Raw genomic sequence first — 72,089 nt, forward strand, 5'->3', positions numbered from 1 at the left:
GATAATAGACAAGGGTATAAGAGAAGAGATGAAGGGCATAGAAGAGCCAGTGGTATAAGTACAACAAAGAATGGAGTTACGTCAAGGCTTACACGCGATAAAGAAGAGGATATAGCCAAGGGTGAGGTAAGTAAAACACCACTCTCAAATTAGGATAAGAGATTGGAGATTTTAGATAACAGACATAATGTAATCACCAAGGTATGGTCGAGAGATGGGAAAGGTAAAGGCAACACTAAACAGAAGCACAACAAAGGATGGAGTTGAGAACTCGCAAGCGACAAAGAGAACGATACGACCAAGGGAAAAATAGGTAAAATATAACTCCCAGATTGAGATGGAAAAGAGGAGAATTTTAAAGGGCAGGTATAAGATAAACATCAATGTACGATATAGAGGTGTCAAAGGTAAAGGTGATAATAATGAAAAGCATAAGGATATAGCTCAGGCAAGACTCACTAGGTGGCGAAGTGGAGAAAACAATCAAGGGTAAGATATGTAAGGTTGCAACAAAATCGTTGAAGTTAAAATTCATTACCGAGGGATGTTACATGGGAACAACGAGATCAGCAAGGATGTGCAAAATAAAATGACCGCTCATAGATCATTCGGAAACAAGGGTGGTCAAGGGCATGTTAACTAAAATGTCTCAGACAGATATTAGGACATAAAGGTAAGCATATATAAAAATAAGAGTATGCAAGATTCCAATGGTACGAGCATACCAATACCAAGAGAGTACAAATTGCCAAAAAGATAACGACTTAACAATAGAATAGGAAAGGGTCTCAAAAGACAGTAAGATCATGGACATATAAATTGAAATGTTTAAATAGGCAGTAAAAATTTAGAGGCAAGTATTTGAAACAAGAGAATTGAAGAATTCAGGGATATGAGTATGTCAATAACAAAGGAATAAGGACTGCCAGATGGTAAAAATTTAATGATGGAAGAAGAATAAATCCCAAAAGGCAAGAAGGTTATGGTCAGGGGCATCTACAAGGATGTCGCAAGCACAAGAGTGAGATCAGATCTAGTAGATTGAGAAAAGTATAGACCATACTAGAATAAAATACTTTTGGCAAGGGGGCATATAGGAGCACAACATAGAATTAGTCGAGGTGACTAATATTTTGAAACAACATCAAGGATGAGGTGAAGTAAAAGTCAATAAGTCCTTAAAACGGCCAATGCTACTCTAGGTCAGCGGTCCTACAGTCAGCACGGCTTTGATACCACTTATGTCACACCCGGTTTTGGAAGGTAAACCGAATGCGAACTATGTACGTGCCAGGATCAGAACTCACGTACACAGCGATTACATAAATGAACATCATCGCACAGTGCTCGAATAATAACATATAAGGGTATTAACTTATTACATCACAGAGTCATAGACATCCACATAGTCATCAACTTAACCGATAAATCAAAGTGCTAGCGAAACACAGTAAATATAAGGCCTTCACAGGCAGCTGACTGGGGGTTGCCGCCAACCCACACCTAAAACTCGTCGTAGTCTTGGAACTCCTGGAAGTATCCTTCCACGACTTCGTCTTCTCCTGAGCAGTGGTTGCAATGGGGACAACCTGGTGTTTTGTGGTAAAGCAAGGATGAGTACACATCAACGTACTCAGCAAATGCCCCGTTTGGCTGAAGTGGACTAGTTTTTATGTGGGGTTAGGCTCAGCAGTTGCTTTTAGTTGGTCAGGTATTTATTATTAGTAGGAGCCAAGTTTTATTATATAACCATCCCCTGAGTCATTTCCTCATCGAGGAAACATCATGATCATCATCGAACCAACAACATTAATAGCACCATTGTATCTCGAACCATCTGTATCTCTAATCAAAGAGGATCCCAAGGCTGCTCTTAACCGTGAGCACGGCTGATATATCAGTTTCACTACCCTCTGTAGAGGTCGCACACTTTACCCATGAGCCGTGATTCCCGTTCTGCCCGGGGAGAGCTAATCCCCATTGATCACTTCCTAGGTGGTCCGGCAGGGCATCACTACGTAGCTGTTACAAAGATTCCCTAGAGGTCATAGCCGCCCGTTAGGTTTCTCCAGTTTGATAAACACAGTACCCCTCCCCGCAGGAGAGTGACTAACAAAAGCAAAACGAAAGAACCTCGGCACTCGGCCTCGGCAGAGCAAGCACTGTGCCTGGACCCCATTGACGACACGACGGCGAAGCAACTACACCTCTAGTTCCTCTAATTAATTAGCTAAGAGCATCCCATTTCACCCTCATGGTTGCACTGTTATCCCGGGTGGTCTCTCAACGAACAGGTCCTTACGGAGAGGTACTCGGGAAACGGCCCGAGTCCCCTAAAATGCCACAAGTATACCACCATCGTATCCAAAATAAAAGCATCATATCATCAAGTAATTCTCATCATGTTCGTTAATTAGAGTAAAGCGCTAGCATGCCGTTAACCATAGTAACCCAAAAGGTAAATCAAGGACAAGGTAAATAGAAAGCTAGTAAATCCTTAGGTTGTTCATAATATGCGGGACAATGTATTATAAAATAAATGGGACATAATGGGACTGAGGACACTTGCCTTCACCAAAGAGATGCTCAGGGTCTTCATCCTCGTGGAACTCGAAGAACTGGATCACTTGGTCGCCAACGCTTGATCTTTGATCCCTCGAAGCTCGGAAACAGATCGCAATCTATTCGCGACGGACAGCGAATACAAACAGGCACAAACAAACATACATATATATGCATAAGAACATTACACCGTTCAAATAAAAACATAATAAAATATACAAAACGAAATAGAGCGCACTACAGAGGAAACACACGAGACACTGGATATAGGGTTGGGCCTCTGGCCTCTTTCTGATCTCTGTATTATGAGGGGGTGTACAGGTTCCTTATATAGAGATGTGAGACCCCTCAGAGGCAAAGCAGGTATTTGCCCACATAACCCTAACTAGGGTTACTTAACACCTTCCCTGGGATTGGCGTGGGCGGTTGGGGAAGGACGTGAGCGAGCGCCGTAACGCACGGAGCAGAGAGAAGAATTTGGGAAGAGGAACAGGGACAACCGCATGGCTGACATGCGGGCCAAAGCATCAGGCGGCGGCGGCGCTCCACATGCGCGCTAAGGCGCTGCGAGGGCGCACAGGCGGAGCAGAGGCACGTCTGGGCCGCGCGCGAGCAGGCTAGGTGCAGTTGGGCCGCGAGGGCGCGCAGGCGGCCCAGGAGCGCGGGCAGGCCAAGGAGAGGGGTGCGGCGTTGGGCCGCCGAGCGCGCAGAAGGGAGCGCGCACGCGCTGGCGCGCAGGTGCTGCTCGCGCGCGAGCTGGTGGGCTGGGGGAGTTGCTGGGCTGGCGCGCGGAGGGGGGGAAAGGGCGGATTGGGCCTGCTGGGCTGCGGGAGGCGAGCTGGGCCAGCCGGAAGGGGAGGTCGGGCCGACGCAGGTTGAGAGGGGGAGAGAAAGAAAAGAAAGCTGGGCTTCTTTGTTCTTTTCTTCATTTTGCTATTTTCTCCTCCTTTTGTTCTTTTTGAAAACACATTTTAGTTTTGAATTCAAATTCAAACATGTTTTCCTAAATTTGAATAAATGCACCATCACAAAGGAAAAACATGCCTCGACATGCTATGCAACAATCAAGGACCCCCTTTTTAGGGTTTTACTTTACTAGGCTTAAACTTATATAAATCAAAATAATTCTCCATGTTTAGGAAAAAGAGAAAGGAAATCGAAGAACTGAGAGAGTAACACCTGAATTTGGTGGATATTAGAAAAGAAATTTTATACCCCCAAATTCAGGGTGTTACAGCTGGAGGATGCAGCCGCCGGCCCGCACTGCCGCGCGGACCCTTCTCTCCCCCGTCGGTGAAGCAAAAAGCTCCGTGGAGAAGAAATGAGTCCACAAGTCCCAGTGGGGGGCGATCCCCAAGTATCCTTCGCACACCGCTACGAAGATGGCGGCTTGCGAGATGGAGTTGGGGCTGAGGTTGTGCAACTCCACCCCATAGTTGTGCAGGATCGCCCGCATGAAGCGGCTTGTCGGCACACCGAATCCCCGCTCGTGGAAGGAGACGAAGCTCACAACGTACCCCGACGGCGGGGACGGGGCGGCTCCGCTCGCGGGGGGAATCCACTCCGGCTGCCTCTCATCAGAGAGAGGGCGAAGTAAACCCTCAGCAAAAAGATCGTCCAGGTCATCCGTCGTGACTGTGGAGAAAGGCCATGGGTCGCGCGGCGAGACAATGGTCACCCGGTCGGCCATCACCGAGCAGAAGGGGTGGCGGCGGAAAGGACTGGGTGGGCGGTTTCCTTTTCTCTGGCTAAAACTCTCAGGTTGCGAAAACCTAAGAAGGAAGCAATAAGCGGAGCAAAGAACCGTCACCAAACCCTCCCCCGAGTATATACAGACCAAGGCAAGACCCGTTCAACGCGTCGCTCGAACCCGCCGCGGGATTCAAAGACTCAAAGCGAAACGACCGTTCCTCGAACGGCTCGCGCACGCGCAACGGCCGCCCCGCGAACCGCTCGCCCCGTCGCATTAACTCCGCGGCGGGACAGGCGGCGCCTCTGGCAGGGGAAGCGAGCGACGCTTCGCCTTCGCCATAAGGACCGCGTCAAAGAAGGTACGCCACGTCATTTGATTTCGTATCCTTTTCCTCTTTCTCTCTCTTACAACAGGGACCGGGAAAGGGGGATACCCCGAAAAGGATCCTTCTCCGTGAAGGAAACAGGCCCCGAGCCTCCCTACTGATCAGAGGTTCAAAGGCTGGCCCCTCGGAGGGGTTTAACAGCCGCCTCAGAGCGCGTGGTCTCCGCACCCACTACTGGTCAGAGGTTCGAAGGTCGGCCCCTCGGAAGGGTTCAACGGGCCTCAGGCCACTCGGGCTCCGTGCCCACTACTGATCAGGGGTTCGTAGGCTGGCCCTCGAAGGGTTCACAGCTGCCTCAGACACAGAGCGAGGGATGACCCTGGGTACGTTCGATACATAACCAAGGCTCGGGCTACGCTCCCGAGGTACCCTAGGACATTTCCGAGACCAGCGGGAACGATCTTGTAACGGAATCCCATCAGAGGGAGGCATCGAGCCCTCGGACCCCGTCGAAAGGGGACCGGGTCCGGCAGATCACCCGCAGGTACTTTTGAGCGCGCCTCCGGGCCTCTAGCCGACCCCTAACAAATGGGGCATAGGCGTCCACTCGGATTACCCGCCAGCAGCTCACCGGAGACACCATGTTCGGCACCCTCCGAGGGCAACATGGCGCTTCCCCCCCCCTCCTCCTTGCAGAAAGGCGACGCAGGGGCGTATGTAAAAAAGTCGAGTCTGTCCTTGACCGTCCTCTTGCCCTGTGCAGAGGCTCGGGGGCTGCTCTCGCAAACCCGGCTCCGGCCAAACCGTTGACAGCGTCAACATACCAGCCCGAGAAGTTGGGACCCGACCGTGCACCCGAGCTACGACCAGTTCGCATGAGGGAACGACCAGACCAGCCGAAGCATTGCGCGAGGCATTAAGACCTCGGAGGAGTCAAACCACTCCTCCGAGGCCTCAGGGGCTACACCCGGCGGGTGCGCTCGCGCGCACCCACCGGAACAAAACGCAACCGAGAAAGGCTGGTCCCCTTGCAAAAAAGTGCGACGAAAGCCTCCAAGCGAGTATTAACACTCCCTTCGAGGCTCGGGGGCTACTGTCGGGGACCATAATTAGGGGTACCCTCAAGGCTCCTAAATCTCAGCTGGTAACCCCCATCAGCACGAAGCTGCAAAGGCCTGATGGGTGCGACTAAGTCAAGGATCGGTCCATTCGAGGGACGCGATCACGCCTCGCCCGAGCCCAGCCTCGGGCAAGAGCAGCCGACCCCGGAGGATCTACGTCTCGCCCGAGGCCCTCTCCAGCAACGGACATACCTTCGGCTCGCCCGAGGCCCAGCCTTCACCAAGAAGCAACCTTGGCCAAATCGCCACGCCAACCGACCAAATTGCAGGGGCATTTAATGCAAGGGTGGCCTGACACCTTTATCCTGACGCACGCCCTCCAGTCGATAGAGCCGAAGTGACCGCAGTCACTTCGCCGCTCCACTGACCGGTCTGACAAGGGGACAGCGCCGCCTGCGCCGCACCGACTGCTGTGCCACTCGACAGAGTGAGGCTGACAGCAGCCAAGTCCGGCCTCAGGCGCCATAGGAAACTCCGCTTCGCCCGACCCCAGGGCTCGGACTCGGGCTCAGCCCCGGAAGACGACGAACTCCGCTTCGCCCGACCCCAGGGCTCGGACTCGGGCTCAGCCCCGGAAGACGACGAACTCCGCTTCGCCCGACCCCAGGGCTCGGACTCGGGCTCAGCCCCGGAAGATGACGAACTCTGCTTCGCCTGACCCCAGGGCTCGGACTCGGGCTCAGCCTCGGAAGACGACGAACTCCGCTTCGCCCGACCCCAGGGCTCAGACTCGGGCTCAGCCCCAGAAGACGACGAACTCCGCTTCGCCCGACCCAGGGCTCGGACTCGGGCTCAGCCCCGGAAGACGACGAACTCCGCTTCGCCCGACCCCAGGGCTCGAACTCGGGCTCAGCCCCGGAAGACGACGAACTCCGCTTCGCCCGACCCCAGGGCTTGCACTCAGGCTCAGCCCCGGAAGACGACGAGCTCCGCTTCGCCCGACCCCAGGGGTCGGACTCAGCCCTGGCCTCAGCCGACGGTCTCCGCCTCGCCCAACCCAGGGGCTCGGACTCGACCTCGGCCTCGGAAGACAGACTCGACCTTGACCTCGGAGGAGCCTCCACATCGCCCAACCCAGGGCACGGACCGACCACGTCAACAGGAGGCGCCATCATTACCCTACCCCAAGATGACTCAGGCTATGGGGAACGAGACCGGCGTCCGATCTGGCTCGCTCCGACAGACAAGTAATGATGGCGCCCCGCACGCTCTATGACGACGGCGGCTCTCAGCCCCCTTACGGAAGCAAGAGGACGTCAGCAAGGACTCGACAGCCCCGACAGCTGTCCTTCCGCCAGGCTCCAGCGCTCCTCCGACGGCCACGACACCACACGAACCGGGTGCCAAAACCTCTTCGGCTGCCACGATGGCATGTACTTAGGGCGCTAGCTCTCCTCCGGTAGACACGTTAGCACACTGCTACACCCCCCCATTGTACACCTTGATCCTCTCCTTGCGCCTATAAAAGGAAGGACCAGGGCCCTCTTACAGAGGGTTGGCCGCGCGGGGAAGGACGGGACGGCGCTCGCGTGAGGCCGCTCGCTCCCTCCCACGTGGACGCTTGTAACCCCCTACTGCAAGCGCACCCGACCTGGGCGCGGGACAAACACGAAGGCCGCGGGATTTCCACCTCTCACGCGTGTCTCCCTCCGGCTGCCTCCCCCCTTCGCGCTCCGTCTCGCGCCGACCCATCTGGGCTGGGGCACGCGGCGACAATTTACTCGTCGGTCCAGGGACCCCCCGGTCTCGAAACGCCGACAGAGAGAAAGGAGAGAGATGAGGGAGAGAGAGAACAGGGAGGGAGAAGACACAGCGGCGGCAGCTAGAGAAAGCCAGGGCACGCGCGCTACAGTGGATTTAGATGGGCCCCTAGTGGGCCGGCTAGGGTTAGGGGTTTTATTTTTCTCTTTTTTATTCCGAAATACATTTTTAGATAGTTCAAAAATTCATAAAAGTTCACCAAAATTATTTATAAATAAAATACTTGTTTTTAGACTAATGATTACTATATTGTTTAATTATTATATTATTCACTAGGTTTTTCTTTAAAAAGAATTGATAATAAACATCCGATAATCAATCAAGCGCATACAAAGAAAAATGATCAAAATGCAAATAAATAATTAAACACTTAGAAAAAAAATTATTACCCTAATTAGTATAATAACTAAATTCATTATTTTTAATTGATGGTTTTTATGGTGTTACACCCCAACCACTATTCTAGCCGTTGCTGTCGATGGCGCACCGGACAGTCCGGTGGTGCACCAGACAGGGCAGTGTTCACTGTCCGGTGCGTGCCGCGTCAGCACACCGTTGAGGTTTGGAGCGGATGACCATTGAAGTATTCTGTCCTCATGCTGCACCGGACAGTCCGATGCGTTCTGACTTCGCTGCTCTGACTTTTGACTTGCGCTCTGTTCACTTTTACTGTACACCACAGTCGACCGTTGGCGCAGTTGACCGTTGCTTCGCTGGCTCACCGGACAGTTCGGTGAATTATAGTGGAGCGACTCCAGGGAAAACCCGAGAGCGGCCAGTTGATGAGGTGCTCGGCCTGGGCACCGAACAGTGTCCGGTGCACACCGGACACTATCCTGTGCGCCATTGGCAGCACCATTTCAAGTCTTTGCTCCAAATTATGTTGAGGCCCCAACTTAACTTCTTTCTTGGTTTATGTTGAACTTTATGCACCTGAGATAAATGATGACTAGGCAAACTAGTTAGTCCACGTGGTCGGTGATGGACATCAAACACCAAAATCGATTATAGGAAATGATTAAGCCCATTTCCCTTTCGCTTATCCATGGCTAATACATGTTTATCTCCCATTAATCCTCGCCTCCTCCCCTAATCCTCACTTCCTCCCCTTAATCCCCACCTTGCCTATAAGTAGAGGGGCAAAGGGCTTGTAGGAAACGGGTGACGCCTAAGAGGGGGGGGGGGTGAATTAGGACTTCTAAAACTTTTACTAAACTAGGCCACAATTAAATCCCTAGAGCAAAACCTATGCCAATAGTCAAACTAGAATGTGCAAACTAGGTTTTGTCTAAGTGTTGCTATCTCTACCGCAAAGGGTAAGTTTCAATCTACACTAGATAAGTATGAATACAAGATTGAAACTTAAATGCTTAATATAAATGCGGAAACTTAAAGAGCAAAGTAGAGAAGAAAACTCTCGTGGATGACGCCGGTATTTTTTACCAAGGTATCCGGAACCGCGCAAGGTCCTGACTAATCCTCGTTGGTGCCCCTACGCAAAGGGAAGCCCACGCGAGGGCCAAGCACCTCGGTCGAGTAACTCCGTAGAGAGCCGCGGGCCTTCTCCACGCGCAAGTGGTGCTCCGCTTCCGGCTCCTCTCGGACGCTCCCCGCCGTCTCCACTATCGAGCTTCCGTCCGAAACGCCGCGGGCCTCGTTCCCTCCGGTACACGGTGGCGGCCGTGACACAAACGCGGTTGTCACGGTCTCGCAAGATTCTCGCCCCACTCGGTACAATTACAACGACTCACACAAGAGCCAAGGGGTTGTGAGGTTTGTCTAAACTCACTCAACAATCTAGGGTTCACCTAGAGCAAGCGCTAAAGCGATCTAACTAACCTAAGCACTTCGCAAAGCACCTACGCTAATCACCGAGTGATTCTATTAAGCACTTGGGTGTTTGAGCTCTTGGAAATGTGCACTATATGCCTTGGTATGTTGCTTGGGCTCCCACACCTTCAAATGGTCGGTTGGGTGAAGTATATTTATCCCCTAACTCCAAAATAGCCGTTGGAGAAAAGCTGATGTTCTCTGCGGCACACCGGACAGTCCGGTGGTGCACCGGACAGCGCATTGTAGCCTGTCCGGTGCGCCTAGCCGTTGCTCTGTCAGAGCAGGTGACCGTTGGCGCCGCAGGCTTTTCACACCGGACAGTCCGGTGCTCACACCGGACAGTCCGGTGGTCTTTTCTCCGAGTGCCACCTGGAACTAGCCGTTGGGCTGGAGTTCCCTGGTGCACCGGACAGTCCGGCGTGTGGGCACCGGACAGTCCGGTGTGCCACCGGACAGTCCGGTGCGCCTCGCACAGACAGTCCGCAGCAGCACACTTGGACTTTTCTTGGATCTTCTTAATGTCTTCTTTTGAGGTGTTGCTTTCCTCAATTCCTTAGTCCAAGTAAATCTTACATCTTGTGAACTACAAACATAAACACTAGAAAACTTATTAGTTCACGGATTGTGTTGTTCATCAAACACCAAAACTCAATTAGCCAAATGGCCCGGGGTCCATTTTCCTTACAGGGCTCCCTCATGCCATCCCAAGCTATTTCATGGAAACCCACTCACACTCACTCACACACAAGCACAACAGAACCAGACGGATCGTTCAGTCGTTCATTCGACCGTTCATCCAAATGTTCTTAGTTTGTTCGACCGTTCGATCGTTCATGGTTAGTTCGTTCGTCTGATTGTTCGTCCGTTTGTTTGTCCAAATAATTATTGTTCAGCTGTTATGCTGCCGAAATTCCTATCATTCATTCGTCCAATCGTTTATAATTCCTATTCATCATTCATCGTTCATTCATACGAACTATTCATCGTTCATCGTTCGTTCATATGAACTATTTATCGTTCATCGTTCGTTCATCATTCATTCATACAAACTATTCACTGTTTATCTGATTGTTCATAGTCACAATTCATCGTTCATCGGATCGTTCATCCTACTATTTATCGTTATCCGATCGCCCAAATATTTAACAGCTCATCTATCATTTTGTTCAGCTCACCTAAGATCTGCTAGACTAATATCTCAGTCATACAAACTCTGGTGACTGTGATTTTCCTTCTAGTAAGAACTTCCTAGTTGGTCACCATCCTAGAATTGCTCTAATTTGAGTACGCTTAATTTTAAGGTTCTTTCCGACCAGACTTTTAAAAAGAAAGACGAACCATGTTTGTTTGAATACGCCGTCAATCCTATAAAACCTGGCTCAAGATACAATATTCCAGTTGTCGAGGTCCCGTCTTAGTGTTGTCCCATGTGACAGAGTAGGTATGAATAGTTGCCACCAACATAAACCACTACCCATGAATAGCCCAGAGATAATTCCTGGCACTCTCCTCAAAAATTCATTTTTCCAGATATCTCCAAATATTTGAATTTTTTGGAATATTCTAGGAATATTCCTTTTCCCTTTTCTTTTTCTAATCCTTATGATTGTAAAATCCAAAACTCCTCCGTTCAGACTCTGATTTCGACAATTCTGATTTCTAAATTCTTATCAAATTACCCTCTATCCAACCATGTCATCCCGTAAGCATGGTTCATATTATAGAAAACTCAAAAATACTCTTGTCCCATATTTCGCTTATAATTCTCTATTCAAACTTGATTCTTTCACCACGATTCTCATAAATAGTAAACTCTACCGTACTAAACCATACGCACCTAGCTATAAATACACCCACTTACCCTCTCCCTCTCCACACCCTCAATACCCTAAGCCAAGGCAAACCCCCCACCTAGGGTTGGGCATTCGGATTTTTTGAAACTTCGGTTCAATTTTTTGGTTTTAAAAAACTTCGGTTTTCTAGACATTAGAAACCGACCGGTTTTCTTGGAAATGAAAAACCGAGAAGTTCGGTTTTGGTTTTTTGGTAAAAACCGAGTACCAAACTTATACTAAGACAACATATACAAAAAGTTTATATGGTAGACTACACATAATTTTAAAAAGTAAAAAATATATAGGTACAAATATTTAGAGATACATCATACATCACATATAAATAAGTGAATAACAATTTAATTGTTTCACACATTTAGTTCACATAATCGAATAGTCAAATTTTAGAATTGATAAAGTTAGGTAATTCGGTTTGGTATACGGTGAAAACCGATTACAATACCGAAAACCAAACTTTTGAGATACAAAATCCGAAACCGAACCGAACTACCGAAAAACCGAAATTTCGGTTCGGTTGGGTATGGTTCGGTTCGGTTTATGGTAAAAAAGTGCCCACCCCTACCCCCACCCACTCAGTTACCCCGCTCTGCAGACTACACGCCTAGTGTCACTTCACTTCCAATACACCCTTCGGGTAAGCATCTCCACTCCATCAACACAAACTCCACTCAAAACTATATTCACCTATCCACCACCATTACTAACCACTTTGTATGTTTACTTACTGAGTTATCAGAACATTCATGCCGTCTCGTGAAGGGCAGTTCTGCAAGTTTACGCCAAACGATGGAGCTAGAAGCCAATTCCACGAGCTCTCACCCTTTCACCGGTTAAAGCACGACAAGCTCACTGGATCCCTTTGATGCATAAATTACCTATGTTTTTCAAACACAACCCTTAGCCTGTTATTTTATGCATTATATGATTTTTCTACTAAAATACATGTTAATATGGCCACCCAGCCTTAGAACGTTACCACAATTCATCTTTATACTCCTTGGCATTTTTATTACAAAATGATTTGAGAAAAGGTATGAGTTTTTCAAAAGAAAATATTTTTAAAATGGGTATGATGAAGGGTTATCACCCTTATCACCTTTGAGCGGGATGATCAGGGACTCCCTGGTTTGGGAGGGCCTTAAGGTGTTGGCTCAGCTGGGTTAGATGTGAGCACGAAGGATTGTCCCTCTCACATAAGGACCGATTTATCCTCACTCCTTACCTATACTCTTATCAAGTACAATCACTCGAGACTGTATGTGCAGTCGCTTGATCCGAATTTACATGGTCTGCACCTAGGGTTATGGTGGTTGGGGAGTACCTGGAGGATAAGGAGGGGAAAAGTTTTTTCCTGGTTTGGTCATGGAGGTGGACTTGTTCATTTTGGTATAACCGTTAAGGTAAAGTCGTGCAAGGAAGGAGAGAGTTTCGGTATTCAGATCTCACGATGGTGAGACTGCAGAAATCAGACTAGTTGGTTTAAGTGTACACCTCTGCGCAGAGTTCAAAAATCTATTCAAATAATATGTGTCCACAGATATGGATGAGTTATGGCATGGATTTGACAATTAGTGTTTTGTTTTCCAAAATGTTTTGAAAATGGTTTTGAAAGGTCCGACGTTGAGTCGTGAGCTATGGTGGACGGGAAGTCTAGTAGCTGTTTTTGAAATGAAAACTGGTGGGAAACTACCGAGGTTCCTGGATGGTTTAGTCTAGAGGATTTGGTTCTATTTTGAAAAACTTACTGCTCCTTTGGGAGAGGATGCACTTTAAAAATAAAATGTTTTACAAAATAGCCCTGCATCAAAAATTATTTTTTTCTGCAAAATACCCTAAGCTCCACATACTCCATGCAATATATCTGATTTCCCATTCCGTAGGTGAAGGTGGGCTGCTGGGTACGTAAGTACTCACTTTTGCTTATTTGTTGTTTTTTAGAGAAGGGGACCGCTGATCAGGTATAAGTTACGTCTGTTTCCAACCATGCTTATGGTTGTTGGACTACTGATTTGCTTCGCTGCGTATATTGGTCTGCTTCAACCCCACTTTGATGAGATGTCCCGAGTTGTGGACCAACTCTTAAAGTTGATCACCACTTGTATACGTTTGTCTCATTTAAAAAGATCTGGAACTATCTAATATATAAATGTGTATACTAGCTTTCTGGGACTAGTATTTGAATTACATTTGAGTCCGAGAGAATTGCGACACTTCACTTCCATATGACTAATATTAGTATACAAATATATTTTATATAAAACCATAATCGATCTATGTCTAAATTACGATTATTAAAATTAAATTTAATTCCAAGGATCCAAACGGGGTATAAAATAAAATGTAGTATTTGCATTTTAATATCAATTATATGGGTCATACATCTACTTTAATTTTAAATTTACTTTTTGTAAGGAGGGCCCACTTTAATTTTAAATTTATTTTTTATAGGAAGGTCTATCACACTAGCTTGTCACTGAATTCTCAGGCTATCTCCACCAGATCCCCTATCTTATCTCATATTTTAAACTTTACTATACAAACAACATTAAACAGTGTTATCTACAATTCCATATTCCTATTTTACACTATCAGCTGGAGATAGTCTCAGATGCATATCAAATATGATTGGTATGTCATCGGTATTGTATGATTAAATATGATTAGATCTCTGCCCATGCGTTGCCACAGGAGTAAAAAATTTGTATGAAACATAGATACGAAACGACAAACATCCCTATAATATACAAAATATGTGTGGCAAACATTATCAATATCATACAAATGGGTGCCTCCTCTAGTGGTATAGGGGGACATGAAATTGGTGGAGCAAGTGCTACATTATTTGGCACTTTTTTTACGACCTCAGTAACATGTGTTTTCTCAACAACAGATTCATCGACATCATTCTATGGGTTACAAGCCACATGGTCAGGGGCGAAGCCAGGATCCAAAATTAGAGGGGACCAAATTAGATTAGGGGGCTGTTTACATGAAAAATAGCTAAAAACAAACATGTCCTATAGAATTAGGGGAGCATTAGGAGGACATTTCCCCCTGTGCCCCCTGTCGTCGCCCCTGCACATGGCACTCAGGCTATGACGATGCATCTACAGACAAATAAAGAAAATCGCTTCAAACATATAATTCAGATCATAACAACAAAACAATTTCAATAATGTTACAGTGCTACACCTTGAGGCACGATCACTGTGTCCCCTTCGACAATGTCGTTGGCCAAGATAGGAGCAGGGGTGGCGGCCTCCATATCCACTACGACTCTCAACACAATATCCAATTAAGCGCACCTATGGGTACCAAAGAATAAGTAAAAATATCCCATCAGGAAAACATCTAAGGTCTTGTTCAATTATTCCAATTCTATGTGGATTAAAGAGTATTGGAATGGATTGAGATGTATTTTGACTTGCTATGGATTTAAATCGACTCAATACCACCCAATCCATATGGATTAATGGTGAAACGAACAAGCCCTAATGGTATGTTACATATTGAAGAAATGTAATCTTCTATGAACTCTAGTCAATTTTATTATTAATTTTCTAAGGAAAGTACGAAAAACAAAATACATAGTAAGTTGGTAATTAAGATAATTAAGATAAGTACTAAATATGTGTTATATATGAAAAATCTAAGATCACCAACCAGGTTTCAATGATGGACGCGTGTCAAAACCTTATGTTCATTAAGGGGGTGTTTAGCTGGAGAAATCACTCCATCCAAATTAATGTTGTGCATCATGGGTTCATTCATTAAGAGTGTGTTTGGTATGAGGAATGAAGTGATCCATCTTCTCACTCCTCACTTTTTTATTTGGTTTGTTGAATAGAATGGGTTGATCCATCACCACCTCATTTCTCATAAGCTAATAATTAGTATACACATGAGGAGTGTGTTGATTCCACCAAAATTGATGGAATGAACTTATGATGCATCACCTCATGAAGCATAGAGTGACTCCACAAACCAAACACACAATAAATTTGGTGGGATGACCATATTGCTCATATTAGTACTAACTAACTATGAGGAATGAGGTGGTGATGGATCAACTCATTATAATCCACAAACCAAACAAAAATAGTGAGGAGTGAGAAGATAATGGACTAACTCATTCCTCAAACCAAACACCCCATAAGGAATTCTTGAGATGACTTTGTATCTATTTTCTTTATGGCAGCTTTCTAGACACACGAAAGAGAAAATGGGAAATTATTTCACGTCATAAGCATAACGCAGATGGACTACTTCCTTTTATTTAGTTTATTTAAGGGGCCATAGACATTAGATGTCTATTGAACTTTCGAGTGCATGTGCACCAACTACATTGCCTATCCATGTTACACAGTGAGAAAAGGTTGAGCTGACCTTGCCTCTAAGCTCAGCAGAATAAACAGAGCCAAAATCACCATGACCAATTTTATGGTCCATACTAAAGTTGTTTATAGCACCAGAAAGTTGTGGATCTGTCAACCTTCATTCCCTCAGCTTGTGAAACCTTGCCTGTAAAGGTATTTAATTGAAAAGCCATTACAAGTTGAAAAAACATACTATTGTGTTTGCCAACATACACATTTTTCGCGAGGAGAATGTGATAATTTATAGGAAGAAAAATATAGTATGTTCTATACTAAGGCCCTGTTCCAATCTCGCGAGATAAACTTTAGCAGCTTATTTTTAGCTACTTTTAGCCATTTATAATCTAAACAGGAGAGCTAATGGTGATAATTTAAGCTAAACTTTAGCACTTCAATTCATATAGCTAAAGTTTAGCAGGAAGCTAAAGTTTATCCCGTGAGATTGAAACGGGGCCTAAGTTTGACCGAATCTTCTGGACATGAGAGTGGTATGACTTCTCTCATTTTCTGCTTCCTATAGGCCATGCAAATAGACAGATGCCAGCAATCAAAATAAACAACACATGCTATCAAAGTTCCTGCTACCATTCCTCTAGCAAGGCTGTTTCTTGTTCCACGTAGTAGAATGTGAGTTAATTGCCTTTGTTTCTGTCAACTGAACAAACAATTTAACTTAGCAGCTCCATCGACGATACTTGCCCTCAGTCTGTATGTTGTTCCAATCTAGCTAGCAACCCGAGAAATTAGTCCCCCATCAAATGCACATCATGGAGATCCTAGCTAACCCTATTAGTGCTAGTGCACATCAAAACTGCCTCTTTCAACTCTTCTTTGCCAAGTGTTGTCTCCACCATCACCTGGACAGCAGCAGCACATGTGGAAAGCTGTCCAAAGCGTAGTGTGCTGTCTCTGATATACTTGGATGAAACTACAGACCAAAAGGTGATGCAAGTGGCAAAGTAACACGTGCCCACACGGGAAAAGATGAAGGATTGACATGCTCACAAATGTTTATAAAAGGAAATAATCCATTACCTTTACATCTTTAAGTGACAAAAATATGCGGCTATTATTATAGTCCAGATGAATAACTTTAGCATCCACAACCTGAAAACTAAAAAAACAACTTAAAAACGATAGCACTGTGAGCATTTAGCAGTATTAAACAAAACAAATTTGTGTGATATTCAAAGGGCAAAGGAAAATCAGATAAATGTGACAAAATCTATGATTTTTTATCTCAAATTTCATCAACATACTCGTATAAAAAAAATAAGATATTGTTCTGAAAGGCCAACAACTTAAAAAGGAAGATGAAAAATAAAGGGAGGCTCACAACAGCAAATTACCTGACCAATTTTGTAAGAAACTGCTGGATCTAAGGTGTCATCCCAGGACACTTCCCACTGCTGAATCAATGCGAGTAGCCTTTTCCAAGAACTGGACGAAGAGAAACAAATCAACCATGCTGATTTGATGCACAAACAAAAGGGTTCGTAGATATGCTCACCAAATGGTGCTGGTGTTATATCTAGATAATCAATCCATGCCCCAAGAAGATAACTAAATCTCAACGCTAGAAACATTTTCAGTTCAAAGAAATCACCTGCTAATAACCCAAAACACCGGTGATGAGATCTACTACACACGTGAGGTAGATTAGACATTATTGAATAGCATGAGAGCGCTGCAAAAAAAATTATGCCAAGTCCCATTTCGCAAATTTTCATGAGTCCAAAACCTTGGCAATTTAATATGATCCAATCACCCAATCGAAGTTTAAATACAATGGAGTAAGCATAAGCAAAAGCAACACAATACGAATCACCTCACCGTGATGCGCGTAGACCCACGCCGCCTTCCAGGAGTAGATGTGATCCCTCACCTTGAGGCTCTCCTTCCCAATCTTATCCAAAGAAAAAATCACACATATGAAGAGAGAATAACCGCTTACTACAGAAATGAGACTGACCAATACGGATGAGAAGGAACAGATATGAGGGTTGAACTGTTTCAGGAGACCCGTTTGAGAGGAAACCCAAGGAGACGGGAGCCTGGCAACGGGCGTGGTCGATGAGTCGATTTGGGCCGGCGAGTTGTATCGACGTAGATGGAGAGACGAGATGAAACCCGCGGGAGGGCGGCTGATGACTGGAGCGGTGCAGCACGCGCGCGTGCGCTCGAGGAATGCTGAGGCGGGCTCCATGGTCGTCGGCGGCGATGGCGGCTCCGACAGCCAGGCATCCAAGCGTGAGCAAATGACAAAACCTCACCAATCAGAGAACAGCTAACCTGGTGGTGGCGCCGTTGTCGTCCCTCATCAATTCCACCGTGCATTTGTAGCAGCACTTCGTGTTGTGCTGACACGGCAGTTGGTGTCGACCTTCTCAAGGATTGCGGAGGGCCCCGCCCGTAACAACGGGTAAATTCCTCCGCCTCGACGTATGGACACTAGCTCGACAGAAGAGAGACAGATGAGATGACGGGACGGCTGCTGGTGCTCCTCCTGCGATGGAAACCAACGGTGGCTATGGATTGGATGATGCCCTTCAGCGGGGGAGGCGAGGGCCACGGAATGGCCTACAATATTGGATAGAGATTGGTGTATCGTCGCAACACAGTACTAGTATGCATGCGCACTTTCGTGCCCGTAGCAATCGCGATGCGAGAATACTCAGCCAGGCGTTGGGCATTTGACGCAACGGTGTGAGCATATTCAGGCAGGTGCGGAGGTGCCCGGACTTCGACGCAGCCAAGCCACCAGCCCACCACGGTGTACACGAGACCGAGTATGTGCCCCACGCTGCGCAGGCGATAAGCTAAGCTCGGTCGAACGTACCGAAACATGCGACAGCATCAGAATCGTAATTGCACATGCGACCCCTTGTCCTTTTGATGACACGAGTGTGAGGGCAGGCGCGCTGATGAAGCAAAGCGACCGCATCGGCGCCGCTGTCGCCACGCACACAGGCACAGTGACAGCGCGCCGTCGCCCAGTGGCCACTTTCCTTGGATTGCAACGGGCTGTGGCCGCACGCGTGCGCCGACTCTCATCTCGTCTTTGCCGGCTCCGCGTGTCCCCGCGGATTTGCCCATATATCTACCCCTCTTGCCCCCGATCTCCTCGTGGCACGGTCGGCGGCCTATCGTCTAGCTCTAGCACGCACGCTTGGGCAGTCTCTCTGTCCAGTCCAGTGAGATCTGTCGATGCACCAGTGCTTTGAATGATCTGCTCAGCTCAGCTCTTGCACTAGGCACGTAAGCTTTCCTGTCGACATCTTGTGAGAAACAGAGCTCTGCAAAAAAATATTGAGTCACCCATCTCGTTCAATCGATCTCTGAAATGTCATTGCTTACGGAGCGCAGGAAACCGCGCGCACGGTAGCCGATGGCCGAGATCGACGCTACACCATTAGAATCCATGAGGGCACCAGTGGATCTCTTCGATCGGGGAAGCGGTCAGAGCAGGCATAGTCCAGACGGGAATGTGCGTCACTCGTTTCGCTATTTCCATTTAAGCTCCGCTCTACTAAACACTAACATAGGTCAATCAGACACATGCTTGTTGGTACTAAAACGCATATGCAGGAGGAAGATTAGATCGCCATCTTAGCCAATGAGCTCGCGACCTGCAGGCTGCAGCTGGAAGTGAGAGAAAACCAGCACAAGCAGGCCACGATGCAGATCGAAGCCCTGCAGAAGGCAGTGTAGGAGCTCTCGCGGCAGTACGAGAAAGACTGCATGGACGCCCACCTCCGCATAGCCCAGCTGGAGGCGGAGAACATCAGCATCATGAGCCGGCAGTCAGAGACGGCCGACGAGCTGGCCGCCGTGAAGGCCGACCACGACGCCGCCAGGGCGTCGGTCGCCATCGTGCTGCGAGAGGTGGAGGCTATGGAGACGAGGGCCGTCCTGGAGTGGAGAGGGAGGGCACCAAGGACGTCCTGGCGCGGATACTGCTGCTCAACGAGACGGTCCTGTCCTCTGCCGTCGCCGCGATCAGGGCCGAGGAGGAGAGGTCCGTCTTCTTCCAGGAGGCCACGCTCCAGTTCTTTGACTCTGACAGGAACCTAGAGGTGGCCAGGCGGCAGATGGAGGTGATGGAGGGCATGGAGGCGGAGCTGCTGGCGAAGTCGGTGGAAGTCGAGTACCTGCGGGCGGAGCTGAAGCAGGCCGAAATGAGGTTCTGATGCAACGGAGGTCACCGCTACGGCGCTACCGGTTGCAGCAACTTGGATGGCCATGAGATGGCCAAATGGGCCGCCCGGCCCGGCCCGGCCCAGGCCCTGTGAAGCCTGGCTCGTTTTGGATCCGGCCCGTCAGACACGGTTAGAAAATCAGGCCAGACCTTCTAATCACGCGGGCTCAATTTTCTGTTCGAGCCCGGCCCGCAGCGGGTCTAAACGGGCCGGGCCGACCCGTTTAGCACGAAAAAGCGGGCCGAAAAACGGGCTATGCGGGTCGATAAGTACATTTTAGTGTAAAAAAAGCGGGATTAACGGGCTTAGAGGTAAACGGGCCGTGCCGGGCTAGCCCACCGTGCCTAGTTTCCTGTCCGAGCCCGGCCCGCTTATTCGTGCCGGGCCGGCCCGGGCCCGCATAGAACCGGGCTGTGCCGGGCTCGGACCGGACCCAAACAGCGGGCTTCGTGTCGGGCTCGCGGGCCTCGTGCTTATTGAACATCTATAGCCATGATCAGGTTCAGGGACGTGAAATAGTTGAAAATAGTGAAGTGGACCCGGAGTTCACGTTTCAGCACTCCTCGCCAATAGATGGCCAAACGGGCCGTCCGGCCAGGTACTATTAGGTACGATATTATTAGTAATCGTGCCGTGACGTATCGGCACTGGTGCCTAACTAGCGGCCTAGGCACTACACTATAGTGTCTAATCGTGTCGTGTCGTGACGACACTAGTGCCTAACCAGTGGCCTAGGCACTACACTATAGTGCTTAATCGTGTCGTGCCGGCACTAACACCTGATAGTGCCCGTACCAGTCCAGACACTATTTCATTTTAAAAGCTCAAAAAATATAGAAGATCTTTAAGATTATATATATAATTTTAAAACTTAAATATTTATACCATTATAAACTGAATTCATTATGTTTAGAATCATAACAAATAATAATTTACAATCACGTGCACATATCACAATCACATCTATAAACCACATCTTGGTTTAAGTCGTGTTTAACCGTGTCGGTTACTTAATCGTGTTGTGCTTGTGCCAGCCCATCGTGCCAGGGTGGCGACCCAAGCACGACACTAGACTTGTGTCGTGACGGCACTGGCACTATATGAATTGTGCAAGTGTCGTGCCGAATCACTACGTGCCGTGTCATGCTTAGTGTCGGCCCATTCAACATGACCCGTTTGGCCATCTATACTCACCAGGATTATCCTTTGTCTCAGATGAAATCTCCAGAAAGGACTGTCAAGTTGTTCCATCTAGTGGCAAGCAAGATGGAGGTTGATGTACCCGAGCATTGAGCTCAGAGTGAGTGAGAATAAAACGAGCAGCAGTGATGGTCGAGGACACGACAGTGGCTGAAGGGAACCCCGATGCTTAGAAGACAAGATGCCTTGTGTTGAGGACGTAAATTGGTCGTGCGGACGGTCCGGCCTCAGGTCCGGCCCCGAGGCCGAACGGTCCGCGGTGGTGGCGTGTACGGTCCGCGCGTGCGCATAATCAGTTAGGGTTTCGAGTTTCTTGCGGGATTTGTTAGCTAAAACCTCGGGATTAGCTCGGAAAACAATTTGTAACGGGTCCAGACCTCCCACCTTTATATAGTTGAAAGGCTATGGCCGATTGGACCCCCCACAATCGATCAAATCAAATATGTTTATCATTTTTACCTTTTCGTTCTTCTAATTCCTAGGAGGAGGAGTAACTTAGCCTTAGGATTAGATCTAGTTTAGTCTTTCACAACAATCTCTACTCGACTCTATGCCGATTAGAGGAGCACCGGGCGCCCTGCCGACCCGGAGCTACCCCTTGGAACTCTCCCCCTTGATGGGATCTCTCCTGAGGCGAGTTCTATGGTTCTTTGCGGAGAATAAGACCCTCTGCGTTATCGTGGACCGTCCGACCCCAGGCACGGACTGTCCGGAAGTGTGCAGAGGAGGAGCCGCTCCTGCGCTAGGTCGCGGACCGTCCGACCCTATGACACGGACCGTCCGTGCCTCCGCAGAGAGCCCCGCCAGGCGATATGTTCCCCGTGTTTGGCACTCGGATCGGTGCCAACATACTTTTTGGTGACTCCGCTGGGGACAAGGGTGTCTAGATCTGCTAAAAATCGGCCCACAGATGGCCGATTCCGAGGATCCCACCAAGGTCTCCACCACCAACATCATCAAGCCGACAATGGGGGCACTCCCGGCTGATGACAAGCAACCCTTTGAGGACCTCGTAATGCGCGATGAGAAGGAGGTGATGCGGCAATGGAACGAACAACGCGACAAGGAGGAGGCGGAACTGCTGCATAAACTCTCCGACGGCGCAAAAAGGCAGCGGAAAAGTACATGTCACACTTCACGGTGGATCGCCACGAGAAGATCATGTGTCAATGGGAGATCGATATGGAATCTCTCCTACCTCCGCTCCAGGCTCCTGTTGTAAGTGCTCCAGATCTATCTCTTACGACTTTCATGGAACAACAAGGAGATCAGTTAAAGCAATATGTAGATGAATCTATTAAAATGTATATACGTTCATATGAGAAATCAACTACTCCTAGTTTCCCTCGCATGAGTCTAATACGGAGCCACCCGCACCAAACACATCGGCTACAAATGGGTCACCCTTGGCCCAGCCATCATATGGCATGTCGAGCTCAGGGGAGCGGGCGCAAGATGCGGATTTTTTTTGTACATACCGGATGTAAACACCATCTTTTACAGCCCCTCACATCCACCACTTAGAGGCCCACAAAGACAGATCAAAATTTACAAAATAACTCTTTAGTAATTTGTTTTTCTTTTATTGATATGGACTAGCAGCTGGTGTATGTGAGGGGCTGTAAAAGAGATTCTTTACATCTCAGATGTAAATATTTTTTCCCAAGAGGCGGAGCGAGAGGACGCAGGAGCGATTTCCCCACGCGATGTGCTCGTACAGCTAGGGAGAGGCATAACGTACAGAGGAGTTAGGTTCTTCATATTAGTACTTTACTACAATTTTTATATATCATATAGATAGGTTTTGAATATTGATTCAAATATAACTATTGTTTATTTCTAAACACTAAGGTACACATGATCTGGTGGTTAGCTCCAAATTTCTAGAGCAGGAGGGCGTGAGTTCTAGTGCTCGCTCTACACTATTTTTTTATATAATTATTTTTATTTCTAAACACTAATTTACATGTGAGGTGTTGGGAAGGCGCAGTAGCGCGGACGCTGAGTGTAGGGGCTGGGTCAGCACGGAGGGTGAAGACGTAGTAGCACATGTGCCCACATTAGGTTCTTAATAGTCTAGTATAGAATATATCATATAGATAGGTTTTGAATATTGATTTAAACATAACTATTGTTTATTTCTAAACACTAAGGTACGCATGATCTAGTGTTAGCTCCAAATTTCTAGAGCAGGAGGGCGTGAGTTATAGTGCTCGCTCTGCACTATTTTTTGATATAATTATTTTTATTTCTAAACACTAAGTTACATGTGAGGTGTTGGGAAGGCGCAGTAGCTGGCTGCGCGGACGCTGAGTGTAGGGGCGCCGAGGCGGGGCACGTGGGGTAGGGCCAGAGTGTCAGCGCGGAGGGTGAAACCGTGGTAGCACATGTGCCCACATTAGGTTTTTAATATAGTAGTATTCTAAACACTAAGTTACGTGTGAGGTGTTGGGCAGGCGCAGTAGCTAGCTGGGTGCCGAGGCGGGGCGCGTGGGGTAGACCAAGAGTGTCAGCACGGAGGGTGAAGACGTAGTAGCACATGTGCCCACATTAGGTTCTTAATAGTCTAGTATAGATAGACTAGGTATATATGCCCATGTGTTGCCACGAGAGTTAAAAATTTAGTAGTATAAACATAGATATGAAACATCAAACATCACTATGGTATACAAAATTCATGTGACAAAATATCATTGTAACACTAATTTTATATTGGCGATATAAATATGTAATATTATTATAAATACGCTGACTCAAATAGAATGAACTGATGTTTGAACAAACATTATAATATCGCACAAATTATTTCTAAAGAGTCTATATAGAATTTGAATGATAGGAAGCATGATGCTTTACATAACGATGTTTGCCATGAGGGTCTGTTAGTGCGTCAACCCATTGCTCGTTGGATGAATTGGTTTTGTCTGCATCGCTGGATGATGTCGAGCAAATAGCATCTTCAAGTCTTTCTACAAGCTCCCAATCATTGTAAAACGTAGACCATGTCGTCAAAAGGCTGCAAGCACGGGTAAAATAGGGGGAACTTATAGCTTGAGGATAACCAAAACATAAGAAACAAGAATTGCATTCTTCTTCTGTTTCAATAAAAGAAAGAAGAACAATTCTTATAGCAAACTAAGATTTTTTCTATTGGGGGAGGGTGTCCCCCACCTGATATATTATAAGCAGCTAGACCCTGCCCTTCCTCTCACTTTTCATCCTCAGGATCTAGATCATTCTTCCTCTTGCCCGCCGAATCGTTCCACCACTACAAAAGCAATCCAGAGACCGACACCATGATCGACCTCATAACAAAGTCCTTCATCAGCTAAACATTTATGTCCATTAGCTGACAGTAAAAAACGGAGCAAATGTTGGGACCTGTTCATCCCACTGGAACAACATAAAATCTGACATGCCAGATCAAACAGGAAGTGAAGGTGATTCTTTAACAATTTTGAGTTATATAGTACTAAAAAATTGTGGCAAGTGATTGACAAGCAGAGATGGAAACGTGGATCATGGCCATGTATGGTAATTTTCCACCTTTCATGATCAGCTGAAAACAAAATGTCAACTGACAAAGTGAATAGGGTACATGACAGGGACCTTTTGATCCCGCATGCACTATGGACTTGTCATTGGGGCACGCATGAAGTCTCAAACATATGTTCTACCCTATACATGGAACTTTGAAGCTCACTAATCCAAAATTAGGGATGCTGATCCTACCAATATAATTGCAAAACGTGCTTAACTCGGCACAAAAATGACCACTGCAACTAAGGATAGTAGATTATATGCATATACATCCTCCCCAAGTTTGGGAGGGTTAACCATTACTCTCTTCTGTAAAAGGCAAACATATCCAGAACCCCGTCTTTTTTTAGAAGCAACTCAGATTTGTTGCCTTATTTGAATGGTTCCCAATCAGGGTATATAAAAACAGTACTGACATGTTATTGGTTCCTAATTAATTAAATCTTCTCAATTAGTTTATATGACTTGTTAAATGTAGGTTGTTGCGCTTTTTTACTAAACTTATGGCAATATTTTAAACAATCTACTATCTGTTGTTGCTGATGCTTCTATATGTTTCTTCTATCATTCAGATTTTCAATAAAGGAGGATGACATGCACCCTCATTGTGAAGTTATTCCCTTAATTTTCTTTGTGCAACCTCATTGCCTCATTGATATTGTTGTACACTTAGTTTGCGCTTGTAAGATTCGTGCACATGCATTGTATTCTAGGCTAGATTGTATTTGAAAATAGAGGGATCAATATGGGCTTCCAATCTACTTCTTTGACAACTATCCTATCTAAGAAAGTGTTACAATTGGAGTAGTTTTGGTATGGGTGGACCAACAGATCATTGTTTAGAGAAAGGTGGAGAAATAACTATAATTTGGGATCAAAACAATTAATTAAATTTCATGTACCAGACTGATAGAGGATGAGGTGAGTGACACGGATAGAGATAGTTTAACCAATTAACAAGACTATATTTTAACTTCATGGATTTTTATTATTGGACGGTTGGTGTTTTTTTTGTTGGCAACATATTGGGACGGGTATCGCCATGTGAGAGATTTTCTGCATCATTAGATCTAGCAGCACCAAAGAAACTTTTTAATTAAGTTTTTGTTCATACAAATACTTTACATCCATTTAGTACTTCAAAAGTATGTCTACCTGATTAGGACTAGAGTCGAGCTGAAGGATTGGTCGAAAGCTGGGAGCCTGGAATCCCGAGTAGAATGGAACTGGAGGCTAGTTATGTCTACTTGATCATCGATGGTGCTTTGCTTTAGATTAATGTTAGGTGTTTGGACTGCTGCAACTGCAATCCATAGAGATAAAACGTTGTAGAAAGAGTAGAAGCCCGTACGGATTAAAGCCAAGCGAACATACTTTCTTAAGTTCACTTGCTCGAGACAATAAGAGTTCACCTAACTTGCTCCAGGCAATAAGAGTTCACCTGTTCAGAAGAGGAAGAGGGGTAGAGAGCATATGGCCTCGTTACAAGTTGTTAAGCTGTTTTGTTGTGCACTTTTTTTGTTGTCCTATGTCCAGACGCAATCTACAGAACAATTCCAGCTAAGGGTCATTCTGTTATCACGGAATGGTGGCCTGGATTAATTTTTAGATGGATTTATTCTCTAATTTATATAAGCTTTAACCTACTAAAACGGTTCGTGGGGCAACCCTGGACAAGAGAACAAACGAACAAGGCCTAGTATTGGAATGCACCTGGAATAGTTTTAGCTCATCAAAGCTTATATAAATTAGACAAGGAATTTTTCTAGTTCTAGCCATAGATCCATGGGAACGAATGCCTCCTAAAGGCTACTTCGATTCTAAGTCATTACCCAAGCAACTTACAAAACAGAGTCGGGGCCGGATTTTGATGTGCAAGCAGCCCTTGTGCAAGGAAAATTGACCCGGGCCATTTGACTCAATAGGGAAGTGAGGAGTCCGAAGGACTACAGGGAATTTGGAGACTTGGCAAAATTGGAATATATATCATGGGATACATCATATTGGATCAAGTCTATTGCCAAGTGGGTTAGTGCATACTTTGGACCCAAATTTCCCACTCATGACTAAGGTAACTAGATTTGTTGTTTTTCTTGTTTTTAGATATGCGTATCTATTTTCTTGCATCTAGTTTTTACCGTTAATACCTAGTGTTGCAATTAGTATTTGAACGGGAAATAGGCTTACACCTTTTCCTAATTGATTTTGGTGGTTGAATTGCCCAACACAAATCATTGTACTAACTAGTTTGCTCTAGATTATAAGTTTTACAGGTGCCAAAGATTCACAACAAACTAATAAAAAGACCAAGATAGGGTTCAAACAAAGAGAGCAAAAGACTACCGAAGTGTGCCCTGGTCTGGCGCACCAGACAGTGTCCGGTGCACCAGGAAATTCCAGTCTGAACTTGCCACCTTCGGGAATTCTGGAAGCCGCTCCGCTATAATTCACCGGACTGTCCGGTGCACCACCGAACTGTCCGGTGTGCCAGTGGAGCAACGGCTACATCGCGCCAACAGTCGTCTGTAGAGAGCAGTTAATGCGCTACAGTGCGCGCAGAAGTCAGAGCAGAGCCAGAAGGCGCACCGGACAGTGAACGGTGACTATCCGATGCACCACCGGACTGTCCGGTGGCCCAGAAGACAGAAGCTCCAATGGTCGAACCCTAACGGTCGGGTGACGTGGCTGGCGCACCGAACTGTCCGGTGCGCCATGCGACAGCAGCCTCCACCAACGGCTCCTTTGGTGGTTGGGGCTATAAATACCCCAACCACCCACCATTCATTGCATCCAAGTTTTCAGCCTTCACACCTCATACAAGAGCTATAACATTCAATACAAGACACAACCAAAGAGATCAAATCCTCTCCCAAGTCCAAAGGCAATTCCAATCAAATAGTGACTAGTGAGAGAGAGATACTTGTGTTCATTTGACCTCTTGCGCTTGGATTGCTTTTCTTCTTCCTTCTTTCTTGATTCCAACTCAATTGTAACCAAGGCAAGAGACACCAATTGTGTGGTGGTCCTTGTGGGGACTTAGTGTCCCGTTTGATTGAGAAGAGAAGCTCACTCGGTCTAAGTGACCGTTTGAGAGAGGGAAAGGGTTGAAAGAGACCCGGTCTTTGTGACCACCTCAACGGGGAGTAGGTTTGCAAGAACCGAACCTCGGTAAAACAAATCACCGTGTCATCCGCTTTTATTCGCTTGTGATTTGTTTTCGTCCTCTCTTTCAGACTCGCATTTAATTCTATTGCTAACCTGGCTTGTAGTGTGTGCTTAAGTTTGTAAATTTTAGATTTGCCTATTCAACCCCCTCTAGGCGACTTTCAATTGGTATCGGAGCCCGGTACTTCATTAGAGCCTAACCGCTCGAAGTGATGTCGGGAGATCACGCCAAGAAGGAGATGGTGACCGGCGAGAAGCCCGCCACAAGCCATGGGAAGGCTCCATCCGGGGAGTCCAGCAACAAGGTGAAGGGATCCCCTTCACACGACAAGTCGCGTCGAAGCGGTGAAAAAGAAAAAGAAGATGAAGAAAGTGGTCTACTACGAGACCGACTCTTCATCGCCATCCACCTCCGGCTCCGACACGCCGTCCATCACTTCTAAGCGCCAAGAGCGCAAGAAGTATAGTAAGATCCCCCTATGCTACTCTCGCATTCCTAGACATACTCCATTACTTTCGGTCCCATTAGGCAAACCACCGACGTTTGACGGTGAAGATTATTCTAGGTGGAGTGATATGATGAGATATCACCTAACCTCACTCCAGAAAAGCATATGAGATGTTGTTGAGCTTGGAGTACAGGTACCATCCGTAGGGGATGAAGATTATGATGAGGACGAGGTGGCCCAAATCGAGCACTTCAACTCTCAAGCGACTACTATACTCCTCACCTCTCTAAGTCGAGAGGAGTATAATAAAGTGCAAGGGTTGAAGAGCGCCAAAGAAATTTGGGATGTACTCAAGACCGCGCACGAAGGAGATGAGGTGACCAAAATCACCAAGCGGGAAACGATCGAGGGGGAGCTCGGTCGCTTTATGCTCAACCAAGGAGAAGACTCGCAAACCATGTACAACCGGCTAAGAACCTTGGTAAACCAAGTGCGCAACCTCGGGAGCTCCAAGTGGGTTGACCATGAAATGGTCAAGGTTATTCTAAGATCACTTGTATTTCTTAATCCTACTCAAGTACAATTATTCGTGGTGATCCTAGATATAAGCTAATGTCCCCCGTGGAAGTTATAGAAAAATTTGTGAGCTTTGAATTGATGATCAAAGGCTCCAAGAAGATCATTGAGCAAGGCGCCACCTCAACACCCGAGGTGCAACTCGTCGCCTTCAAGGCAACGGAGGAGAAGAAAGAAGACTCTACACCTAGTAGGGTCCCCATCGACGCCTCCAAGCTCAACAATGAGGAGATGGCGCTCATCATCAAGAGCTTTCGCCAAATCCTCAAGCAAAGGAGGGGGAAAGACCACAAGTCCCGCTCCAAGAAAGTTTGCTACAAATGTGGTAAGCCCGGTCATTTTATCGCTAAATGCCCTTTGTCTAGTGATAGTGACAGGGATAACGACAAGAAGGGAAAGAGGAGAGAAAAGAAGAGGTACTACAAGAAGAAGGGCGGCGATGCCCATGTTTGCCGGGAGTGGGACTCCGACGAGAGCTCCACCGACTCCTCCTCCGACGAGGACGCCGCAAACATCGTCGTCACCAAAGGCCTCCTCTTCCCCAACGTCGGCCACAAGTGCCTCATGGCAAAGGACGGCAAGAAGAAGAAGGTAAAATCTAGATCCTCCACTAAGTATGCAACATCTAGTGATGAGGCTAGCTCTAGTGATGATGAGGAAGATTTATTAACTCTTTTTGCCAACCTAAACATGCAACAAAAGGAGAAATTAAATGAGTTAATTAGTGCTATTCATGAGAAGGATGAACTCTTGGACTCCCAAGAGGACTTCCTAATTAAAGAAAACAAAAAGCATGTTAAGGTTAAAAATGCTTATGCTCTAGAGGTAGAAAAATATGAAAAATTATCTAGTGAGCTAAACACTTGCCATGATGTTATTTCCAACCTTAGAAATGAAAATGCTAAATTAATTGCTGAGGTTGAGAAATCAAATCTTTGTAATGATTCAATTGACAATCTTAGAAATGATAATGCTAGTTCAATTGCTAAGATTGAAAAATTGAATGCCTCTCTTGCTAGCCTTAGAAATGAAAATGAAAAATTAATTGCTAAGGCTAAGGAATTAAATATTTGCAATATTTCCATTTCCAATCTTAGAGATGAAAATGCCATATTACATGCTAAGATTGTTGAATTAAATTCTTGCAAACCCTCTACATCTACCGTTGAGCATGTTACCATTTGCACTAGATGTAGAGACATTAATGTTGATGCTATTCATGATCACCTAGCATTAATTAAGAAACAAAATGATCACATAGCTCAACTTAGTGCTAAGATTGATGAACATGACTTAGAAAATGAAAAATTTAAATTTGCTAGAAGCATGCTCTATAGTGGGAGACGCCCTAGCATTAAGGATGGCATTGGCTTCCAACAGGGAGACAATGTCAAGCTTAATGCCCATCCTAAAAGATTATCTAACTTTGTTAAGGGCAAGGCTCCCATGCCTCAGGATAACGAGGGTTACATTTTATACCCTGCCGGTTATCCCGAGCACAAAATTAGGAGAATTCACTCTAGGAAGTCTCACTCTGGCTCTAATCATGCTTTTATGTATAAGAGTGAGGCATCTAGTTCTAGGCAATCAACCCGTGCTAAATTGCCTAAAAAGAAAACTCCTATTGCATCAAATGATCATAACATTTCATTTAAGACTTTTGATGCTTCCTATGTGCTAACTAACAAATCAGGCAAAATAGTTGCCAAATATGTTGGGGGCAAACACAAGGGGTCAAAGACTTGTGTTTGGGTACCCAAGGTGCTTGTTTCTAATGTGAAAGGACCCAAGACCATTTGGGTACCTAAGAACAAGGCCTAAAATTGTTTTGTAGGTTTATGCATCCGGGGGCTCAAGTTGGATCATTGATAGCGGGTGCACAAACCACATGACAGGGGAGAAGAAGATGTTCTCCTCCTATGAGAAAAACCAAGATCCCCAAAGAGCTATCACATTCAGGGATGGAAACCAAGGTTTGGTCAAAGGTCTTGGTAAAATTGCAATATCACCTGACCATTCTATTTCCAATGTTTTTCTTGTAGATTCTTTAGATTACAATTTGCTTTCTGTTTCTCAATTATGCAAAATGGGCTACAACTGTCTTTTTACGGATATAGGTGTTACTGTCTTTAGAAGAAGTGATGTTTCAGTAGCATTTAAGGGAGTGCTAGAGGGTCAGCTATACTTAGTAGATTTTGATAGAGCTGAACTCGACACTTGCTTAATTGCTAAGACTAACATGGGTTGGCTCTGGCACCGCCGACTAGCCCATGTTGGGATGAAGAATCTTCATAAGCTTCTAAAGGGAGAACACATTTTGGGACTAACCAATGTTCATTTTGAGAAAGACAGGGTTTGTAGCGCATGTCAAGCAGGAAAGCAAGTTGGTGCTCATCATCCACACAAGAACATCATGACGACCGACAAGCCGCTTGAGCTACTCCACATGGACCTATTCGGCCCGATAGCTTACATAAGCATCGGCGGGAGTAAGTATTGTCTTGTAATTATGGATGATTATTCTCGCTTCACTTGGGTGTTCTTTTTGCAGGAAAAATCTCAAACCCAAGAGACCTTAAAAGGATTCTTGAGACGGGCTCAAAATGAGTTTGGCTTGAGGATCAAGAAAATAAGAAGTGACAATGGAACTGAGTTCAAGAACTCACAAATAGAAGGCTTCCTTGAGGAGGAGGGCATCAAGCATGAGTTCTCTTCTCCCTACACGCCACAACAAAATGGTGTAGTGGAGAGGAAGAATAGAACTCTATTGGACATGGCAAGGACCATGCTTGATGAGTATAAGACTTCGGATCGGTTTTGGGCCGAGGCGGTCAACACCGCTTGCTACGCCATCAACCGGTTATATCTTCACCGAATCCTCAAGAAGACATCTTATGAACTCCTAACCGAGCAAGTTGATCTTGATGAGCTAGATGATGAAGAGGATCCGTGCGTCGCGCTAAGGAACATGTCCATTGGGGATGTGTGTCCTAAGGAATCCAAAGAGCCTCCACAAGCACAAGATCAACCATCTTCCTCTATGCAAGCATCTCCACCAACCCAAGATGAGGATCAAGCTCAAGATGATGAAGATGAGGATCAAGAAGATGAGCCACCTCAAGAGGAGGGCAATGATCAAGGGGGAGATGCTCATGATCAAGACAAGGAAGATGATGAGTGTCCAAGACCGCCACACCCAAGAGTCCACCAAGCAATACAACGAGATCACTCCGTGAACACCATCCTCAGCGATATTCATATGGGGGTAACCACTCGATCTTGTGTTGCTCATTTTTGTGAACATTACTCCTTTGTGTCTTCTATTGAGCCATGCAGGGTAGAAGATGCATTAAGGGATTCAGATTGGGTGTTGGCGATGCAAGAGGAGCTCAACAACTTCACGAGGAATGAGGTATGGCATTTAGTTCCACGTCCTAACCAAAATGTTGTAGGAACCAAGTGGGTCTTCAGCAACAAGCAAGATGAGCATGGTGTGGTGACAAGGAACAAAGCCCGACTTGTGGCCAAGGGATATTCACAAGTCGAAGGTTTGGATTTTGGTGAAACCTATGCACCTGTAGCTAAGCTTGAGTCAATTCGTATATTACATGCATATGCTACTTACCATGGCTTTAAGCTTTATCAAATGGACGTGAAAAGTGCCTTCCTCAATGGACCAATCAAGGAGGAGGTCTATGTTGAGCAACCTCTGAGAGCACCTAGAGGGGGGGGGGGGGTGAATAGGTGATCCTGTAAAACTTGAAACTTAACTCACAAAACTTGATTAGGAATTAGCACAAATAATGCCAAGTGGCTAGAGAGGAGTCTCAACAAAACACAATAACCACAAGAGATCAATCACATAGATGGCACAGTGGTTTATCCCGTGGTTCGGCCAAGACCAACGCTTGCCTACTCCACGTTGTGGTGTCCCAACGGACGAGGGTTGCAATCAACCCCTCTCAAGCGGTCCAAAGACCCACTTGAATACCACGGTGTTTTGCTTGCTTTACTATATCCCGTTTGCGAGGAATCTCCACACTTTGGAGCCTCTCGCCCTTACACTTAGAAGATCACAAAGAAGCACAGAGTAAGGGTGTAACGCCCTGAATTTGGGGGTAGAATTTTTTCTTCTTTTCTCTCACCAAATTCGGGCGTTACTCTCTTTTCTCTTTCCCCGTTTGCTCCTTCTTCCCAATTTCAAACCGGTATAGCGGCAGGTGTCCGTGTCATGTATAAACCAAAACCTAAGTGTCATGGGTGTTGCATCATGCCGAAGCGCATTTCTTTGTCTGATGATCAGTGTTCGTCTTGTTCCGTTCCGGATTTCGGTTCGCGATTTAATTCCATTTAGTGGTCCCCGCTCGTCGTGGGTTTTCGATCCGCGAAGTGGCCTGGCCCAGCCCAACCTAGTCCAGCCCAGCCCAACCGGCCCGGCCCGCCCCGGCCTGCGCGCCCCTGGCGCCCAAACCCCCCCATGCGCCCCCCTCCCCTCTCTCTCTCATTTGGATCTCCCGCGCAAACAACCTCTCCTCTCCCTCTTCCACCTCTCTCTCCCCGTGGTGCCCTAGGATTTGGAGACGGCGATCACCGGATTTTGGACCCCGAGGTGAGCTCCCCTCCCCTCCCCTTCTCCTCTCTCTCTCTCTCTCCCTCCTCTTCTTCCTCCCCACGCGTGCCCCCCCTTTCTTCCCCTGCTCGCGCGCGCCCCTGCCCGCCCCTGCTCGCCGGCGGTGCGGCGCTCCCCGCCCCCTACTCGCCCGCGGTGGCGCCCCCCGCCCCTCCCCGGCCCGCGGTGGCGATCCCGCCCCCCCCCCCGGTTCAACCGCCCCCCCGGTTCAACCGCCCCCCCGGTTCAACCGCCCCGGCCCCGGCTCGGCCGCCCCGTGCCCCGGCTCGGCCGCCCGTTCCCCCGTCCCGGCCTCGCCCGACCATATCTTCGCTCGCCCGCGCTCGCGGTGATTATTCGTTAATTAGCGTGTTGCGTCGCGCGCTTCGCCGCGCGACGGATTTGTCTAAATTCAGATTCTATCTTGGGTTGCGTCGTGCGCTTCGTCGCGCGACGATCCATTTTTATTTCAGGTTGTTTAAGGTGTAACGCCGTGTGTGTATTCACGCGACGTTCCACTTTGGACTCAGTCTAGTCGACGTATGCCATCGTGCGCTTCGTCGCGCGACGCTTAACGTCTCCTCGTAACTAAGGCGAAGTGTCTCGTTGCGTGCTCGGTCGCGCGACGAGTCGTTAACTTCTTAATTTGTTTTAGAGAGCTTTGTCGCGCGTCTCGCCGCGCGACCATCTTTTTATTTATCTCCACCTGCTGATAATAATTAGACATGAAACATGACTTTACTTTACGCTAAACATAGTGTCTACATTAAATTTCCTTCCATTAAGCGAGTGGTTAATTTATAATCATGTAACGTGATCGTTTCTCGACTGTCTTTTCCTCTTTCTCTCTTAACCGTACTCGCGAGCCCGTGTGGAACGTCTGTTTACTTATTGCATTCTATTGTATGGTGTACTGTTCTTGTGTATTAAATGTGTGGATGTATGTATGTTTGCGCTCGCATAGAGAACGATCCGGTTGAAGAGCCCGAGGAACTCGCAGGAGAAGCCCCTGAGCAGCAGTCGGTTGGTGGAGGCAAGTGTCCTTTGACCTATCTCTGTCCTACTCATTCTTTAATTCACCTCCCGCTTTACACACTTATGCCTAAGGATTGACTAGCTTTTGTTATCCATGTCCTTGTTTACCTATTTGGGTTGGATTATTACTATTTAGCTTTATGCTATTGCTCAACTCTAATTAATGAACATGATGAGATTATCTATGATACGCTGTTTTTCCCCTTTCTTATGTTGATGTTATGCTTGTGGTCTTTAAGGGGGCTCGAGCGGTTTCTCGAGTGCCTCTCCGTAAGGACCTGTTCTATGGATGACCGCCCGGGAAAACAGTGCAACCATGAGGGTAGAATGGGGTGCCCTTAGCTGATTAATTAGAGGATCCGGGATGTAGTTCACTTAGCCGTCGTGCCGTCAATGGGGCTCGGTGTATGCGGCTCGCTCTGCCAAGGTTGATTTGTCCCTTGGGGAGGAGTGCGGTACATTTAGGAAACCTAACGGGTGGCTACAGCCCCGAGGAATCTTTGTAAAGGCTACGTAGTGATGCCCTGCTAGGCCACCTAGGTAGTGGTCAATGGGGAGTAGCTCTCTCCGGGCAGAATAGGAATCACGGCTTGTGAGTAAAGTGCACAACCTCTGCAGAGTGTTTGAAAACTGATATATCAGCCGTGCTCACGGTTATGAGAGGCCAAGGGAGCTCCAATGATTAGTGGTACTTGATCAGAGACATTGTGGTACAGGTGGCTATGAGATTGATGGTTTTGGTTATGACTATGGTGCTGGTAAGTGGTATTCTTTCCGTTTGGAAAGGGTACATCGGGTTAATAACTTGGGTTAATGCTAAAACTTGGCTTTCTACTAGTAAGTAATAATCTGACCAACTAAAAGCAACTGCTTGACTTATCCCCACATAAAGCTAGTCCACTACAGCCAAACAGGATACTTGCTGAGTATGTTGATGTGTACTCACCCTTGCTCTACACACCAAACCCCCCCAGGTTGTCAGCATTGCAACCACTGCTCAGGCGAAGATGAAGCTGTGGAAGGAGACTTCCAGGAGTTCCACGACTACGACGAGTTCTAGGCGTGGGTTAGCGGCAACCCCCAATCGGCTGCCTGTGAAGGCCGCGTTAATCTACGTTTCTTTTCCGCACTTTGATTTATTGTAAGAACTATATGGACGTCTCAGACGTACGATGTAATCGACTATTATTTCCCTTTTAATACTATTTTGAGCACTGTGTGATGATGTCCATGTTATGTAACTGCTGTGTACGTGAATAACTGATCCTGGCACGTACATGGTTCGCATTCGGTTTGCCTTCTAAAACCGGGTGTGACATAAGTGGTATCAAAGCCGTGCTGACTGTAGGACCGCTAACCTAGAGTAGAATGGTCGTTCTAAGGACTATAGACCTCTGTCTCTGCCTTGACTTTGATATCCCTTCAAAAGTTGGTCATACCGACCAAATCTATGTTCTACTATATATTATACCTTGCTGAAAATCATGTTTTATTCTAATCCTTCATTTACTTATGATTCATTACTTGCTGGTCATATTGATTCTTTTCTCACCCTTTTGCTTGCGATGTCTTTTGTAGATGGCTCGACTTAGACACACTGCACGAAAGTCAGTCATCCCCTTCTTACCCTCCCGCCTTGCTGAGCGTCCGCTTCGCCGTCCCGTGGCCGGACAGTCCAGCCACTATGAGAGACTGCACCACCGCCTGCATGAGGAGCAGGAGCGTCGACGACAGGAGCAGCAGGGCTCTTCCTTCTCGCTCCAGCAGGAGATAGAGTCTGTGAGGAGCTGCTCCCCTGTGCTTCCTCTGGAGGCGCCCCCTGCACCACCATTGGGTGCCCCAGCCCCTGGAGTAGCTGCTGGAGGAGACCCAGACGACGGAGATGGCGACGACAGCTCGAGCCACGACACCGACTTCTCTGCTAACCATGAGCTGGAAGGATGGTTTGCTCGATCCATCACTCGCGACGCTGCTCGCGGGTGTCACTTCCACGATGCGCTCGATACCCTGTTACGTCGGGCATTTGACCGGCATACTTGGTCCATCGAGTATCGCTGTGTGGTCTACCAGCACTGTCGCGGGGTCTACCCGAACCGCTGGGAGGCAACCTGCTTGGTGCGCCGTCCGGAGAACAGTCTCCAGGGTGCGGAGGCCTGCTCAGAGCACTATTCTATCTCTGAGCGGGGCTCAGCTGAGGCAGCCATGCAAGATGCTGCACGGCGTGCGCTTTCGCACTACTGCTCGGTTTTTGGTGGGGTAGCTGACGGTCTTGACCTGAAGTATTACCCCCGCCGTCCATCTGGCAGCACAGGAGGCGTGATTGTCTCACCTGTCGGTGAGGGCAATCCTAGGTTGAGCAGCACAGTCAACCTAGCCGCCGTGCTAAACACGGAGCTGGACCATGCATTGGACGAGCTGAGTAGGGCTCGTGCTGAGATCGCCCAGCTGCGGGCTGAGCGCGCGGAACGTCGTCACTTGGATGGTGGTTCCCCCGCTCCCGTCGGGACTCAGCACCTGTACCGCTCACCTCGGCGTGGACACCAGTCTTATGGCAATCCCGACTGCAAGACCAAGATAACTCTAGAACCATAGATCGTTAGAGTTGGACCTTGTAATTAATACAAAATATATATACATAGAAGTGTCAGTCTTAGCGTTAGTCTCGCTCTTAGTTAGTCTTAGTTAGACAGGGTAGTTTGCTATATCCTGTGCATTGATGTCTGTCATGATGAACTATGTTTGGTTTGGATCTTTGTAATGATTGTCACCAGAGTGTGGGTATCCCCTGCATTTTGGTTTACCTATTATGTTAATAAAGTTAGTTATATAGTTGGGAAACCTTTTATTCTACTTTCCTCTTTATCTGAGAAGCTGTGTGGTCTGTGTTGGAGATCAGTGAAGATGCTCATCTGTTCAGTGCTGTTGAAGAATCCTCTACTCTTTTCTTATGCTGCAAGATTTGCCAGATCAGTTCTGATGTGTGGTTGCATTCTGCAGATGTCAGAGAACAGGCGTAGAGGAGGAAGGCGTGCTCAACAGGAGCGAGCCGCTCCGCAGGATGAGGTGCCCCAGCAGCAGCACCTGCCGCCCCCGCCCCCGATGTCCATCGAGCAGATGTTTCTGATGCAGACTCAAGCAGTTCAAGCCATCGGTCAGACTTTGGCCGCCATTCAGCAGCAGCAGCAGCAACAGCAGCAGGCCCCACCTCAGCCTCAGATGCCTCAGATGCCCAGAGACAAGCGTGCTGAATTCATGAGAGGTCATCCACCAACGTTTGCTCATTCTTCTGACCCCATGGATGCTGAAGACTGGCTGCGCACTGTGGAGCGGGAGTTGCATACCGCTCAGTGCGATGATAGGGAGAAGGTTCTGTATGGTCCCCGTCTGTTGAGAGGAGCAGCCCAATCATGGTGGGAGTCTTACCTCGCCACCCATGCCCACCCTGACGCCATCACCTGGGAAGAGTTCATAGGTAGTTTTCGTCAGTACCATGTTCCTGCAGGTCTGATGACAGTGAAGAAGGAGGAGTTTCTAGCTCTCAAGCAAGGGCCGTTGTCTGTCAGTGAGTACCGGGACAGGTTTCTGCAATTGTCTCGCTATGCTCCTGAAGATGTCAACACCGACGCCAAGCGACAGTACCGTTTCCTGAGAGGCTTGGTTGACCCTCTGCAGTACCAACTGATGAATCACACCTTCCCGACATTTCAGCACCTGATTGACAGAGCAATCATGACAGAGAGGAAGCGTAAAGAGATGGAGGATCGTAAGCGCAAGATCAGTGGACCCCAGCCTGGAAGCAGCAATCGTCCTCGTTTCTCAAGCAATCAACCTCAACAGTTCAGGCAGAACCAGCGTCCACCTCAGCATCAGCAGTTCCAAAGGCAGTATCCTCAGCATCAGTACCAGAACCGTCAGAGCAATCAGTCAGGAGGTCAGTTTCAGAGGCAGAATCAGCAGGCACCTCATCTTCCTGCCCCAGCAACCCAGCAGAACAGTCAGGCAGCACCAGCTCAGGTTGGAAACAGAGCATGTTTCCACTGTGGAGAGCAAGGCCATTGGGTGATGCAATGTCCGAAGAAGGCAGCCCAGCAGCAGTCAGGCCCCAATGCCCCAGCAAAGCAGAATGTGCCTCAGTCTGGAGCAGGCAATCGCTCTCAGCCGCGCTATAATCATGGAAGGCTGAACCACTTGGAGGCTGAAGCAGTTCAGGAGACCCCCGACATGATAGTAGGTATGTTCCCAGTCGATTCCCATATTGCAGAAGTGTTATTTGATACTGGAGCAACGCATTCTTTCATTACTGCATCATGGGTAGAAGCACATAATCTTCCAATTACTACCATGTCAAACCCCATTCAAATTGACTCAGCCGGTGGTAGAATTCGAGCCGATAGCATTTGTCTGAATATAAGTGTGGAAATAAGGGGGATAGCGTTTCCCGCTAACCTTATAGTAATGGGTACTCAGGGAATAGACATCATCCTAGGGATGAATTGGCTAGATAAGTATCAGGCAGTTATCAGTTGTGATAAGAGGACAATCAAGTTGGTGTCCCCACTAGGAGAGGAAGTGGTGACCGAGTTAGTCCCGCCTGAGCCAAAGAAAGGAAGTTGTTATCAGATAGCTATTGATAGCAGTAAAGCAGACCCAATCGAGAGGATCAAGGTTGTGTCCGAGTTCCCGGATGTGTTTCCAAAGGACTTACCGGGTATGCCACCAGAGCGCAAAGTTGAGTTTGCCATAGAGCTTCTTCCTGGAACCGCCCCTATCTTTAAGATAGCTTACAGAATATCTGAACCAGAGTTGGATGAACTTAAGAAGCAAATTGATGAGCTGTCAGAGAAAGGTTACATCCGGCCAAGCACCTCGCCTTGGGCCGCTCCTGTCTTGTTCGTGGAAAAGAAAGATGGCACCAAAAGGATGTGTATCGATTATCGAGCTTTGAATGAGGTCACGATCAAGAACAAGTATCCCTTGCCCAGAATAGAAGATCTGTTCGACCAGTTGAGAGGAGCCAGTGTGTTCTCCAAGATTGATCTGAGGTCAGGTTATCATCAGCTCAGGATCCGACCTTCGGACATTCTGAAGACGGCATTCATTTCCAAGTATGGGTTGTATGAGTTCACAGTGATGTCTTTTGGTTTGACCAATGCGCCAGCGTTCTTTATGAACTTGATGAATAGTGTATTCATGGATTATCTTGATAAGTTTGTGGTGGTGTTCATTGATGACATTCTGGTTTATTCTCAAAGCGAAGAAGAGCACGCAGAACATTTGAAGATGGTGTTGCAGAGATTGCGAGAGCACCAGTTGTATGCAAAGTTGAGCAAGTGTGAGTTCTGGATCAGTGAAGTCCTGTTCTTAGGTCACATAATCAACAAAGAAGGATTGGCTGTGGATCCGAAGAAAGTGGCAGACATTCTGAACTGGAAAGCGCCAACAGATGCTCGAGGAATCAAGAGTTTCATTGGAATGGCCGGATATTATCGGCGATTCATTGAAGGGTTTTCGAAGATTGCGAAACCAATGACAGCGTTGCTAGGCAACAAAGTTGAGTTCAAGTGGACCCAGAAATGCCAAGAGGCCTTTGAAGCGCTGAAAGAGAAGTTGACTACAGCGCCTGTCCTAGTCTTGCCTGATGTGCACAAGCCCTTCTCGGTGTATTGTGATGCTTGCTACACAGGTTTGGGATGTGTGTTGATGCAAGAGGGAAGAGTTGTGGCTTACTCGTCCCGACAGTTGAAGGTTCATGAGAAGAATTACCCAATCCTTGATCTAGAGTTGGCAGCAGTGGTTCACGCACTGAAGACATGGAGGCACTATCTGTATGGACAGAAATGCGATGTTTACACAGATCACAAGAGTCTGAAGTACATATTCACTCAGTCAGAGTTGAACATGAGACAACGAAGATGGTTAGAGTTGATCAAAGATTATGAGTTGGAGATTCATTACCATCCAGGCAAAGCAAACGTAGTGGCAGATGCTTTGAGCAGAAAGAGTCAAGTCAATCTGATGGCCGCTCGTCCGATGCCTTATGAGTTGGCCAAAGAGTTTGACAGGTTGAGTCTCGGATTTCTGAACAATTCTCGAGGAGTCACAGTTGAGTTGGAACCTACCTTAGAGCGCGAAATCAAAGAAGCGCAGAAGAATGATGAAAAGATCAGTGAGATCCGGCGACTGATTCTAGATGGCAGAAGCAAAGATTTTCGAGAAGATGCAGAAGGCGTGATATGGTTCAAGATCGCTTGTGTGTTCCCAATGTCCAGTCTATTCGGGAGTTGATTCTCAAGGAAGCTCATGAGACAGCTTATTCGATTCACCCTGGCAGTGAGAAGATGTATCAGGATCTGAAGAAGAAATTCTGGTGGTACGGAATGAAAAGGGAAATCGCAGAGCATGTGGCTATGTGTGATAGTTGTCGAAGAATTAAGGCAGAGCACCAGAGACCAGCTGGATTGTTGCAACCGTTGCAGATCCCTCAGTGGAAATGGGATGAAATCGGTATGGATTTCATAGTCGGATTGCCTCACACTCGAGCCGGCTACGATTCCATTTGGGTAGTAGTGGACCGCTTGACCAAGTCAGCCCACTTCATACCTGTCAAGACCAATTACAGCAGTGCAGTATTGGCAGAGTTGTATATGTCTCGGATCGTTTGTCTTCATGGTGTGCCAAAGAAGATAGTGTCAGACAGAGGAACGCAGTTCACCTCTCATTTCTGGCAGCAGTTGCATGAAGCTTTGGGCACGCATCTGAACTTCAGTTCAGCTTATCATCCGCAGACAGATGGCCAGACCGAAAGGACCAATCAAATTCTTGAAGACATGTTGAGAGCCTGTGCGTTGCAAGACCAGTCCGGATGGGACAAGAGATTGCCTTATGCAGAGTTTTCCTATAACAACAGTTACCAGGCCAGTTTAAAGATGTCACCATTTCAGGCGCTCTATGGAAGGAGTTGTAGAACTCCGTTGCAATGGGATCAGCCCGGAGAAAAGCAAGTGTTTGGGCCAGACATTTTGCTTGAAGCCGAAGAGAACATCAAGATGGTCCGAGAGAATCTGAAGATAGCGCAATCAAGGCAGCGAAGCTATGCAGACACAAGAAGAAGAGAGCTGAGTTTCGAAGTCGGAGACTTTGTCTACCTGAAAGTGTCACCGATCAGAGGAGTCAGAAGATTCGGAGTGAAAGGCAAACTAGCACCCCGCTACGTTGGTCCGTATCAGATTCTTGCAAGACGTGGAGAAGTGGCCTATCAGCTCAGTTTGCCCGAGAATTTGTCTGCTGTGCATGATGTCTTTCATGTGTCTCAGTTGAAGAAGTGCTTGCGTGTGCCAGAAGAGCAGTTGCCAGTGGAAGGTCTTGAAGTCCAGGAGGACTTGACCTACGTTGAGAAGCCAGTGCAAATCCTTGAGGTTGCAGACAGAGTCACCCGAAGGAAGACCATCAGAATGTGCAAAGTCAAATGGAATCATCACTCTGAGGAAGAAGCAACCTGGGAGCGTGAAGATGGTCTGATGGCTAAATACCCTGAGCTTTTTGCTAGCCGACCCTGAATCTCGAGGGCGAGATTCTTTTAAGGGGGATAGGCTTGTAACGCCCTGAATTTGGGGGTAGAATTTTTTCTTCTTTTCTCTCACCAAATTCGGGCGTTACTCTCTTTTCTCTTTCCCCGTTTGCTCCTTCTTCCCAATTTCAAACCGGTATAGCGGCAGGTGTCCGTGTCATGTATAAACCAAAACCTAAGTGTCATGGGTGTTGCATCATGCCGAAGCGCATTTCTTTGTCTGATGATGAGTGTTCGTCTTGTTCCGTTCCGGATTTCGGTTCACGATTTAATTCCATTTAGTGGTCCGCGCTCGTCGTGGGTTTTCGATCCGCGAAGTGGCCCGGCCTAGCCCAACCTAGTCCAGCCCAGCCCAACCGGCCCGGCCCGCCCCGGCCTGCGCGCCCCTGGCGCCCAAACCCCCCCATGCGCCCCCCCTCCCCTCTCTCTCTCTCATTTGGATCTCCCGCGCAAACAACCTCTCCTCTCCCTCTTCCACCTCTCTCTCCCCGTGGTGCCCTAGGATTTGGAGACGGCGATCACCGGATTTTGGACCCCGAGGTGAGCTCCCCTCCCCTCCCCTTCTCCTCTCTCTCTCTCTCTCCCTCCTCTTCTTCCTCCCCACGCGCGCCCCCCCTTTCTTCCCCTGCTCGCGCGCGCCCCTGCCCGCCCCTGCTCGCCGGCGGCGCGGCGCTCCCCGCCCCCTGCTCGCCCGCGGCGGCGCCCCCCGCCCCTCCCCGGCCCGCGGCGGCGATCCCACCCCCCCGGTTCAACCGCCCCCCCGGTTCAACCGCCCCGTCCCCGGCTCGGCCGCCCCGTGCCCCGGCTCGGCCGCCCGTTCCCCCGTCCCGGCCTCGCCCGACCGTATCTTCGCTCGCCCGCGCTTGCGGTGATTATTCGTTAATTAGCGTGTTGCGTCGCGCGCTTCGCCGCGCGACGGATTTGTCTAAATTCAGATTCTATCTTGGGTTGCGTCGTGCGCTTCGTCGCGCGACGATCCATTTTTGTTTCAGGTTGTTTAAGGTGTAACGCCGCGTGTGTATTCACGCGACGTTCCACTTTGGACTCAGTCTAGTCGACGTATGCCGTCGTGCGCTTCGTCGCGCGACGCTTAACGTCTCCTCGTAACTAAGGCGAAGTGTCTCGTTGCGTGCTCGGTCGCGCGACGAGTCATTAACTTCTTAATTTGTTTTAGAGAGCTTTGTCGCGCGTCTCACCGCGCGACCATCTTTTTATTTATCTCCACCTGCTGATAATAATTAGACATGAAACATGACTTTACTTTACGCTAAACATAGTGTCTACATTAAATTTCCTTCCATTAAGCGAGTGATTAATTTATAATCATGTAACGTGATCGTTTCTCGACTGTCTTTTCCTCTTTCTCTCTTAACCGTACTCGCGAGCCCGCGTGGAACGTCTGTTTACTTATTGCATTCTATTGTATGGTGTACTGTTCTTTTGTATTAAATGTGTGGATGTATGTATGTTTGCGCTCGCATAGAGAACGATCCGGTTGAAGAGCCCGAGGAACTCGCAGGAGAAGCCCCTGAGCAGCAGTCGGTTGGTGGAGGCAAGTGTCCTTTGACCTATCTCTGTCCTACTCATTCTTTAATTCACCTCCCGCTTTACACACTTATGCCTAAGGATTGACTAGCTTTTGTTATCCATGTCCTTGTTTACCTATTTGGGTTGGATTATTACTATTTAGCTTTATGCTATTGCTCAACTCTAATTAATGAACATGATGAGATTATCTATGATACGCTGTTTTTCCCCTTTCTTATGTTGATGTTATGCTTGTGGTCTTTAAGGGGGCTCGAGCGGTTTCTCGAGTGCCTCTCCGTAAGGACCTGTTCTATGGATGACCGCCCGGGAAAACAGTGCAACCATGAGGGTAGAATGGGGTGCCCTTAGCTGAATAATTAGAGGATCCGGGATGTAGTTCACTTAGCCGTCGTGCCGTCAATGGGGCTCGGTGTATGCGGCTCGCTCTGCCAAGGTTGATTTGTCCCTTGGGGAGGAGTGCGGTACATTTAGGAAACCTAATGGGTGGCTACAGCCCCGGGGAATCTTTGTAAAGGCTACATAGTGATGCCCTGCTAGGCCACCTAGGTAGTGGTCAATGGGGAGTAGCTCTCTCCGGGCAGAATGGGAATCACGGCTTGTGGGTAAAGTGCACAACCTCTGCAGAGTGTTTGAAAACTGATATATCAGCCGTGCTCACGGTTATGAGCGGCCACGGGAGCTCCAATGATTAGTGGTACTTGATCAGAGACATTGTGGTACAGGTGGCTATGAGATTGATGGTTTTGGTTATGACTATGGTGCTGGTAAGTGGTATTCTTTCCGTTTGGAAAGGGTACATCGGGTTAATAACTTGGGTTAATGCTAAAACTTGGCTTTCTACTAGTAAGTAATAATCTGACCAACTAAAAGCAACTGCTTGACTTATCCCCACATAAAGCTAGTCCACTACAGCCAAACAGGATACTTGCTGAGTATGTTGATGTGTACTCACCCTTGCTCTACACACCAAACCCCCCCCAGGTTGTCAGCATTGCAACCACTGCTCAGGCGAAGATGAAGCTGTGGAAGGAGACTTCCAGGAGTTCCACGACTACGACGAGTTCTAGGCGTGGGTTAGCGGCAACCCCCAGTCGGCTGCCTGTGAAGGCCGCGTTAATCTACGTTTCTTTTCCGCACTTTGATTTATTGTAAGAACTATATGGACGTCTCAGACGTACGATGTAATCGACTATTATTTCCCTTTTAATACTATTTTGAGCACTGTGTGATGATGTCCATGTTATCTAACTGCTGTGTACGTGAATAACTGATCCTGGCACGTACATGGTTCGCATTCGGTTTGCCTTCTAAAACCGGGTGTGACAAAGGGAGGGATGAGCAACACACTCAAGACAAGAAATCACAGCAACACCACGCACACAAGTCGCAACAAGAGCTTACAACACAACTCAATGAGTTCACAACTCAACTAGAGCTCTAATTGCTATCGCAAGGAATCAAAAGCGCGAAATCGATGTCTTAGTGCTTAGGAATGCTTAGAGAATGCTTGTTGTGCTCCTTCATGCGCTTAGGGGTCCCTTTTATAGCCCCAAGGCAGCTAGGAGCCGTTGAGAGCATTCCAGGAAGGCAATTCTTGCCTTCTGTCGTCTGGCGCACCAGACAGTCCGCTGCACCACCGGACACTGTCCGGTGCAAATTTCTTTCCTTCTCTGGCGAAGCCGACCGTTGGCGCACCGAACACTGTCCGGTGCACACCGGACAGTTCGGTGCTCCCTCCCGACCGTTGGCTCGACCACATGTCTCGCGCAGATCGCGCAGCTGACCGTTAGCACGGCCGACCGTTGGCTCACCGGACAGTCCGGTGCACACCGGACAGTCCGGTGAATTATAGCCGTACGCCGCCGATGAAATCCCAAGAGCAGTGAGTTCGCAAGAGCCAGCCTGGCGCACCGGACACTGTCCGGTGCGTCACCGGACACTGTCCGGTGCACCACCGGACGGTCCGGTGCACCCAGACTGAGCAGACTTTGGCTGAACAAAGCCATCTCACTTCTAGTTTGATTTCTCCTGTTTCCAGCACTTAGACACAATACATTAGTCTATAAAACAATGTACTAAGTCTAGAAACATACCTTTTAACTTGATTTGCACTTTGTCCACCACCTTGCATATGTTAACACTTAAGCACTTGTGTTGGCACTTAATCACCAAAATACTTAGAAATGGCCCAAGGGCACATTTCCCTTTCAATCTCCCCCTTTTTGGTGATTTATGCCAACACAATAAAAAGCAACTAAAGGAAGTGCAGCATCAATATAAATGAGAACTCAAAATTGTTTTGATTCAAATTTGGCATATATGGATCATTCTTTGCCACCACTTGGTTTGTTTTTGCAAATCAACCTCAAATCCCTATCTCTAAGTCAAAAACACTTGTTGAGACATAACAAGAGTTGTTCCATGAGAATTGATCAAAGATTTCAAAAACTCCCCCTTTTTCTCATAATAAAGCCTTCTTCCCACAAGAGACCAACTTTTGACAATAAGAGGCAAACAAGAGTATTTTGACAAACAAAAACTCTAACTCTATTTTTTTTAAAATTCTCAAGTGGTAGCTAATCCATTTATTGCTTTGGCCTTTTATTTTCTCCCCCTTTGGCATCAAGCACCAAAACGGGATCAATCTTGGCCCTTTAACCCCATTGCCTCACCAAAATCTTCAACGAAGAATAAAAAGGCAATAAGAGTACGAAGATGAACTTGGAAAAGTTACTCTATCATCGGAGTGCAGTGGAAGTCTTGCATGGTCCAAGTCCACCTTTTCCCTTTCAAACCATCTTTGAGACTAAATTAATCAAACTCAAGCATATAGTTAGTCTCAAAAGGTCAAGTTGTAGCACACCTCCCCCTAAATTTGTGCATCACTTGCAAATGGACTTGTAAGGTCCGGGGAGTGCTTGTACAACTTGAGCACCATAAGTAAACAACAAAATGCATAAGGAACATGATCAAAGGCATAAACACATGTATGCTATAAATCAATCCAAGTTCCGCGAATCTAAGACATTTAGCTCACTACGCAACTTGCAAAAGGTCTGCTCATCTAAAGGCTTGGTAAAGATATCGGCTAGCTGGTTCTCGGAGCTAACATGAAACACTTCGATATCTCCCTTTTGCTGGTGGTCTCTCAAAAAGTGATGCTGGATGTCTATATGCTTTGTGCGGCTGTGTTCAACAGGATTATCCGCAATGCGGATAGCACTCTCATTGTCACATAGGAGTGGGACTTTGCTTAGATTGTAGCCAAAGTACCGGAGGGTTTGCCTCATCCAAAGTAGTTGCGCGCAACACTGTCCTGCGGCAACGTACTCGGCCTCAGCGGTGGATAGAGCAACGGATGTTTGTTTCTTAGAACTCCACGACACCAGGGACCTTCCTAAGAATTGGCACGTCCCCGATGTGCTCTTCCTATCGACCTTACATCCAGCATAGTCGAAGTCTGAATATCCAATCAAGTCAAAGGTAGACCCCTTTGGATACCAGATCCCGAAACAAGGCGTAGCGACTAAATATCTAAGAATTCGCTTCACCGCCACTAAGTGACAATCCCTTGGATCGGATTGAAATCTAGCACACATGCATACGCTAAGCATAATATCCGGTCTACTTGCACATAAATAAAGTAAAGACCCTATCATAGACCGGTATGCCTTTTGATCAACGGACTTACCTCCTTTGTTGAGGTCGGTGTGTCCGTCGGTTCCCATTGGAGTCTTTGCGGGCTTGGCGTCCTTCATCCCAAACCGCTTGATCAAGTCTTGCGTGTACTTCGTTTGGGAGATGAAGGTCCCATCCTTGAGTTGCCTCACTTGAAACCCAAGGAAGTAGCTTAACTCGCCCATCATTGACATCTCGAACTTTTGAGTCATTACCCTGCTAAACTCTTCACAAGACTTTTGGTTAGTAGAACCAAATATTATGTCATCGACATAAATTTGGCACACAAACAGATCACCATCACAAGTCTTAGTAAAAAGAGTTGGATCGGCTTTCCCAACCTTGAAAGCATTAGCAATTAAAAAGTCTCTAAGGCATTCATACCATGCTCTTGGGGCTTGCTTAAGTCCATAGAGCGCCTTAGAGAGCTTACACACGTGGTCGGGGTACCGTTCATCCTCGAAGCCAGGGGGTTGCTCCACGTACACCTCTTCCTTGATTGGCCCGTTGAGGAAAGCTCTCTTCACATCCATTTGGAACAACCTGAAAGAATGGTGAGCGGCATATGCTAGCAAAATACGAATGGACTCTAGCTTGGCCACAGGAGCAAAAGTCTCCTCAAAGTCCAAACCTGCGACTTGGGCATAACCTTTTGCCACAAGTCGAGCCTTGTTCCTCGTCACCACCCCGTGCTCGTCTTGTTTGTTGCGGAACACCCACTTGGTTCCCACAACATTTTGCTTGGGACAAGGCACCAGTGTCCAAACTTCATTTCTTTTGAAGTTGTTGAGCTCCTCCTGCATGGCCAACACCCAGTCTGGATCTAGCAAGGCCTCTTCTACCCTGAAAGGCTCAATAGAAGAGACAAAGGAGTAATGCTCACAAAAATTAACTAATCGAGATCGAGTAGTTACTCCCTTGCTAATATCACCCAAAATTTGGTCGACGGGATGATCCCTTTGAATCATTGCTCAAACTTGGGTTGGAGGTGCCGGTTGTGCTTCTTCCTCCATTACATGATCATCTTGTGCTCCCCCTTGATCACATGCCTCTTGTTCATCATCTTGAGTTGGGGGTTGCACCATTGTTGAGGAAGAAGGTTGATCTTGCTCATCTTGTTCCCGTGGCCGCACATCTCCAATCGCCGTGGTGCGTATTGCGGTCGTTGGAACTTCTTCTTCATCTACATCATCAAAATCAACAACTTGCTCTCTTGGAGAGCCATTAGTCTCATCAAATACAACGTTGCTAGAGACTTCAACTAAACCCGATGATTTGTTGAAGACTCTATACGCCTTTGTATTTGAGTCATAACCTAACAAAAACCCTTCTACGGCTTTGGGAGCAAATTTGGAATTCCTACCCTTCTTCACTAGAATGTAGCATTTACTCCCAAAAACTCGAAAATACGAAACATTGGGTTTGTTACCGGTTAGTAGTTCATATGACGTCTTCTTGAGGAGGCGATGAAGGTAGACCCTGTTGATGGCGTGGCAAGCCGTGTTCACGGCTTCCGACCAAAAGCGCTCGGGGGTCTTGAACTCTCCAAGCATTGTCCTCGCCATGTCTATAAGCGTCCTGTTCTTCCTCTCTACCACACCATTTTGCTGTGGTGTGTAGGGAGCGGAGAACTCGTGCTTGATCCCTTCCTCCTCAAGGTACTCCTCCACTTGAAGGTTCTTGAACTCGGACCCATTGTCGCTCCTTATCTTTTTCACCTTGAGCTCAAACTCGTTTTGAGCTCTCCTTAGGAAGCGCTTGAGGGTCCTTTGGGTTTCAGATTTATCCTGCAAAAAGAATACCCAAGTGAAGCGGGAAAAGTCATCAACTATAACAAGACCATACTTACTTCCTCCTATACTTAGATAGGCGACGGGTCCGAAGAGGTCCATGTGAAGCATCTCCAAAGGTCTTGATGTGGTCATCACATTTTTGGTGTGATGAGAGCTTCCCACCTGTTTGCCTGCTTGACAAGCTGCACAAGGTCTATCTTTTTCGAATTGCACATTAGTTAAACCTATCACGTGTTCTCCCTTTAGAAGCTTGTGAAGGTTCTTCGTCCCTACATGTGCTAAGCGGCGATGCCACAGCCAGCCCATGCTAGTCTTAGCAATTAAGCATGCATCTAGACCGACCTCCTCTTTTGCAAAATCAACTAAGTAAAGTTTGCCGTCTAATACACCCTTAAAAGCTAGTGAACCATCACTTCTTCTAAAGACAGACACATCTACATTTGTGAATAGACAATTATATCCCATATTGCATAATTGACTAAGAGATAACAAATTATATCCAAGAGACTCAACTAAAAACACATTAGATATAGAGTGTTCGGATGAAATAGCAATTTTACCTAACCCTTTTACCTTGCCTTGATTCCCATCACCGAATATTATTGAATCTTGGGAATCCTTGTTTTTGACGTAGGAGGTGCACATCTTCTTCTCCCCTGTCATATGGTTTGTGCATCCGCTGTCGATAATCCAGCTTGATCCCCCGGATGCATAAACCTGCAAGGCAAATTTAGGCTTGGGTCTTAGGTACCCAACTCTTGTTGGGTACTACAAGGTTAGTCACAATTGTCTTAGGGACCCAAATGCAAGTTTTGTCTCCCTTGCATTTTGCCCCTAATTTTCTAGCAACTATCTTCCTATCCTTTCTACAAATAGCAAAGGAAGCATTTAAAGCATGATATATTGTAGAAGGTTCATTAACTTTCCTAGGAACATTAACAACATTTCTCCTATGCATATTATGAACAACATTTCTCCTAGCAACATTTTTATCATGCATAACATGGGAACTAGAAGCAGTCATAGCATGAAAGTCAAAAGCGTCATAACTTCTAAAGGCATTCTTAGAATGTCTCCTACCATGATACATGAAAGCATGGTTCTTTTGCACACTACTAGCCATAGGGGCCTTCCCTTTCTCCTTGGCGGGGATGGGAGCCTTATGGCTTGTTAAGTTCTTGGCTTCCCTCTTGAAACCAAGTCCATCCTTAATTGAGGGGTGTCTACCAATCGTGTAGGCATCCCTTGCAAATTTTAACTTATCAAATTCGCTTTTGCTAGTCTTAAGTTGGGCATTAAGACTAGCTACTTCATCATTCAATTTAGAAATTGAAACTAGGTGTTCACTACAAGCATCAATATTAAAATCTTTACACCTAGTGCAAACCACAACATGTTCTACACAAGATGTTGATTTATTGGCTACTTCTAGTTTAGCATTTAAATCATTGTTAGTTCTCTTTAAGCTAGAGATAGAGTCATGACAGGTAGACAATTCACTAGAAAGCATTTCATTTCTTTTAACTTCTAGAGCAAGTGAATTTTGTGCACTAACAAATTTATCATGCTCTTCATATAAAAGGTCTTCTTGTTTCTCTAAGAGTCTATCCTTTTCATTCAAGGCATCAATCAATTCATTGATCTTATCTATTTTAGTTCTATCCAATCCTTTGAACAAACTAGAGTAATCTATTTCTTCATCACTAGACTCATCATCACTAGAAGAATCATAAGTAGTACTGTCTCGAGTACATACCTTCTTCTCCCTTGCCATGAGGCATGTGTGACGCTCGTTGGGGAAGAGGGATGACTTGTTGAAGGCAGTGGCGGCGAGTCCTTCATTTTCAGAGTCGGATGACGAACAATCGGAGTCCCACTCCTTGCCAAGGTGTGCCTCGCCCTTTGCCTTCTTGTATGCCTTCTTTTTCTCCCTCTTGCTCCCTTGTTCCTGGTCACTTTCATTATCGGGACAATTAGCAATAAAATGACCAATCTTACCACATTTGAAGCATGAGCGCTTCCCCTTTGTTTTGGTCTTGCTTGGCTGTCCCTTGCGACCCTTTAGCGCTGTCTTGAAGCGCTTGATGATGAGGGCCATCTCTTCATCATTGAGCCCGGCCGCCTCAACTTGCGCCACCTTGCTAGGTAGCGCCTCCTTGCTCCTTGTTGCCTTGAGAGCAATGGGTTGAGGCTCATGGATTGGACCGTTCAACGCGTCGTCCACGTACCTCGCCTCCTTGATCATCATTCGCCCGCTTACGAATTTTCCAAGGACTTCTTCGGGCGACATCTTGGTGTACCTAGGATTTTCACGAATATTGTTCACCAAATGTGGATCAAGTACAGTAAAGGACCTTAGCATTAGGCGGACGACGTCGTGGTCCGTCCATCGCGTGCTTCCGTAGCTCCTTATTTTGTTGATAAGGGTCTTGAGCCGATTGTATGTTTGGGTTGGCTCCTCGCCCCTTATCATCGCAAATCTTCCAAGCTCTCCCTCCACCAACTCCATCTTGGTGAGTAAGGTGACGTCGTTCCCCTCATGAGAGATCTTGAGGATGTCCCAAATCTGCTTGGCATTGTCCAAGCCGCTCACCTTATGATACTCGTCCTTGCACAAAGAGGCTAACAACACAGTAGTAGCTTGTGCATTTCTATGAATCTGTTCATTTATAAACATAGGACTATCCGAGCTATCAAATTTCATTCCACTTTCCACAATCTCCCAAATGCTCGGATGGAGAGAGAACAAGTGACTACACATTTTGTGGCTCCAAAATCCGTAGTCCTCTCCATCAAAGTGAGGAGGTTTGCCAAGTGGAATGGAGAGCAAATGAGCATTTGTACTTTGCGGAATACGAGAGTAGTCAAAAGAAAAGTTCGAATTAACCCGTTTCCTTCTCTCGTAGTCGTTGTCGTCGTTGTCCTTTTGGGAAGAAGTGGACTCATCGCTGTCGTCGTAGTAGACGATCTCCTTGATGCGTCTTGTCTTCTTCTTCTTCCCATCTTTGCATTTGTGGCCCGAGCCCGAGTCGGTAGGCTTGTCATCCTTGGACTCGTTGACGAATGACTCCTTCTCCTTGTCATTGATCACAATCCCCTTGCCCTTAGGATCCATCTCTTCGGGCGGTTAGTCCCTTTCTTGAAGAGAATGGCTCCGATACCAATTGAGAGCACCTAGAGGGGGGTGAATAGGTGATCCTGTAAAACTTGAAACTTAACTCACAAAACTTGATTAGGAATTAGCACAAATAATGCCAAGTGGCTAGAGAGGAGTCTCAACAAAACACAATAACCACAAGAGATCAATCACAGAGATGGCACAGTGGTTTATCCCGTGGTTCGGCCAAGACCAACGCTTGCCTACTCCATGTTGTGGCGTCCCAACGGACGAGGGTTGCAATCAACCCCTCTCAAGCGGTCCAAAGACCCACTTGAATACCATGGTGTTTTGCTTGCTTTACTATATCCCGTTTGCGAGGAATCTCCACACTTTGGAGCCTCTCGCCCTTACACTTAGAAGATCACAAAGAAGCACGGAGTAAGGGAGGGATGAGCAACACACTCAAGACAAGAAATCATAGCAACACCACGCACACAAGTCGCAACAAGAGCTTACAACACAACTCAATGAGTTCACAACTCAACTAGAGCTCTAATTGCTATCGCAAGGAATCAAAAGCGCAGAATCGATGTCTTAGTGCTTAGGAATGCTTAGAGAATGCTTGTTGTGCTCCTTCATGCGCTTAGGGGTCTCTTTTATAGCCCCGAGGCAGCTAGAAGCCGTTGAGAGCATTCCAGGAAGGCAATTCTTGCCTTCTGTCGTCTGGCGCACCGGACAGTCCGGTGCACCACCGGACACTGTCCGGTGCGGATTTCTTTCCTTATCTGGCGAAGCCGACCGTTGGCGCCTGGGAGCCGTTGGCGCACCGGACACTATCCGGTGCACACCGGGCAGTCCGGTGCTCCCTCCCGACCGTTGGCTCGACCACGTGTCTCGCGCAGATCGCGCAGCCGACCGTTCGCCCGGCCGACCGTTGGCTCACCGGACAGTCCGGTGCACACCGGACAGTCCGGTGAATTATAGCCGTACGCCGCCGATGAAATCCCGAGAGCAGCTAGTTCGCAAGAGCCAGCCTGGCGCACCAGACACTGTCCGGTGCGCCACAGGACAGTCCGGTGCACCCAGACTGAGCAAACTTTGGCTGAACAAAGCCATCTCACTTCTAGTTTGATTTCTCCTGTTTCCAGCACTTAGACACAATACATTAGTCTATAAAACAATGTACTAAGTCTAGAAACATACCTTTTAACTTGATTTGCACTTTGTCCACCACCTTGCATATGTTAACACTTAAGCACTTGTGTTGGCACTTAATCACCAAAATACTTAGAAATGGCCCAAGGGCACATTTCCCTTTCAACCTCTCGGCTTTGAAGATAGTGAGTACCCTAACCATGTCTATAAACTCTCTAAGGCGCTTTATGGGCTCAAGCAAGCCCTAAGAGCATGGTATGAATGCCTAAGAGATTTTCTTATCGCTAATGGCTTCAAAGTCGGAAAAGCTGATCCTACTCTCTTTACTAAAACACTTGCAAATGATTTGTTTGTATGCCAAATTTATGTTGATGATATCATATTTGGGTCTACTAACGAATCTACATGTGAAGAGTTTAGTAGGATCATGACTCAAAAATTCGAGATGTCTATGATGGGAGAGTTGAAGTATTTCTTAGGATTTCAAGTCAAGCAACTCTAAGAGGGCACCTTCATTAGCCAAACAAAGTACATTCAAGACATACTCACCAAGTTTGGGATGAAGGATGCCAAGCCCATCAAGACACCCATGGGAACCAATGGGCATCTCGATCTCGACACGGGAGGTAAATCCGTAGATCAAAATGTATACCGGTCGATGATAGGATCTTTACTCTATTTATGTGCTTCTCGACCGGATATTATGCTTTCCGTATGCATGTGTGCAAGATTCCAAGCCGATCCTAAGGAAGTTCACCTTAGGGCCATAAAATGAATCTTGAGATATTTAGTTTATACTCCTAAGTTTGGCCTTTGGTACCCCACGGGATCCACTTTTGATTTAATTGGTTATTCGGATGCTGATTGGGTAGGGTGTAAAATTAATAGAAAGAGCACATCAGGGACTTGCCAGTTCTTGGGAAGATCTCTGGTGTCTTGGGCTTCAAAGAAGCAAAATTCTGTAGCTCTTTCTACCGCCAAAGCCGAGTACATTGCCGCAGGCCATTGTTGCGCGCAATTGCTTTGGATGAGGCAAACCCTTAGGGACTATGGTTACAAATTAACCAAAGTTCCTCTCCTATGTGATAATGAGAGTGCAATCCGCATGGCGGATAATCCCGTTGAGCATAGCCGCACTAAACACATAGCCATTCGATATCATTTTTTGAGGGATCACCAACAAAAGGGGGATATCGAGATTGCATATATTAACACCAAAGAACAATTAGCTGATATCTTTACCAAGCCATTAGATGAGCAAACATTTACCAAACTTAGGCATGAACTAAATATTCTTGATTCTAGGAATTTTGATTGATGTTTTGCACACATAGCTCATTTATATACCTTTGATCATATCCTCTTCATGTGCTATGACAAATGTGTTCTTCAAGTACATTTTATGCTAAGTCATAGATTGAAAGGGGAAATGGAGTCTTCGGCGAAGACAAGGCTTCCACTCCACTCCATCGAATTATTCATCCTTCGCTGTCATTCCGTAACGCTCTCCAAATTGGTATAATCTTCACTCACATATTATTTACCAAAGGGAGAGAAAGTAAAAGGGCTTATATTTCACTCACAAGTATCCGTTTTTGGCGATTCATGCCAAAGGGGAAGAAAATATTAGCCCAAAGCAAAAGGACCGCACCACCACCAATTTCAAAAATGTAGTCTTTCAAATTTGTGTTAAGAAAAGATTTTTTTCAATTGGTATCTTATTTTTGATATAATTTCAAATTGGTATACCCTCTTCAAAGTTAATATCTAAAACCCCCTTGAACACTAAGAGGAGGATTTCATTAAGGGGGAGTTTTGTTTAGTCAAAGGAAAAGGATTTGAAACAGGGGGAGAAAATTTCAAATCTTGAAAATGCTTCTCAAAATCTTATTCATATACCTTTGACTATTTGCAAAAGATTTTTGAAAAAGAATTTCCAAAACATTGCAAAACAAAACAAGTGGTGCAAGCGTGGTCCAAAATTTTAAATTAGAAGAAAACCATCCATGCATATCTAGTAGAAATGATTATTGGTTTCATTCCAAGCAACCTTTGCACTTACATTATGCAAACTAGTTCAATTCTGCACTTTTATATTTGCTTTGGTTTGTGTTGGCATCAATCACCAAAAAGGGGGAGATTGAAAGGGAAATAGGCTTACACCTTTTCCTAATTGATTTTGGTGGTTGAATTGCCCAACACAAATCATTGGACTAACTAGTTTGCTCTAGATTATAAGTTTTACAGGTGCCAAAGGTTCACAACAAACCAATAAAAAGACCAAGATAGGGTTCAAACAAAGAGAGCAAAAGACTACCGAAGTGTGCCCTGGTCTGGCGCACCAGACTGTCCGGTGCACCACCGGACCGTGTCCGGTGCACCAGGAAATTCCAGTCTGAACTTGCCACCTTCGGGAATTCTGGAAGCCACTCCGCTATAATTCACCGGACTGTCCGGTGCACCACCGGACTGTCCGGTGTGCCAGCGGAGCAACGGCTACATCGCGCCAACGGTCGTCTGCAGAGAGCAGTTAATGCGCTATAGTGCACGCAGAAGTCAGAGCAGAGCCAGAAGGCGCACCGGACAGTGAATAGTGACTGTCCGGTGCACCACCGGACTGTTCGGTGGCCCAGAAGACAGAAGATCCAACGGTCGAACCCTAACGGTCGGGTGACGTGGCTGGCGCACCGGACAGTGTCCGGTGGCGCACCGGACTGTCCGGTGCGCCATGCGACAGCAGCCTCCACCAACGGCTCCTTTGGTGGTTGGGGCTATAAATACCCCCAACCACCCACCATTCATTGCATCCAAGTTTTCGGCCTTCACACCTAATACAAGAGCTATAGCATTCAATACAAGACACAACCAAAGAGATCAAATCCTCTCCCAAGTCCAAAGACAATTCCAATCAAATAGTGACTAGTGAGAGAGAGATACTTGTGTTCATTTGAGCTCTTGCGCTTGGATTACTTTTCTTCTTCCTTCTTTCTTGATTCCAACTCAATTGTAACCAAGGCAAGAGACACCAATTGTGTGGTGGTCCTTGTGGGGACTTAGTGTCCCGTTTGATTGAGAAGAGAAGCTCACTTGGTCTAAGTGACCGTTTGAGAGAGGGAAAGGGTTGAAAGAGACCCGGTCTTTGTGACCACCTCAACGGGGAGTAGGTTTGCAAGAACCGAACCTCGGTAAAACAAATCACCGTGTCATCCGCTTTTATTCGCTTGTGATTTGTTTTCGCCCTCTCTTTCGGACTCGCATTTAATTCTAACGCTAACCCGACTTGTAGTGTGTGCTTAAGTTTGTAAATTTCAGATTTGCCTATTCACCCCCCCTCTAGGCGACTTTCAGTATTTACTTTTGATTAAAAATGCATGCATACTAGGTAAATCATATGGTAGGATTGCTCACTTTCAATTCGTACTCTTGAGCAAACCTAATGGTTTAAAATGTTAAGCACGACACATAGCTTATTTAATATTCCTAAGAAAATGATACATCAATTGATATTTTGAAATACTAAAAGTGGTATAATAATTCAATTATGCTTCAATTGCTATCATTTAACCTATATGTGCCAAAGCTCGGATTATAGATAATTTGCCCCTCTTGATATCAAATCAAAGTGCATGTCTTCTACAAGTATTCAAAACTTGTATGCACACTTTCAGGGGGAGGTTACTCTATAATCTAAGTCTTTGAGACTAATACTTGTTTTAAGTGTATTATTTGTAGTAGTCTCATTTAAAGGAAAATGGAGTCCCCGGAGAAAGACAACAAACTTCCACTCCAAATCTACAAGAATTCTTTAATCTCACAAACCTGTCATTGGTCTTCAATTGGTCTTTAATTGACCTTCAATTGGTATCTTTGAGACTGCATTTGGCATCATTTACATGTCTTCTCCAATATCTGATTATACTTTATTACAGATCCTATACTTCCCATGTTTCTATAAATGCATATATTGTTAAATCATATTTTGTTACCTATGCATAAGGGAAGTGAGTCTATTCAAATCATATCTTGCACCTCTATTTTTCACAGCTTTTTCCTAAGTAGAAGATCTCTGTCAAGGGAGTATTCCTACGTCTCTAAAGGGGAGAAGTTTCTTCCAAAAGGAGAACACTCATTTAGGGGAGTAATAATTCTTACTTCTTCAATCGGTATCATTGATAAATATTTTATGAGGGCAAGTCTTATTTGCTTCCTACATGCTTTTAATGTCTTCCTTTTCGGTGGTTGATGCCAAAGGGGGAGAAGTTGTAGGGACCAAAGCAATGAAATGTTATCAAATACCAAACACCACCAATTTAAAATCTTTGATCCTTCAAGTGGTTTTGGCTCTTTGGTCTAAAAAAGGAAGCAAGTGAATTATGGAGTTAGGGGGAAGCTTAAGTCCATAATATCATTTTGTGGGGACACTCATGCATCCTAGCGAGTAGTTTTAATTCAAATGTTTGTTATATTTGCTTGCTTTGGTTGTGTTGTCATCAATCACCAAAAAAGGGGAGATTGTAAGGAAAATGGACCCCGGGCCATTTGGCTCAATAGATTTTGGTGTTTGATGATCAGCATAACCTGTGGACTAATGTGTTTGCTAGTGTTTGTGTTTGTAGTTCACACGATGCTAAAGTTACTTGAACTAAGGGATTGAGGAAAGCAACACCTCAAAAGAAGACATTGTGAAGACCATAAGAGAAGATCAACAAGTATCAAGCAAAGTCCAAGAAACGAAGAATGGTGTTGCCACGGTGAACTGTCCGGCTGAGAGCACCGGACTGTCCGGTGCACCAGGGAACTGTAGCCCAACGGCTAGTTCTAGGTGGCACTGGTGGGGAGAAGCCACCGGACTGTCCGGTGTGACGTCCGAACTGTCCGTGTAAAAGCATGCAACGCCAACGGCCACCTACGGTGTCAGATCCAACGGCTAGGCGCACTGGACAGGGGCACCAGACTATCTGGTGACCCCAACGGACTGTCTGGTGTGCTGCAGAGAGCAACATCTTTTATCCAACGACTAGAATTGTGTTAGGGCCTATAAATACTACCCCAACCGAGCATTTCAAGGTGTGGGAGCCCAAGCAACATACCAAGGCATGTAGTAGACATTTCCAAGTGCTCATACACCTAAGTGCTTAATAGAATCACTCGGTGATTAGCGTAGGTGCTTTGCGAAGTGCTTGGGTTAGTTAGACCGCTTTAGCGCTTGATCTAGGTGAATCCTAGTTAGTTGAGTGAGTTTAGAAAAACCACACAACCCCTCAACTCTTGCGCGAGTCGTTGTAATTGTACTGAGTGGGGCGAGAGTCTTGCGAGACCGTGACAACCGAGTTTGTGTCACGGCTGCCACCGTGTGAAAGGGAAATGTGCCCTTGGGCCATTTCTAGTATATTTTGGTGATTAAGTGCCCAACACATATTGAGTAAGTAATTATGTGCCAAATGAAGAATGAAGTGCAAATCAACAAGAAGGTATGATTCTAGACTTAGTACATTGGTTTTTGTGTACTAATATATTTGTCTAAGTGCTAGAATCAGAGAGAAGAGAAAGGGAAAAGGACTTGGCTGGAAGCAGCCAAGACTCAGCTCGGTCTGGCACACCGGACACCAGGCCAGCTCCGGCGAACTGGCCACTCTCGGGAATTCTTCAGCGGCGTACGGCTATAATTCACCGGACTGTCCGGTGAGCCAACTATCGCCAGCGCAACGGTCGGTTGCGCAATCCGCGCGCGACGCGTGGCCCCAGCCAACCGTCGGCTGGGGGGCACTGGACTGTCCGGTGCGCCAACGGCTACAATTCTGCAACGGTCGGCTGTGCCATTTTAGGAAGGAGATCCGCACCGGACAATGAATAGTGGATGTCCGGTGGTGCACCGGACTATCCGGTGTGCCACCCGACAGAAGGCAAGAATTGCCTTCCAAGAATGCCTCCAACGGCTCAGCTGCCTTGGGGCTATAAAAGGGACCCCTAGGCGCATGGAGGAGGCACCCAAGCATATTTTGAGCATTCTAAGTCTTCCACACTCCGTCTCCGCGCACTTGATTGTCTTTCTTAGTGATTTGAGCTCTGTTCTAGTGGTGAACTTGTTGCAATTCATTTGAGCTCAAGTCTTGGCTGTGTGTGTGCGTATTGCTGCGGATTTGTGTGTGTTGCTTCACCCCCCCTCTAGGTGCTCTCAATTGGTATCGGAGCCGTTCTCTTCACAAAAGGGACTAATCGCCCGAAGAGATGGATCCTAAGGGAAAGGGGATGGTGATCAATGATAAGGAGAAGGAGTCCACCTTCAACGAGCCAAGAGACGATAAGCCCACTGACTCTGGCTCGAGTCACAATAAGAAAGACGGGAAGAAGAAGAGGCGCATCAAGAAGATAGTCTACTACGACAGCGACGAGTCTTCTTCTTCCCAAAGAGACGACGACGACGAGAAAAAGAAAACGGTTAACTCAAACTTTTCTTTTGATTATTCTCATATTCCGTCTAACCCCAATGCTCATTTACTTTCAATTCCACTTGGGAAACCTCCGCACTTTGATGAAGAGGACTACTCATTTTGGAGTCACAAAATGCTTAGTCACCTATTCTCTCTCCATCCGAGTATTTGGGAGATCGTTGAAAATGGAATGCTTTTTGATAGTACTAACAATCCCATTTTCATTAATGAGCAAATCCATAAAAATGCACAAGCTACCACTGTTTTGCTAGCATCCTTGTGCAGGGACGAGCACCACAAGGTGAGCGGCTTGGATAACGCCAAGCAAATTTGGGACACCCTCAAGATTTCTCATGAGGGGAACGACGCCACCATGCTCACCAAGATGGAGTTGGTGGAAGGTGAACTGGGAAGGTTCGCAATGATCAGGGGGAGGAGCCAACCCAAACGTACAACAGGCTCAAGACCCTGGTCAACAAGATCAGGAGCTATGGAAGCTCGAGATGGACGGACCACGACGTCGTCTGACTTATGCTCAGGTCCTTCATTGTACTTGATCCCCATCTTGTGAACTCTATCCGTGAAAATCCTATGTACACCAAGATGACGCCCGAGGAAATACTCGGAAAGTTTGTAAGCGGGCGTATGATGATCAAGGAAGCAAGGTACGTTGATGAGGCATTGAATGACCCAATGCCCATCTACGAGCCTCAAACGGTTGCTCTCAAAGCAACAAGTAGCAGGGAGGCGCTACCTAGCAAGGTGGCACAAGTTGAGGCGGCCGGGCTAAACGAGGATGAGATGGCCCTCATTATCAAGCGCTTCAAGACCGCATTAAAGGGACACAAGGAGTACTCAAACAAGAGCAAGGCAAAGGGAAAGCGCTCCTGCTTCAAGTGCGGTAAGACATGTCATTTTATTGCTCAATGTCCCGATAATGAAAATGACCAGGGAGACGAAAGACATGGGAAGAGAGAGAACAAGAAGGTTTACAAGAAGGCGAAGGGTGAGGCACACCTTGGCAAAGAGTGGGACTCGGATTGTTCTTCGTTCGACTCCGACGACGAAGTTCTCGCCGCCTCGGCCTTCAACAAATCGTCGCTCTTCCCCAACGAGCGCCATACTTGCCTAATGGCAAAGGAAAGGAAGGTAAACACTCAAGAAACTCCTAAGTACTCTACTTCCAGTGATGAGGACTCTAGTGATGATGAAGTAGATTACACTAGCTTGTTCAAAGGATTAGATAGAGCTAAAGTAGAAAAGATTAATGAGTTGATTGATGCATTGAATGAAAAAGATAGACTGCTAGAGAGGCAAGAGGACATCTTGTATGAGGAACATGACAAATTTGTTAGTGTTCAAAAGTCTCTTGCCTTAGAGATTAAAAGGAATGAATTACTATCTTCTGAATTATCTATTTGCAATAAATCTATTTCTAGCTTGAAGATTTTGAATGACGATTTAAATGCTAAGCTAGAGGTAGTTAATAAATCTAGTCCTTGTGTAGAGCATGTTGTAATTTGCAATAGATGCAAGGATTTCAATGTTGATGCTTGTGGTGAACATTTAATTTCTATTTCTAAATTAAATGATGAAGTAGCAAGTCTTAATGCTCAACTTAAGACTTGCAAAAGTGATTTTGATAAATTAAAATTTGCTAGGGATGCCTACACTGTTGGTAGACACCCCTCAATTAAGGATGGGCTTGGCTTTAAGAGGGAAGCCAAGAACTTAACAAGCCAAAGGGCTCCCATTTTCAACAAGGAAAAAGGGAAGGCTCCTATGGCTAGTAGTAGTCAAAAGAATCATGCATTTATTTATGATAGAAAATTTTCTAGGAATGCTTATTATAGTAGGAGTTATAATGCTTATGATTCACATGTCATGATTGCTTCGAGTTCTTCCTTTGTGCATGGTAGAATTATGCCTAGGAAAAATGTTGTTCATCACATGCCTAGGAAAATGCATAATGAGTCTGCCACTATTTTTCATGCCTGCAACACTGATTTTGTACTGTCATGTAAAAATAAGAAAGTGGTTGCTAGGAAATTGGGGGCAAAATGCAAGGGAGATAAAACTTGCATTTGGGTCCCTAAGACTATTATTACTAACCTTGTAGGACCCAACAAGAGTTGGGTACCTAAAACCCAAGCCTAATTTGCCTTGCAGGTTTATGCATCCGAGGGCTCAAGCTGGATTATCGACAGCGGATGCACAAATCACATGACGGGGGAGAAGAAGATGTTCACCTCCTACGTCAAGAACAAAGATTCCCAAGATTCGATCATCTTTGGAGACGGGAATCAAGGCAAGGTTAAAAGACTAGGAAAAATAGCTATTTCATCCGAGCATTCCATATCTAATGTGTTCTTAGTTGAATCGCTCGGGTATAACTTGTTGTCTGTTAGTCAACTATGTAATATGGGTTACAATTGCTTATTTACCAATGTAGATGTGTATGTCTTTAGAAGGAGTGATGGTTCATTAGCTTTTAAGGGTGTACTAGACGGCAAACTCTATTTAGTTGATTTTTCGAAGGAGGAGGCCGGTCTAGATGCATGCTTAATCGCTAAGACTAGCATGGGCTGGCTGTGGCATCACCGTCTAGCACATGTTGGGATGAAGAACCTTCATAAACTTCTAAAGGGAGAACATGTGTTAGGTCTAACCAACGTAACTTTCGAAAAATATAGACCTTGTGCAGCTTGTCAAGTAGGTAAACAGGTGGGAAGTTCTCATCATAGCAAAAATGTGATGACCACATCAAGGCCTTTGGAGCTACTTCACATGGACCTCTTCGGACCCGTCGCCTACCTCAACATCGGGGGAAGTAAGTATGGTCTTGTTATTGTTGATGATTTTTCCCGCTTCACTTGGGTATTCTTTTTGCAGGATAAAACAGAAACCCAAGGGACCCTAAAGCGCTTCCTAAGGAGAGCTCAAAATGAATTAGAGGATCCGGGGTGTAGTTCTCTTAGCCGTCGTGCCGTTAATGGGGCTCGGTGTATGCGGCTCGCTCTGCCAAGCTTGGGTTCGCCCCTTGGGGAGGAGTGCGGTGCATTTAGGAAACCTAACGGGCGGCTACAGCCCCGGGGAATCTTTGTAAAGGCTACGTAGTGATGCTCTGCTGGGCCACCTAGGCAGTGGTCAATGGGGAGTAGCTCTCTCTGGGCAGAAAGGGAATCACGGCTTGTGAGTAAAGTGCACAACCTCTGCAGAGTGTTTGAAAACTGATATATCAGCCGTGCTCGCGGTTATGGGCGGCCAAGGGAGCTTCATTGATTAGTGATACTTGATCAGAGATGTTCGGATTACAGGTGGTGATGAGAATGATGGTTTTTGATTATGATTATGGTAATGGTAAGTGGTATTCTTTCCGTTTGGAAAGGGTACTTTGGGTTAAGAACTTGGGTTAATGCTAAAACCTGGCTTTCTACTAGTAATAATAATCTGACCAACTAAAAGCAACTGCTTGACTTACCCCCACATAAAGCTAGTCCACTACAGCCAGACAAGATACTTGCTGAGTATGTTGATGTGTACTCACCCTTGCTCTACACACCAAACCCCCCCATCCCCAGGTTGTCAGCATTGCAACCACTGCTCAGGAGAAGATGAAGTCGTGGAAGGAGACTTCCAGGAGTTCCAAGACTACGACGAGTTCTAGGCGTGGGTTAGCGGTAACCCCCAGTCGGCTGCCTGTGAAGGTCGCGTTTATCTACATTTCATTTTCGCACTTTGATTATTGTAAAGACTATGTGGATGTCTCAGACATATGATGTAATCGACTATTATTTCCCTTTTTAATACTATTTGAGCATTGTGTGATGATGTCCATGTTATGTAACTGCTGTGTACCTGAATTGCTGATCCTGGCACGTACATGGTTCGCATTCGGTTCGCCTTCTAAAACCGGGTGTGACATAAGTGGTATCAAAGCCGTGCTGACTGTAGGACCGCTAACCTAGAGTAGAATGGTCGTTCTAAGGATTATAGACCTCTGTCCCTGCCTTGACTTTGGTATCCCTTCAAAAGTTGGTCATATCGACCAAACCTATGTTCTACTATATATTATACCTTGCTGAGAAAATGGTGTTTCATTCAAATCCTTCATTTATTTATGGTTCATTACTTGCTGGTCATATTAGTTATGTTCTCACTCTTAAGCTTGCGGTGTCTTTTGTAGATGACTCGCCTTAGACACACTGCACGGAAGTATGTCATCCCCTTCTTACCCTCCCGTCTCGCGGAGCGTCCGCTTCGCCGTCCCGTGACCGGTCAGTCCATCCACTTGGAGAGGCTGCATCACCGCCTGCATGAGGAGCAGGAGCATCGACGATAGGAGTAGCAGGGCTCTTCTTTCTCGCTCCAGCAGGAGATACAGTCTGTGAGGAGCTGCTCCCCCGTGCTTCCCCTGGAGGCGCCCCCTGCACCACCACTGGGCGCCCCAGCCCCTGGAGTAGCTGCTGGAGGAGACCCGGACGACGGAGGTGGCGACAGCAGCTCGAGCCACGACACCGACTTTTCTGCTGACCAGGAGCCAGAAGGATGGGTTGCTCGACCCATCACTCGCGACGCTGCTCGTGGGTGTCACTTCCACGATGCGCTCGACACCCTGCTATGTCGGGCACTTGACCGGCGTACTTGGTCCATCGAGTATCACTGTGTGGTCTACCAGCATAGTCGCGGGGTCTACCCGGACCGCTGGGAGGCGACCTGCTTGGTGCGCTGTCCAGAGAACAGTCTCTGGGGTGCTGAGGTCTGCTCAGAGCACTATTCCATCTCTGAGCGGGACTCAGCTAAGACGGCCATGCAAGATGCCGCACGGCGTGCGCTTTCGCACTACTGCTCAGTTCTCGGCGGGGTAGACGACGGTCTCAACCTGAAGTATTACCCTTGCCGTTCATCTAGCAGCACAGGAGGAGTGATTGTTTCACCTATCGGTGAGGACAATCCTAGGTTGAGCAGCACAGTCAACCTAGCCGTCGTGCTAAACACGGAGCTGAACCATGCATTAGACGAGCTAAGTAGGGCTCGTGCTGAGATCGCCCAGCTGCGGGATGAGCGCGCGGAGCGTCGTCACCTGGATGATGGTTCCCCCGCTCCCATCGGGACTCAGCACCCGTATCGCTCACCTCGGCGTGGACACCAATCTTATGGCAATCCCGACTGCAAGACCAAGATAGACTTAGAACCATAGATCGTCAGTGTTGAGTCTTGTAATAAAAGCTTAATATAGAAGTTTTAGTCTTAGTCTTAGTCTCAGTCCTAGCGTTAGTCTCGCTCTTAGTTAGTCTTAGTTAGACAGGGTAGTTTGCTTATCCTGTGCATTTATGTTTGTCATGATGAACTATGTTTGAGTTGGATCTTTGTAATGACTGTCACCAGAGTGTGGGTATCCCCTGCATTTTGGTTTACCTGTTATATTTTAATGAAGTTAGTTATCTAGTTGAGAAGCCTTTTATTCCACTTTCCTCTTTATCTGAGAAGCTGTGTTGGTCTGTGTTGGAGATCAGTGAAGATGCTCATCTATTCAGTGTTGTGGAGAATTCTATACTCTTTTCTTATGCTGCAAGATTTGCCAGATCAGTTCTGATGTGTGGTTGCATTCTGCAGATGTCAGAAAACAGGCGCAGAGGAGGAAGGCGTGCTCAGCAGGAGCAGGTAGCTCAGCAGGATGAGGTACCCCAGCAACAGCAACTGCCGCCCCCGCCCCCGATGTCCATCGAGCAGATGTTCCTGATGCAGACTCAGGCAGTTCAAGCCATCGGTCAGACTCTGGCCACCATCCAGCAGCAGCAGTAGCCACCACCTCAGCCCCAGATGCCTCAGATGCCCAGAGACAAGCGTGCTGAATTCATGAGAGGTCATCCCCCAACGTTTGCTCATTCTTCTGACCCCATGGATGCTGAAGACTGGCTGCACACTGTGGAGCGAGAGTTGCATACCGCTCAGTGCGATGACAGGGAGAAAGTTCTGTATGGTCCCCATCTGTTGAGAGGAGCAGCCCAGTATTGGTGGGAGTCTTATCTCGCCACTCATGCCAACCCCGACACCATCACCTGGGAAGAATTCAGAGGTAGCTTTTGTCAGTACCATGTTCCTGCAGGTCTGATGACAGTGAAGAAGGAGGAGTTCCTGGCACTCAAGCAAGGGCCATCGTCTGTCAGTGAATATCGGGACAGGTTTCTGCAGTTGTCCCGCTATGCTCCTGAAGATGTCAACACCGACGCCAAGCGACAGTACCGTTTCCTGAGAGGCTTGGTCGACCCTCTCCAGTATCAGCTGATGAATCATACCTTCCCGACATTCCAGCACCTAATTGACAGAGCAATCATGATAGAGAGGAAGCATAAGGAGATGGAGGATCACAAGTGCAAGATCAGTGGACCCCAGCCTAGAAGCAGCAATCGTCCTCGTTTCTCAGGCAATCAACCTCAGCAGTTCAGGCAGAACCAGCGTCCACCTCAGCATCAGCAGTTCCAAAGGCAGTATACTCAGCACCAATATCAGAATCGCCAGAACAATCAGTTAGGAGGAGGTCAGTTCCAGAGGCAGAATCAGCGGGCACCTCGTCTTCCTGCCCTAGCAAACCAGTAGAACAATCAAGCAGCACCAGCTCAGGTTGGAAACAGAGCATGTTTCCACTGTGGAGAGCAAGGCCACTGGGTGATGCAATGTCCGAAGAAGGCAGCCCAGCAGCAGTCAGGCCCCAATGCCCCAGCAAAGCAGAATGTGTCTCAGCCTGGAGCAGGCAACCGCTCTCAGTCACGTTATAATCATGGGAGACTGAACCACTTGGAGGCTGAAGCAGTTCAGGAGACCCCCGACATGATAATAGGTATGTTCCCAGTCGACTCCCATATTGCAGAAGTGTTATTTGATACTGAAGCAACACATTCTTTCATTACTGCATCATGGGTAGAAGCACATAATCTTTCGATAACTACCATGTCAACCCCCCATTCAAATTGACTCAGCCTGTAACACCTCTGGTGTTACTATAACTAAAACTTGAGCATGGCATCATAAGAATTGGCATTGCATATGTTTGACACACCTAGAGTGCATTCACTAGGCAAAAATTTCAAACAAGTTGTATTGTTTTAATGTTTTGCAAATAGAACCCTGGATAGGAAACTTAACCCTAAATAGGGATTAAAGGGGTAAAACCTAACCAAATTGAGAAAACCTAAAGGCTTTAGGGAAATAGTTATAAAATACCCCCAAAAATAAAGTTGAATCACATTTATACCCCTGGGATACCAGAAACCTTAATTGGAACCCTGGAAAACCCTAAAACTAAACCCTAGGGGCCTTTGTGCAAAATTAGTCCACTTTTGGGCTAAAGTGCAAAAACCAAGTCAAATAAGTGTTTCAAGTCATTTGGTTCACAAATGTGTGGACTTGAAAGCCAAACCCTAAGTTTTGGACTCATTTGCAAGAAGGACCCCAATTTTGATTCCTATGCTAAGTCTGAAATCAGGATTATAGGCCCAAATTTGGGGCTGTGTAGCTTTCAAAATAATGAGAATTTATATTAGGTCACCACATCAAAGTTGAAGACCAAACATAGGAGAACAACTTTGCTCAAGAAGGAAAGCATAGTTGTTAAGAGAAATTCAGAGATAATTGAGCCTGAAGTTGGACTGTCAGACTGCCTGAGGTCTGAAATTCAGACTAACAGTGTTATGGGATGAACTTTAAGCTCGATTATGAATAGGATCCAGTGACTTTTTGTGAGAGCACCTTATAGCAAAGTTATAGATGGGTTATAGCACTACAACTTTGCTATAGGTCACTGGTTGTGTTGCCATTTGAAAATCAGAGAAAAAGTGACCCAAAATCTGTCTGTTAGACTGACTGGAGGGCATTCACCATGGTACAGTGTCTCAGGTGGATGAGACTGCCAGCGCGGCTGCCCTCACCGCCGGTGGCCCGTCGCCGTTGATTGCCGCTCGCCGTGATTCGTGCGCCGTGGCCATCGGATAAGCATAGCTCGGTAAAAATCCCCGCCGCCGGTGAGTTGGACGCCACCCCGGCCAGTCGTGGTACTCCTCCCCTGGCTCACCGCCCGCGGGTAAAGTGCTCACCGCCGCCGTGCCCTCGCCGTTGGCCACCGCGTGTCTTAACCGCGCAACCGCATCGCCGTGACCCCCTCTAACTGTCTATCGATCACCGGAGTTACTGCCACGCCATAGGACACGTAACCACGCGCGCCAAGGTTCTTCCTCCTCTCCGGCCGCCTCCGCTATCCGCTCGAATTGAGCGCCACCGCCCCGGGGTTCTATAAATTGACCCCGCAGTCAGCTTCACCACATCCTCACGCACTTAGCCATCGCCAATTGCTAGCAGTCCCTCACCGGAGCTCGAGAATTTCCAATTCTCCCCAAATCGGGTCTCCGCCACCGTAAAGTTCACCTCACCGCGGCCAGCCGTCCCCAGGTCTGCTCATTCCTTTTTCATCCCTGTTCTAGCATCCTTACGTATTGGTGATGCTCTCCGACCCGTCCAATCGAACCAAACCGCCCCTAATCACTGGGAACACGTCAAGCTAACTGCCATGCTTTCGGTCATCGTGGCTAGAGCTCCATAGTTAGTCTTAGATGCAATTAGTTTGGGGAAAATACTCCACTGGTCATGAATTTTGGTTAGTCTGAGTCTCGACGCCAGTCATTGCCCCAATCGGCCGGCGTTGGTGCTCGCCGGAGCTTGGGTGGGGCGTGAACGCCGTCGGGGACGTGGGCGTGCAAAGAATTAGAAGCCCAGGGGGCTCGGTGTAAAGCATCAGCGACTCAGTGAATAGTGTTACGGATCTATTTCGGGTTGTTCTGAAACGCAAGGCCCTTTCTGCAAAGCTGCCAGGGCGCGGGCGCACGCGCGCGCTTTCCTCGTTGAGCTGGGCCGCCTGGGCTGGATTTGGCCCAGGTCTGTTCCTCTCTTTTCCTTTTTCTTTTGTTTCCAGAGCCAAAACAATTTTAGAAAATTGTAGAAAAATGATAAAATTGTGAAACCAATTTTCCTAGGCTCCTTATTTTACCTAGAATTTAATAAAAATAAGTTTGTGATTTTTAGTGGAAATAAGAAATTTTAGGGCATTTAAAGTGATGAAAAGTATTAGTTAGGGATTTTTAGAAAATAATGGGTAAGTCCAAAAATGCCCAAACTTTTTATGGGAACTTAAAGAAATATTTAGAAGCCTTGGGTAGGATTTGAGTTGATTTGGACCATGTTTGATAACTAGAACCCAAAACCACCCCCTGCCCTATGAACTTCTTTACCGACTCCGGAAACCCTAAGTTCTCGGAGTTCCGTGAAGGAAAGTTGTATTCAAGACATAGATAATAAGTTTATATTATCTTTGCATCCTCATGAGCATCCCATGGCATTCATTCTCATACCTATGTATGGTTATGATTAGAACGTGAAGAAGAAATAGAAGTTACCGAAGAAAGGACACCACCACCCTCGGATTCTCAAGCAGGCAACTGCTTCTACTTCGATATTTGTGGATCCGAACCCGACTCACCTGTGAACGAAGGCAAGCCCCGGTGCATTTGCCACCTTCCTTGATGTTTTTAAAATCTTTCTCACTTGCTTGCTGCATTAGGTGATAGGAGTTGCTTGATAAAACAATTCTTGCATTACCTTCCTTGATCTTGATTACCCTCCTTGAAACCCTGTTTTTACAAAAGGTTTTACTATGCTTAGTATTGCTTAGAAAAAACAAAAGGATTTGTTTTACAAAAGATGTTTGGCAAAGTGGGAGGGTTGTTTTCGAAAATAAAACTTGATGGTGAATCCATCGTGGCCATGATGGATTCAACATCAGAAAAGATGTACCTCTGCCAGGTACCAAGTTTTGGGTTAAAAAGATTAAGCTGAGACCGAGCGGGTGACTTGCACGAGAAGAGAGTCTTGGTGTAGTGTCTCCGTCTGAGTCGATTAAGGACCGTCTCGATGTAGGCTTGATGATCGAGGACCCTTTAACTGGTCACATGCCTCGTCATGGGTAAGCCTTGCCTCGGGCAGACTAAGGCCAGAATAAGATAACACGAAATGGGCGTGGAGCGGTGGCGAGAGTAGCGTGTACCCTCCGTGGCAAGAGGCTGGACGGTGGTGTAGCTGTGCTCTCGGTTTGCGTGAACCTGATCTGGTCTTAAGAACCCCGGTGGCGGGTTGACATATGCAAGGGTTAAGTGCTACATATGTCGTGTGATTGGAGATCCTCAGCTGAGTATAATCAATTCGGATCACCGTACCTTCGCAGTTATGAAGACTTGGTCACTGACCTACACGTAGCATTCCACTAAAGATGATGGGTTTTTGTTAAGAAATTGGCTAGTACAGGACCAGTGATTGAACTAGGGTAGAAAGAACTCTAGTTGCAGGTAATCGTACTTAACTTGACAAATAAAATTGGATTTTTAAGGATCCACTTTAGTAAGCATTTCTGCAAAACAGAGTCTTTGATTATTGAAAAGCCTTACCTTGACTCCCATATAGCCAGCATACCCTTGAGAGTCTTTTCTTTAGTCGGGTAAGACTTGCTGAGTAATTCCATACTCAGGGTTTATCCCTTCGTTGTTTTTAGGTGAGGAAGTAGCAGATTTCTGCTGCTTTTGTGCCAAGGTGGTTCCTAAAGAAGAAAAACAAGACTGAAGTGCGGGAGGACTCGGTCCTCCACATAGAATCTTTTGCTTATAACTTATCGGGAGGAGTCTGTGCCTCCCTTGGTTTGTATAATATTACTACTCAACACTCGCCTTTTTAGTTCTGGTCTGTAATAAAATAACTTGAGTCTGCTTTTAAATAAATGTAAGTTATGTAATCGCTTCCGCAATTCTTTATCTCCGATGTTCTGTAATGTCTGCAAGACGGGTGAATCGTTCCTGGTAAGGTAAGGAAAGATACCAAACTTGTCAAGTAGTTCAGGGGCACCTACAGGGTTGTCTGAAGTCCGTTGGACAAGGACAACTGTAGGTGGGCCTAATTACTTGGGAGGTTCCGTCACAGCTGGTATCGGAGCGTAGCCCTTCTTGGCAGATATTATGAGGCATCTTCAAAAGGATTTTCAAAAGTCTTACCTAAAAACTCTTTTCTCTTCTTACCTAAGTATTCTGAAGAGTCTATCTTAAAGACCAGATAGGAAGAGTGCAATGTATAGAAGGTTGAATCGACTAAGGTTGATTCTGTACTTACACATGCATCATGCTAAGAATTATACTAATAACATTTTCCCCCTTAGAAAGATGCCGCCACGCACAAGGCTAACGGCACGCAAGTCAACGGGACCAATCGGTGTGCCCCGGCATCAACTGGCCCCTCGACATGAAAGCAGTAGCAGTGGGAGTAATGACCCCATAGGAGATCTTGAAGCCCGAGTGAGTCGACTTCAAGCAGCGCTGCAACACAGGACCGATGCTTGGGTCGCAGACGGGGATAGAATCAATGAACTAAGAAGGGACATCCGTCACCTGCAGGATCAGCTTGCTGATCGGGACTTAGCACTTGACTGGACAGTACAGTCCCGTTTGCTGGCATGTGCTAAGGAAGCAAGGGCTCAGGCCCGAATTAAAGAACTTAGCTCAACTGTCGACAATCTGCAGGTCTATTGCAATACGTTGCATGAGGAAGTCCATGTATTATACTCGCAATTACACCCTAGTGCACCTGCACACCCTGCTGGGATGGAAGCCGGACCTTCTCATGTAGCGGGAGAAGCACTTGATGGTGCATTGGACCTTTTTCAGTATCCCCTCCCTCTATGAAGTTGGTTGACGAATGGTCTTCTATGCCCGACAGTAAAGCTACCAAAAGTAAGAAAAGAAGTGGCTTACCAAGTGCCCTTAACATTGGCCGGACAGGACTTTCCTACTAATATGGTTGTTCTGAAAAGCCAAGACATAGATGTCATCTTGGGCATGAACTGGTTAGCCCAGCGTAAAGCAGTTCTCAACACTGATATGAGAACCATCAGGTTGAGTTATGACCAATAGAGAGTTGATGACTTGATTGCCTAAACCAAGATTAGGCTATATTCGTATTTAGTGAACCATGACCCGACCCAAAGTCGAATTTTCCATTATCATTTCATGACCACACCCGTACAAATAAATGCCTAGATAATTTCCTTGTCGAACCTAAAGTGTACCTAGACTTCAAACAAGGATTTCAAGTCATGCCTCCTTCTAGAGCCATTCCGTTGTTGAGTAGATACAGGTTGCGGTCTTTAGTACATTTGGCCTCCCCTTGCGGATCGCCTTGTTGCTTTATTAACCCAACCTAGAAAAGACATGTCCGACCATTTCCTTGAATTTGATGCCTTTGGTTCCTTCATATCTATCGAAGGTATACCAACTTAAGCCTTGACCTTGTGATCTCTGCGATGGGCATAGAAATATGCTTGGGCTGAATTAACAGTCTCCCATCATACTTCTTTCATTAAGTTTAGGTTATGGCCATGCCTTGTTCACTTCTTTGGACCATGATCTATTTGGATCTCTACTTGTAATCG

The 72,089-nt window shown here is 46.7% G+C and overlaps 2 pseudogenes across 1 annotated transcript; both read right to left on the minus strand.

Moving 5' to 3' along the window:
* Positions 1-16,094: 16,094 nt before the first annotated feature.
* Positions 16,095-18,121, minus strand: LOC100278848 (ribosome protein pseudogene; annotated as a pseudogene). Its single transcript, NR_158717.1, has 5 exons — positions 17,361-18,121; positions 17,038-17,133; positions 16,877-16,967; positions 16,563-16,634; positions 16,095-16,384 (listed from the first exon to the last, which is right to left on the minus strand). The product of NR_158717.1 is annotated as a ribosome protein pseudogene (transcript).
* A 6,340-nt stretch (positions 18,122-24,461) lies between these two features.
* LOC111590752 (uncharacterized) lies at positions 24,462-24,554 on the minus strand (annotated as a pseudogene).
* Between the last annotated feature and the right edge of the window lie 47,535 nt (positions 24,555-72,089).

The sequence above is a fragment of the Zea mays genome, chromosome 1 (genome assembly GCF_902167145.1).
Source record: "Zea mays cultivar B73 chromosome 1, Zm-B73-REFERENCE-NAM-5.0, whole genome shotgun sequence".
Taxonomy (NCBI): Eukaryota; Viridiplantae; Streptophyta; class Magnoliopsida; order Poales; family Poaceae; genus Zea; species Zea mays.